We start from the raw sequence: 72,089 nt of genomic DNA on the forward strand, positions 1-72,089 counted from the left end.
CTCATATACCACACTGAAGAAAGTTAACTGTTAATAAGACAAAAGGTAGCCCAAAGCTGACCAGACAAGATTGGAGTAGAGATTGAATCAGGAGGGAACGTAAAACTTTAGCAAATAGTTGTGAGATGATTGGAAGTAAGGAATTTGGAAAGGGATCTGGTCACTGTAAACTATGTTCTTGGGCCAACAGGAGCATGTCTGAGCAAAGGTTTCCTCTGCCACGCCTGGCTCCTCCCTCCCCCACACCTGACAGCACCTCACTAGTCAGCACCACTTTGCCTTCTGTAATGTCCCTCAAGGGTGCCTGTTTCTTGGGAGTGAGGTAGCTCATCCATTACTCCTCAGTAGTGAGGAGCAGAGCAGCAGTTGAGCCCCTTGCATCGAGCTGTGGCCATGTTCTGAATAGAAGAGCCGGCAGGGTGAACCTTATAGGCTCAGATCTTTCTTCACTGTCACCTAGCTCTATACAGAACTGCCATGGGCAAGAAGCTCTTGTCTCTGTGGTCAGGAAGCCCCACGAAGACCCATCTGCGAACTTGAAAGGAACAACTTTATTGGGTGGTTAAAACAGTGAGGCTTACTTGTTACAGGAGCCAGCACTACCCCATGCATAGATCACTGTCATTGTCACTATTCATGGGAGCCATGCAGCCTCTGTCTGCTAATCTCTTTCTGATTAGCTACAGTTTCCTATCTGTGTCCTCCCTCCAACTCATTCTCTTATAATACATGCGACATGCACCAGGGTAAATTTTTTCCCAAATATACATATATGTGTATTTTTTTTTTCTGTGTGATATGCGCTCCTTAAGTAGGCGAGGCTGGGCTCAAACTCACAGTGTGCTCGCCTCAAATCTCCTAAATGCTAAGACTGCAGGTGGGTAATATCACACATGGCACCAAATGCAAAATTCTTTTCCATCATTACCTCATTATCATTTTTAACTTAGCATATAAAAATAACAAGTTCCACAGTGACATTTTCACGCATTCATATCTTTGTGTTTTGTTCACACGGATCCTCTTTCTGTGTCAAATCCTTCCATGGCTCCACGTCTTGTCTTGCTGTGAGCTCTCCACTTGGCTTTTGAGTTCACATCTGCCATCAACTTCCTGGCATCAAGCCAGGCTCCATCCCCACCGTTGTGATTTGAATAGGAATGGTCCCCATAGACCATTTGAATGCTTTTCACTAGGGAGGGTGCTACTTGAGAGGGATTAGGAGGTATGGCCTTGCTGGAGTGGGTGTGGCCTTGCTGGAGTGGGTGTGGCCTTGCTGGAGTGGGTGTGGCCTTGCTGGAGTGGGTGTGGCCTTGCTGGAGTGGGTGTGGCCTTGTTGGAGTGGGTGTGGTCTTGCTGGAGTGGGTGTGGCCTTGTTGGAGTGGGTGTGGTCTTGCTGGAGTGGGTGTGGCCTTGTTGGAGTGGGTGTGGTCTTGCTGTAGTGGGTGTGGCCTTGTTGGAGGAAGTATGTCACTGGGGGTGGGCTTTAGGCTTCAACTGCTCAAACCAGGCCCAGTATCTTCTTCCTGCTGCCTGCTGATCCAGATGTAGAACTCTCCACTACTTCCTTAACACCACATCTAGCTGCATTCTACCATTTTCCTGCCATGGCAATAATGAATTAAACCTCTGAATTCATAAGCAAGCCCCAGCCACACAGTTTCCCTTATGAGAGTTGCCATGGTCACGGTGTCTCTCCACAGCAATAGAACACCAACTAAGATGCCCACCAAACTTCTTTTGGATCCTCATTCGGTGTTCAGGAATCCTTTCTCCATTCTGTGCCTGCCCTTGCTCAGGCTACTCTGTCTGCCAGCAACATCGCTTCTCCCCACCTGTCCCCCTCCTTTTTTTCTGTTGTACTTTCTCCAAGTCCCTGTGTTCTCACTTTTAATTAACCCCTTCTATTCCATGGGAAAGTGGGAAGCTTTGGTGCTAAATAGACCTGGATTATTCAAAACCCAACACTACCAGCCTTATCACGTGACTTCCTGTCTCGGCTCTGAAGTTATATATCATAAGGGTCCATGATTCGTCAAAGAATGATACCCCAACTCAAATAGCAAGTAAAAGCAAAGAGTGTTTTATTCTGCAGAAGTTCAGCATGCTGGGGTCTCCCATTCCAAGAGACACCAAGTAAGCTCGCAGGCCCGATTTAAAGCACATTAGGGGAATTTAGGGGTAGGAGACCTTTATCTTTCTTCATCTCTAGAGACATTCCAGAACCATTAATGGGGCATGGAGGCTGGAATCTGTTGCTGGGGAGGTCTGGAAACTGTTGCTGACCCATTGCCCTTGCTTCAGGTCAGGTAGTGGGGCAGCTTCTGATGGCAAGGCAGTTTCTGAAGAGCTGCCTGAAGCCTGGAGTGTTTTCTAGTAACTGACTTGCCTGGGCTTGCCCAGTTCTTAGGCCTGGTCTCTTGAACTGCTAATTTGATCCTGTCTTGGAGTCAGCCTAGCTTTCTCAGTTGGAGAATAGCAATTACCCATCAGGTACCCCAGGATTAAATAAGAAAAGAAAGGGCACCATAAGAATATATTCAGATAGCATTGCCAGTGCCCTGTGGTCCTCACTGTGGTCTGTGGTCCCCTCCCCCACAAGAGTTGAAATCTAATTTCCAAGGTGATAGCACTGGGAGGTGGGGAGTTAGGACATTGATCAATATATGGAGATGGTTCTTTCCAGAAGAAGATTAATTAGCTCAAATAGAGACTCCAGAAAATCCCCTCTCTCTTTGCCATGGGAGATTACAGGAACCCAGGCAGCTGCCACCTGAAAGAGGCCTCTCACTTCAACCTGCCAAGCAGTTCGCTACCCCTGTCTACCAATCTTCTACTCAGGAGAAGTGGCTTATGGTTGCTTGAAAGTCACTCAGTTTGACACTTTCCTATTGTGACTAAATGGTCCACGGCATTAAATAGTCAAGAAAACACAGGCATCATGTTATCTTTGACCCAGGAAAACCCATGCTATGACCATGACACAAAGGTTCCCAAATCCTCAGGAATTTATTCTAGCTTGAACATGGGAAGCCAGAGATAGATTCATCCAGGCGAGACTCTGAACAAAGAAAAGCAGCAGCTGAGAACCCGAGTGCAGTGTCTTACCTGTGTATTATTATGGTTATTAGAGATCCTCTTCTGCCTCGGGCTGATTTCTATGTACACATCCCTACTCAGAGTTTGGCTCAGAATCCAAATAACAACTCCAAGCCTGTCCTTCTGGAAAGACTCCACTGGGCCTCCTGCACAGGGAAGAGAGGAGAAAGAGCCCCATTGAATGTACCTGCAGGAGAGAGTGAGGCAGCTTTCTGGGACTGAACTCAAGAGACCAGACTAAGGACTGGCACCACCGACAAAGTCAGAGTAATGCTTTTGGGTCCAGCCCAACAAAAGGATGAAGGGGAGAGGGGGGTCAGTCCCTGAGAAAGTGTGTGGGGACTGGAGGGGGGTTGGAGAGTGAGAGCAAGAAAGAGGTGGGGGGCTGGAGGTGGGGTGGGATGAGTGTAGCCCTCAGGGCCACACAAGGTGCTAGAGACTGAGGTGTGCCTGCTCACTCTGGAGGAGTGATGAGATGCTGGCCAAGAAATGATACTCATGTGGGAAAAGCATGGAACAGCTTGCCAAGCCTTTCCTCACAGTCTGTACAAGGAAATACTCTTTCAGTCTTTCACTCGACAAATGGCCACTGAGAACTTTCTAAATGTTGCTCAAGGCACTGGGTAGGAAGGACACATATGAACAGAGCAAGGCAGAGTAGGCCCATGAGAATTGCAGAGCTGAGGCATCTACAGATGTCTGAATATCAAATGCCCAAGCCCCAACCCATCCATACCTTAGAGCCTTTGTCCCCATCGTGGTACTATTAAGAAAGGGCAGAACCTTTAAGAGGAAGAACCTAGTGGAACAGAGTTAAGACATTGAGGTCATGTCTTCGAGGGAAATATTGAAACCTCAGCCTCTTTCTCTTCCCCTCTTTGCTTTTCAGGCACCAAGATGTGAACATCTTTTCTCCACCACACACTCCTGCCATAATGTACTACTTCCCTACAAGCTCAAAAGCAGCAAGGCCAAGCAGCCATGGGACTGAGATGCTCAAAGGTGTGAGTGGAAAGAAACCTTTTCTCTTTGCTCAGTAAGGGTGTCTTAGTTAGGGTTTTACTGCTATGAACAGACACCATGACCAGGCAACTCTTATAAGGACAACATTTAACTGGGACTGGCTTTCAGATTCAGAGGTTCATTCCATCATCATCAAGGCAGGAGGATGGCAGCTTTTAGGCAAACATGGCACTGGAGGAGCTGAGAGTTTTACATCTTCATCCAAAGGAAGCCAGAAGACCGTCTTCCACGTGGCTAGGAGGAGGGTCTCAAAGCCTACCCCACAGTGACACACATCCTCCAACAAGGCCACACCTCCTAATAGTGCCACTCTCTGTGCCAAGCATATTCAAACTAACACAAAGGGAAAGCTGGCTAGTACAACAACTCTCTTCCTTCCTTTAGACCAGACTTCTACTCTCTCTGTACATATGTGGGCCTTGAGGGGAGGGGTGCCTGCCATTTGGGCTGTTCCTGTCACTTTCTTTGCTACCTGTGATAGGATTCTTAGGTGTCTGTTTTATGATGGAGCTAGAGAGATGGCTCAGTGGTTAACAGCATCTCATATTGCTCTTCCAGAGGACCTGAATGCTGTCCCCATGTCCAGAGAGTCATAACCTACCGTGACTGCCCCTCTAGGAGATCCAAAAATCCTCTTCTAGTTTGTGAACACACCTGCATCCACAGGGCATAAACTCATACAGACACACACATACACAGAAATAAAAAATATAATTAAAATCTCTCTTGACTTTTCTTATGACATACAATAACTTTTAAATAATTTTTATAAGTTAAAATATCATAAAATTCCAGTTATATAAAATGAATGCATTTGTTAATACAAAAAAAAACCCAAAACAAACAACAACAACAAAAAAAAAAGCCCACAGCTTTTACCTTAAAGGGGAAATAAAAGAGTTTATTCCAGAGTCATTTTGAATGACCATGGCCTGGAAACAGAGACTTAGATTACCCAAAATTCCATGTTCCAACACGGAAGCAGTTTACAAAGTTTTGTACTTTTTACAGAACAAAATAAAAAGACATAAATCAGGGCAAGTTTAAAATATTTGGTGGGTACCTCAAAGAGGTGGTTACAGACTGGGGGAGCTTTGCTATATATAGTCCCTCAGATGCTATCTGATAACATTCTTAACTTTGGGTTGGTGGAAGCTGGTTGTCTGCTACGGTAATAGATTCTAAAAGGTTTTTACCTATTACTAACACGATGTTAATTCCAACAGAGAGGTGGGCAAGGAATGGCTGTTCAGGGGCTAACGCCAGCCTAAGACAAGGTGGGTAGCCTCTGGACCAGCCATACTCCTCCTCTCTTCATCACTGAAGCTCTCATTCGTCCAGCAGTCTCTGTTGACACAGCTTCTTCCCAAGAATTCTCATCCTCACATTCAAGAGATCTGCTGTCCAACACTGTGCCAGAAATTAACACCTAGAAATTTTGTTAAGATCTTCTGATGAATGGCTCAGGAAAGTAGAAAGTTGTATGAATGCCACAATAGTCTGCTAATGTCACCCCAATATGGCCTTCTGGCCTGACTTACTATAACATGCCCCCTGCCTACCATGCTCTTGTTCTGTGCATGTGTGTGTGTGCATGTATGTGTATGTGTGTATGCATGTTTATGCACACATGTGTGGGTGCTATTGCCTATGTGCAGAGGCCAGAGGAGGACTCTGGTGTCCTGCTCTATCACTTTCTACCTCATTTCCTCGAAACGGGGACTGTCACTACCTCTGGAACTGGGCTGGCAGCTAGCAAGTTCCATTGTTCCTCCTGTCTCTGCCTTCATGCCTCCAAGGGTTAAGGTTCCAGGGGTGTACTGTGCTGGGCTTTGTAAATCAGATTCTTATTCTTTCTCAGCAAGCATGCTTACCCACTCTGAGGTATCTCTCCAGTCCCTACACTCCTGCTCTTGAGTCCTTCCAATCTGTTCAGACACAGCCAGGGTCCTCCTTCAAAGCATGGATCCCAGCCCCTTCAGACAAACACTCTCCAGCAGCTGCCAGCTCCAGAAGAAAGGCGTTCATGCAGCTGCTGCCCCATTATCCTCCCTAACCCAGCCACCCAGCAGAGCCACATGCCATCACATAGTTTTGCCTCAGCATGGGATGCCTTCCCCTTTCCACCCATCCACCCTGTGCATCTCAACACAAGCACAAGAGCCTTTTAAAACTATTTTTGTTTATATCATTTCCCTATTTCCTTCTCCCCACTCTGAACTCCGCCCCCCATGTAATCTCTTCCGCTCTCTTTTAAATTCATGACCTCTTATTCTTTAATTGGGGTGTGTGTGTGTGTGTGTGTGTGTGTGTGTGTGTGTGTGTGTGTGTATTCCTGAGTGTCTCAGTAACTCCAGGGATGTTTACTTCACAGCAGCGACAGCTATCCTACGTAAACAGTAATTTACTGTTGCCTAATGTGGTCTGCCCTCTCCTTCCCCTCACCCTCTCTCGCCCACTTTAAGTGTCCAAGTGTTTTACCCTTCCTCACTTACAGAGACAGTCCACGACCTAAAACAAAGGTGAGAAAACAGCATGATATAGATGGAAACTGATAAAAACAGGACTTGGAATTCTGAGTCCCCGTCTTCCCCTGCCTGGTGAGTGTAGCTGAGTCCTCTCTGCATAGCTGCTGTTCTGAGTCCCCAACGATGAGGAGAAACTGGCGGCTGATGCACTGTGCGGCCAGCGCTTCTGTATCCAAGCATTCGATCACCTACAGAATGCATGCAATGCTGTGAGGCTAAAGGTGAAGCTGAGCTGCGATGCTCGGCTTGACAAGGATGTTCAACCTGCAATGGGTTCTTTTGGGGGGAGGAGGGTGTGACCCCACTATAAATAGAGAAGAATACATACCTGATGTGATACCTAAAGATGTCTGAGGAAACAAGGGCAGAAAGGCCTGAAGTTTGGGCCCTGGAAGCTATGGGGCAGGTCCCAAGCAGAGTTCCTGGTACTTGGTCCTGGGCCTGGCTTAGAGAAGGCGGAGGTCACATACAGCCAAACCCTAAGCTGGCTCAACCCTTGAACTCTGCTCACAGGCTCTACACTCCACTAACTCTATAGCAGCCCAGGGAGAGTTATAGAAATGTTGACAGAAGAGTGGGTTCTAGTCTAGGTCTCTGCAGATATCCTGGTGGGAGGCTTAGGATTTGTGTGTCTGGTAGCCCTTGCTGTGTACCCAGCAATCAATTCAGAGAAGGTGTCATTAAAGGGTCCACAGAAGCAAACACACAGACATGAGGACACCCAGAATCTATGAGAGAAGTTGCTTTGTGGAACTAGTCTGCTTTGCGGGGATAATGGGATAGGGGAGTATCAAGAGAGAGAAGACTTGAAGTGGAACTGATTAGAGCTACAGGGTTGGTAAGGGAGGTCAAGCTTAGGCTCTCTGATAAGCTGGGAAAATCCCGAGTTAGGAGATACATCTCCCAAAAGTCAAGTTCTACATTGCTAGGGAGAAGGCAGGGCTATCTGTCCCCTGACTGACAAGCAGCCCATCCAATGAAGGCAGCAGAAAACCAAATAAATTGCCTCCCTGAGTGCGGGCAGGTGCTGCTGGTAAAAACAGCAGCGGCATTACACAGCAATCTACCTTTCACAGCAGAGCAACTACAATGAAAGCTAAAAAGGAAGGAAGCAAGACTTGGTGAGGATTTGAAAGAGACCCTAACCCTCCTCCGCTGCTATAGGAATGTGAAAGTTGCAGCCACTGTGGGAAATACTATGGAAGTCCTCAAAAACTCAAGAAGAAAACATCACATGATCCTGCAATTCCTTGTCAGGATGTATACGCAAAAGGATCTGGGAGAGGCACAAAAAGCATACTCACGCATGGACTTTTACAGTGTCATTATTCCCAATAGTCAAAAGTGTGTGAAACCCAAGGTCTATCGACAGACCAGTGGATAGGCAAGGACAACATACAAAAAAAAAAAAAAAGGAAGCCGGGTAGAAGGGTCAATATTGTATGATTTCATTTCTGTCTAGGATAGTTAAATTCGTCGTGATAGGAAGTAAAGTGGCTTCCAGGGAATGAGGAAAGGAAGGAGGAGACATGAGTGTGAAATGGACGGAGTTTCAGCTGGGGAAGGCAGGGGCGTTCTGGAGATAGACAGTGGAAATGTGTACCTATACCCACGTCCTTGGTACCACTGACCTACACACCTGAAAATGGCTCCAATGGTGAGTGTGGGTGTGTGTGCATCTTACCACAATTAAAACTTCATAAGACAATTTTAATCAAAACGAGAAATAAGGAAGAAAGCAACCTGGTTCTCTGAGTTTGCCTGAGCAGAAGACACACAGGGGGAAGGGTAGTGTTTGAATTTAGGGCACTACAGCCACCTGGAGCAGGTTCTCACCGCAGTTGTTGCTGCTGAGTGAACCTGGGCAGGCCTCTTCACTGACCCCAGCTGGTGACAGGAGCAGGGATAATGGGAGGAAGGACAGTGAACTGCTGAACCTGAACAGAGATGGGTGTCCACTGCACCCTAGTTCCTGCAAACAAGATCTGCTACATGGGGCAGGTAATGATGGGAAAGGAGTGCTTTTAAAGCTTTACTCTAGCCCAGTGGGGAGTGAGAGGAGGCCAGGGAGGGCTGGAGAGGTTGTTGGGGAGCTGGAGGCCCTGAGCATGGACTCTAAAGGCCTGGGTGTCCTCTAGAATCTTTGTAACTCCTCAGTAACCTAACAGAGGAAAACGGATGGGCTTTGAAAATTGTCAGGCACTGAAAATACTGATGATCCTCAGTTTCAACCTGGGGAAAAAAAGAGAGGTGAATGAAGATTGATCTCAGGTCATTGATCTGGGCTGTCCCCTGGGCCATGTGCTAATACACAGACTCATGCTGAAAGACATTGGCACTTTGGTTTTCATTCATTTTTTTCATATGACTTTCATGATTGTATTTGAATGGTACTAGCGTGTTTATACTCCCTTTAAAAATCTGTGTATCTTGAGCCTTTCTTTAAGAGAACAGGACTCAGGTTCATCAGATTTAGTTACCAGCAATGTCTAACTCAAGAGTCAACACAACCCACTTGCTATGTAAGTAAAATCTTATTGGAACATAGGCACACCCATTTACTTTTATATCACCTATAGCCATGATGTCATACTTGAATGGTTGCAGTAGTGACTACCCTGTGTAGCATGGCTGACCCACAGATTACTGTCTGTTCTAGTACCAAAAAAAAGTGTAAAGACCCCAGACTAACTTAATTAATACCCTCTCATATGTGTATGTATTTAAATGTTATCTATTAGAGATGAGATGCATTTCTGGTATTAATTAAAATATTTAAAAGTACTTCAATGAAAATATAAACCGTAAACAAATAGATACTCTAGTGTTGTTTGATAAACAGAAGTACATCTATGGCACATGTATAGCTGGGGCTTGGTGATCCGACAGAGCCATTTGGCAAGGGAAGGGAAATGGAGGGACTGTTACGAGCCTAGGACTTATGTTTATCCCAGAGATAGGTTGGTGCATCCTGATGGACTTAGGTGGGATGGGACAGGGGAGCTGGTACAAAGTGTTACAGATGAAGGTAGTATACACCTGTGATCCAGCACTCAGAGGGAGGGAGAGGAAGGGTTAAAGACAGCTCCTTTCTCCTGGAAACTCCAATGCGGAAAACCTGTGAAAATATAAGAGACAAGGTTTACAGTGTGGACTCTTTTGACTTTATGACTGTGAACGTTATTTAATCTTGTTAATAACCCTGCAAAGCAGACATTAAAGGGAGGAAGGTAAGAGAAAGAGAGTTGCTAAGGTTCACATAGCCAGTACATGGCACCACTGGGCATTCTACAAGGTCCTGCTCTGTGACATGGCGTGGAGGTCAGCCCCACCCAGGAGGTGACTGGAACTCGGTCATTCAGAGTCAGGTCTGGGAAGTGTGATGCAGGATCACCTGAGCACAGGGCTGGCCCATCCCTGCCTCAGCCTCAAATGCATACTAGGATCTAATGTCACAGAGAGACTGCCATCCTGTGGTGTCACAGGGTGATGTCAGATAATGGTGGCTTTGTCAAGGGACAAAAGTCTCCATTGCTGAGGAGAGGCAGGGCTGTGAGGCAGGAACAAAAAAATAAACCCATCTGACACCCAAGGGGTGACTGAAACTTCAAAGACCCAAGAAACTGAAGACAGAGAGACTTCAGATGAAGAAGCCTGGAGGTTGGATACTGGTGGTGCCTGCCCTACATGCTAAGTTCATGGTGTGGAAAACAAACCTACCATAGTGTGTACAGGTACCTAGACTATTCTTTACCTGGTTCTGGGTTTATCCCATTGTGTTAATGAAGCATTTGAGGTTATCAATTCATGGACTTCTTAAATATTAGCTAACTTGTATTACCTGTGCCATAAGATCTATATGTGATCCTGCACAATTAGTAGTTATCAATATTACTTTTAATAATAATATGCTTCAAATTTGTTTGTTTAGTTGACTTTAATTTCCGAGATAGGATATTATGTAGCCCAGACTGAACTTGAACATATGGTCTTCCTGCCTAAGCCTCCTGAGAGCCGAGATGGCAGGTATAACCCACAACACCTGGAAAAATGTGCTTCTTCTCTAGGTTGTACATATATAGGGGTCATTTGGAGCCCTGAGTTCATTGGTTTGGTGACAGAGTAGCTAGTCTGAACAGAGGCAAGGAAAAGCCTGCCTTCTTAGCCTTTCTTTCATCGAAGTCAGGACAACTAATCACATCTCAGCATTTGCCCTGATGCCTAGAGATACGTGGTGGACCACCTTTGGTGAGTGCTGACGTTTTATAATTGCCCATGTCTCTGAGGAATGGGTTTGGAAGTTTGTGTGCTCTACCTATACCACAGTTGGAAAGTCTGAGGCTAGCCAAACACACAGACCTTCTGATTGGGTTTCTAGGCTATGAATTGAATTATGTCCTCCAGCTTCATACACTGCAGTGCTAATCCCAGACCCTCAGAACATAACCACATTTGGAAATGCAGCCCTCGGAGATACAATTAAAGATCAGATTAAACTCAAGTAGAGTGGCCCCTATTCCACAGAGACACATGCACAGGGACAACCCCAAGTTGAAAGCAGAAAGTCAGCACACAACGCCTCCTCCCAGGGACAGCAGAGAGGTTAGCCACCCCCAGCGCCATGAGAGAAGGGAACAGCTTCTGCTTGGAGCCTCCAGAGGGGCCAGCTCTGCTGACACTTGTTCTCAGACTTTCAGTCTCCTACCTGGAAAACAAGGCATGTCTGCCATTTAAGTCACTGAGTCGGGCTTATTTACCAAAGCAGCAGGAGAGGGTGAGGCACTGGTGGATGAGTGAATCACCTGGGTCTCAGGGGGCAGAGAGTTAGTGTCTTTGCTAACACAAGGTGCCACCGGCTGCTCTTGGTTGAGTCTGGTGAGTGTTTTTTACTAATGAGTTGTCCCAGTTGCAGGGCGGGGACCCCTAGCTTTTTCCATTACTCCACTCTAGCCGCCCTCTCTCTTGCTCTCGCTCGATCGCCCAGCTTTTCACCAGGCATCCTGTTGGTCTCTCCCAGCTGTGCAAATAGCTACACTGACTTAACAGCCAGGAGAGGCCACTTCAGGGAATAGGAACAGAGAAGAGACCCAAGCAGTGTGGAGAGGTTCCTTGTGACCTGGCCAGTCTCCTGGAGTCTACAGTTAGCCATAAGTAATGTGACCATGTTCACAAGGAGAGAATGACAAGTTGCAGAACCAGGAAGACAGTACAACCCACTCCTGGGGCAGGGGTTGCGGGGGGCGGGGGGGGGGAGGAAAGAGATAGTCCTGAATCTGCATGGTGATTACCAACGAATTGATACTAATGATATCTGGATTCCCAAACTTCCCATATTTGTTTGTAAATATGTCAGAGTTTTGAACTAGAAATGAGGGGTGTGTGTGTGTGTGTGTGTGTGTGTGTGTGTGTGTGTGTGTGTGAGAGAGAGAGAGAGAGAGAGAGAGAGAGAGACACACACACACACACACACACACACACACACACACACACACACAGACAAATAGCACAGTCCAGCTCCCTGTAACTAAGGATTCTATGTCTGAAGATTCAATTAACCTCAGAATGAAAAATTTTCAAATGAATGTAGATACAGATTTTTATTCTTGTCATCATTCCCCAAGTAATACAATAGAATGACCACTTCACAGCAGGGACACTGTATTGGTGATTAGGAGTAAATTAGAGATGGTTTAAAGCAGTACCTCTCCACCTATGGGTTGCAACCCTCTTGGGGGTTGAACAGCCCTTTCACAGAGGTCGCCTAAGACCACTGGAAAGCACAGATATTTACATTATGATTCATAACAGTAGCAAAATTATAGTCATGAAGTAGCAACAAAATAATCTTATGGTTGGGGGTCACCACAGCATGAGAACTGCATTAAAGGATTGTAGCACTCGGAAGGTTGGCAACCACTGGAGTAGAGGAAGAGTATCTATAGATTCCATAAAAACACTGAGCCTGTTTGTACAAAGGACTTGCTATCTTCCAGGAATCTAATACTCATCACCATGGATACTGAGGGTCAACTGTAGTGATACAGCTGTTGAGGAGATGCAGAATCTACAGAGTCAGGGTGCAAATTTGGCAAAGCAGGCCAGAAATAGGGCAGCACAGAGCTTTCCTGTTACCAACTTCCTTTGATATTGCATGTAAGATAACAGTTCACCAACCAACCGTCCTGGTTGACCAAGACCAAGGGATTTTCCAGCACATAGAAATTTTATCACTAAAGTTATTCACCCTATCTAGATTACACACACATAAGAGAGAGAGAGAGAGAGAGAGAGAGAGAGAGAGAGAGAAACACAGAGACAGAGAGAGACTCTGAAAGATAGATACACGGGACCAGAAGGAGTCAGTCTTGCCATGCATAACCACAACCATGGCCACAGCCACAGCCAAAGCCATAGCCACAGCCACAGCCATGGCCACAGCCACAGAGGTGGTTCCATTTGCCCTTACTAACAATCTTCTCAAGACTCTAATAGGCAAAGCTGGCTAACAAATCAGAAGAGCCATGGCTTCCCTAGAAAGAAGGCATTCCACATGGGTGAACACCCTCTGAGGATACACCAGGAGGGATGCCATGCTGGATCAGAGGCATACCTCAAACACTTCTCTCTTTGACATGCTCCAACATGGCTACCTGGCTTGGGGTCTAATCTTAAGGTGCTTTGAATCCTGAAACCTCTGGCTGTGTGCTACCTCATTTTCCTTCCTCAACATGTTTCCTGCAAGTTTCTCTCCCTTCAAAGTGTATTCTACACACAGGAAAGTAGGTGAACTAATGTGAGCCTCCTGTTAATTTCATTCTTTGGGGGAAATGGGAAACAGAGATTATTTGCTTATCTATCTGGGGAAACTGAGGCTCAGGAAGGGTTGGTACCTCATCTGAGGCTTCCCCCTGAATGGGAACAGATGCCTACCTGTGTATCTCTGCTAAGGGAATGATGCCATAGATTTTTTTTTCATGTGATTTTCACCCTACTCATCTTGCAAGTAACCATTGTGATAAAACTTACCTGTCGCATCCATACCTCCTCAGGAATGGTCACAGTATCTGTACAGGCAAATTGGCATCATGGGAGATGAAACAAGCAAAAACCTGGTTGATGTGGAAGACACTGTATAGCATGGGAGCGCTGGAGTAGGTGAAGAGAGCTGGGCTCATGCCTGGGAAGTGCCTTTGACCCACTCTGAATGCAATGCAGGCAGAAGCAAGAGAGCCTTCTCACCCTATCCTCTCCCTGTCTCTACAACTCTCCATCATCTCTAGTCTTTCCTGTCCATCACCTTAGGGAACTCACATCCTTCAGAACTCCAGTAGAGGCAAACACACCACTAGCTGGTATTAACAAGCAACTCTCACAGGATCATTTCAAAATGAACAAGTATCAACAGACACTTGCCCATATGGGGAGGGGTGATGAGGGGGTTAGAGAGAACACAGGGTAGGGGATGATAGACTTTCGAACGTGTTCTAAACAAAAATGGACAAAGAACAAATGTAATTAGTTTTTAAAGCCATCCATGTCCCACTGGGAAGAGTGGGACAGGAGGAGGAGGAAAGCCTCGCTCTACCACAGTAGGTGTGGACACCGTTCTCAGGTATTTGGGGCCTCCAGGCTGTCTGGCTCTCACATCACAAAATAAGGAAGGCATCCTCTTCCAGGATCACAGGACCTCTGACCGCAAATCCACCCAGGGCACACGTCTCGGCCACATAGCCTTGCTGATCCCAGCAATGCCCAGTCCAACGAACAGTGATGTCATACTGTTTGGGTTGGGATCATTCCTGAACCGTGAAGCAGTTAAGAAATATCCTGCCCCACTGGCTGCTATGCTCATAAAGGAGGACCCACGTGTACTTCCTTCTTGTTCCAAGACGCACCAGCTCATGCATTCGCTCACACCCAGAGGGAGAGACAGCACAGGACTGCCACCTCCCATGCAAATCACCTCCAGGAGTGCAGCTGGGCTCCTCCCGCTGCTCCTGGGCAATGCTCCTGGGTAGACCTTGTACAAGATGCCATCTCGGGCGCTGTGTATTTTTCCTCATTGTGGCTCTTTTGGTCGACGCTGTGGGCCTGGTCCTTTTGCTGCTGGGAATCTTTGCTCCACTAAACTACTGGGACTTCTTTGTCTACACGGGAGCTCTGATCCTAGCCCTGAGCCTACTGTTCTGGCTTGCCTGGTATTCCTTCAATATCGAGGTCCCTCTTGAAAAGCTGGACTTTTAGGGGAGCCATGGACAAGAGAGAAACAGGTGGCATATGCAGCTGTGAACCTGAGACCCTGGACATGAAGCCCCCACACAGAACGCCCCACTAAGACCAGGTGAGTGCCCTTAAGACCTGCCTAACAAGGTAGTGAAGAATGCTCAGACTGGCAGGGACAGGCCAGGACCGCATGGGCAGGTGGGTGGATAACTGCTCTTCAGCCAAAGACTCTGGAGGTGTAAGGCTCAGGTTAATGTAGTGTGGGAGACGAACCAGAACAATGTGGAATGGATGCTTTCTTTTTAGGGACCACTTCCTCTACTAGTCTTTCTTCCTCTAGTAGGCCACAACAATTCCACTTGCCATCACACACACACACACACACACACACACACACACACACACACACACACACACACGAGAATTATCCCTTCAATATAGAACATAGGACAAAAGAGCCCATCTTGAGTGTTGTACAGAAGTGTGAGGGGAGCGGCTCCAGCATGGGGAAAGCATGGAAAGTTCCCCAGTAGCTGCTAATGGCCTTGCATGCCTGGAGGTGTGTGAACTGGGCCCGTTCGGGAGCAAGCAGAGCAGAACCATCCAGAATGGCCTTTTTTTCTCTTGCTTCCTCCCTAAACCTGGCAGGTGGGACAGCAGAGCCTCAGCACTCCCTCAGCAGTGCCCTTGCCCTGCTCCTCACAGACTGAAGCATCCAGGACACAAACCCAGACCAGCCTCAGTGGTCCTGAAGTCTAGAGACGGGCTTGGGTTTTCATTGGCCAAGTCCTATGTTACAGCCAGGCTAGTGGCTCAGTTGACTGTGTGGAACAACCTAAGAGCCACCTGTAAGACTTTGACACAGAGGTGAGGCGGAAAGGACAGCAATGGCCTGGCCCTTACAACCCAAAGTTAGATGGCAGCTCTTCCCCAGGTACTAAAAGGGGAGTACTATTCACTCTGATCTTCATACCCTCCTCCCAAGGTGGGTTGGGACCTGCAGGTGGATACAACTTGGCACTCCCCTTTGATCAGGAAGCGAGGGAGCAAAGGTTCTTGCTGAGATGTAGGAAGGAAATAATACTCTTTTATTGGAGATTATATCTGGCCCTCAGACTTGTGGGAATAGAGAAGTACAAGATAGATGATGAAGGGAAGGAGACATCAGAATCCCCACAGGGTTCACACCAGGCCTCCATGTCCCTTAGTTGGGTGACCATGGGTAGAGTGCAAGACATGTTAGGCCAAGTTTTTAAACATAGAAACTAGGAGACTATTCTCTGCTCTCACTAAATAGCCCAGAGAGTGGGAAGATAGGAAAGACTCATTATAACCAACTGGGTTCTCGTGAAGGTTTAAGTGTTATGGTTAGACATGTAGCCTTGCTAAGTAAACCTACCTGGAATCCAAAGTTGGAATTCACAGAACTCATGGTTGTCCCTCAAACTTGGTCATGCTAAGAATCCGTTCATTGTTTATCTCATGTAGCTTTGAAACAAGGAAGGGCCCAATTTGCCTGTTGCACCATGGGAATGAGTCAGGCACTGGGTTGAGGTACCAGAGATGTTATTAAGATCAGAGAATTCACTGACAGGTGAGGGACACAGACATTAGCCACAGAGTCAGAGTAACAGCAGTATTATAAGGAAGTGAACAGAGGACTAGGAAGGAAGGGACCTTCCAACAAGGAAACCAACCTGGAAGGTGGAGTCACGGGCTTCCCAGGGTGATAGCAGGCTGAGCACCTAGGGGGAAAGGGTTCGATTAGAAAGTCTTTCAGGAGAGGGACTGGGTAAGGCACAAGTCTCAAAGGAGGCAAAGAAGGACCAGAATGAGGGATGAAAGGGTAGAGGCCTTCAGCAGGCAGAGGCCCAGTCTGGCACAGACGCCAAAGGCCTTCTTAAACACGTTGGTCATTCCTTTAATGAAAATGAGTTATCGTAGGATGGATTGTTGGATTGTTTTTTCTAGACAGGGTTTCTCTTTGTAGCCCTGGTTGTCCTGAAACTTGTTCCATAGACCAGGCTGGCCTCAAACTCACAGAGGTTTGCTTGTCTCTGCCTCCAGAGTGCTGCGATTAAAGACATGCACCACCACCTGGCTCTGTTGGGTTTTTTATAAGCAAGGATTTGTAAGGATTTAACTGAGTCTGTCTCCAAAAGATCGCCCGGGTCGCAGCACAGAGAGTGATAAGAATTGATATCAGAGCTTTGATATACCCAGCGCTAAGCTCCTTATCCTGCACATCCTCCCTGCATCCAACTGAAACTCAATAGTCCCAGGCTAGCGAGGTAGCTCAGTAGGAAAAGGCACCCACTGCTAAGTCTGAGGTCCTGAGTTCAACCCCAGAGACCCACATGGTGGGAAGGGTAATTGACCTTTGGAAGTTATCCTCTGACTTCTACTTCTGCACTGAGGCATCCTCTCACACACACTAATACATGCATGCACACACACATGTGTAAGCATGTACATGTGCACACATGCATGTAATTAGTAAATAATGTAGTTTACATTTTATTAAAAAAAATAGTTCAGTAAAGCCAGGCAGTAGTAGTACACTCAGGAAGCAGAGGCAGATGGATCTCCTGAGTTTGAGGCCAGTCTGGTCTATAGAGTGAGTTTTAGGACAGCCAGCAATACGCAGAGAAACCCTGTCTTAGATTTAAAACAACCACAAGACCCATACCTAGTTCCCTACTAGGACAGGGATGAAGTTCTAGGCCATCTTGATTTAATCCTGATTGTGCCCTCCTATCTGTGTAACCTAGGGAAGGTTACTCCCTTTCTCCATAACTCTCCCCAAGTCTGTAAAGTGGAGCTAGTATAAGCAATCGGTCACGACCTCCACCTTGACGGACGTTACTGATAGTGGTCAAGCAAGGCAAAGGACACTCAGTCAAACCTCTGTCATCAAGCTGCTAGCTGACCCAGGACAGTGGGAGACCCTTCCTTTCAGATAGACACTCTTGAAAGATTATGATCTATTCTGCCTATGTGGTGCTGGGGCAGGAACCAGGACCTCGTGCCTGCAGACAAGTGCTTTACTGTTAAGCAATATCCCCAGCATGGCTAACCCTTAAGGCAATACACAGTATTAAAAGGGTGTTTTGCTCTGTTTTCAAAGGAAATGGGAATGGATGCTGCTCCCAAATGCCAGGCTTTCACTCAGGCTCATCAGGCTCAGCTGGACTTTCAGATTTAGGGGCTACCCAGTGTGCTCTCTGTGGGACATGGTCATTCCAACAGCACTTCAAACTTTGTGTGTGGGAGGCCCTCAAAGCCGCCAGGTCACCATCAACTTCTCCCTCCATTATTCCCTGTAGTGGATTAGTCTAGAATAGCAGCTTAGCATGACTGCCCCAGAGGCTGCTCATTCACTGTGGGGCTACATGCTCTCCTGTGAGCTCGGACAAGTCCCTTTCTTTCCCTTTCAGACAGAAGCTGAGATCAGGGAGTGCACTTGAAAGATCCCTACAGGGGTCAGCACAAGGCAGAGTGAGAGGACTAGAACCCAAATCCCCCTTCCCCACACATTCCACTCATGCAGGACACTGAGTTTTTAGCACGTTCACTACTAAATCGCACACTAGTACTTTCTGTGGACATTTCCTTTGGTGCCCAACACTGAATCTCCAAGATGATTGGTGCCAATTCCCTTGCATTCTGCAACCTTTGGCCTCAGTATAATCGCCAACTTTATTTATGATTTATGGCAGATTATAACTGGTTTTGCCAGTTCTTAGCAATCAGAATGGGGTCAAGGAAAAAGAGGTAGACTCCTGAGTTCAGAGCCTGATGCCACATTCCCTCCCACATCCTTCAGAGAATGTGCAAGATGAGGCAGATAGGACCTGCTCCACCTGGCCCCAGAGTTAAGGAGGTCACGTTCCTGGTCTGCTGTAGGACAGAGTGTGGCCTGGAGGCTCTGCCAGCCCTTGCTCTGCAGTCTGCCAGTTCTCCAGAGGCAAGAGGGCAACTGGTGCTAAACCTCAAAGGCTGCCCAGAAAGTTTCAGGATGACTGGCTCCTTTTTATAGCCCAACAGTGTACAGAGACCTCCTTGTTTTGATTTTTATCTCTTGGCCACTGTGTTTCCAGGACTGTTTGCTTTGTTTTATTTTTATTTATTTTTACTTCTCGGACATGTCCCATCGGATAAGTTCCCAGGCAAAGTCAAGTAAAGACTCTTGTCCATTTGCAAATTTAAGACCATCACTACCCTTAAACTCTCTCTCTCTCTCTCTCTCTCTCTCTCTCTCTCTCTCTCTCTCTGTTTCTCTCTCTCTCTTATACACTCCCTGGCCTCTACAACACACATCCTACAGCTCAGCAAACACACACGCACACAGATTATCTCCTTTGTCATATTGACACATGAATATACTACATATACATAGATACATTGCTTCTCCGTTGTACATAGATATTATTCTTTTTTTTAATTTTAAAGAATCTTAATACAAACTTAATATAAACTATTTCAGTCTCTCTTAACATATAAGACACTGACTCAAAATACTTTATATCATTTTTTAAGTATTGCCCAATAAAGGTACAAAATTAATATTTACGATTCCATTTTCTTCCATAAGATATAGCAAAAATCTTTAAGCCTTTAACAAAAAATACATTTATTTGAAAAAGCAAATATTTGGACATTTTAATTCCACCACTGAAGGAATATCTTGTACACAATTTTCAGAATGGTTGATGTCTTTAAGATGAATATCTTATAATTTCAGTTTAAAAATTACATCATGAAGCCACTGTCACAGATCATAAATAGAAATGCAATACTGTGTCAGAGAATATATATATATATATATATATATATATATATATATATATATATATATATATCCCTCTCTTCTCTTTTGTGTTTTGGTTAGCCATAACAGGCTGGCATCCCAGCTGCCTCCACCACCATTTCCACAACAGCAGCAGCAGCAGCAAACCTTCGCTCTTTCTACCAATGCCAAGCAATGTGTTTTTCCTAACATGCAGGGTCAAGGTAGTAGTCCCAATGGAAAGTTCCCAGGTGACAACCCTTTAACCTCAGTCCCCTACAGTACAATAATGCTTTTTGATGTGTTTGTAGCCTGTGGAGGCCTCAACCAGAAGTCTTTCATAGACAGCTTGAATTTTAGCTTAAATAACATGCAGTATTCTAACCAGTACATAGACATTCAATGTATACACTAGTGTGACTCCCTCATAAACGCCTTAATCTAATCACATACCACCCTATGGCTCTCCTCACACTTATACACACCCATCATGAAACTATCGCCCACAAAAACAAGCACGCCCACAATGCTGCTATCAAGACCAAAAGATATACAAGGCTTATGACCCCGAGCCCAGGAAAGTGAAACTTGTTTCTCTGCATTTGCTTTTTCAGATAGGTAACCTCTCTTCTCTGCCCACGCTGCTGCTATGTCTGCTCAAAGGTTAGCCGGGTAAAAGGCCACCCACGGTTGTTCAGCAAGCCTATTCTCGGAACAGACACAGTGCTGGGGCCGTGTGAACAGCAAGCATCTCTCAAGTCTCTCCAGGGATTTCTAATCTAAGGAGAGAGATATTGCAAGTGCACACTGCTTCCCAAAAGTACACAGGAAAAGGCATTCCAGGAGATAAGCCCAGTCTTGCATAGGCTCTGAAAGCTGGAGTAAGCACAGAGCCCCTGGCTGGAAGCAAGGTCTATGTCTCTGGCCAAGGATGTGTGTGTGTGTGTGTGTGTGTGTGTGTGTGTGTGTGTGTGTGTGTGTGTGTTGGGGGGTGTGATTCAGATGTCTGGCCCTGAGAAACAGATAAGAACTTGACAGCTAGAGATGGCACAGACCAGGGTAGCCTGGAAAGAGAAAGGCTGCAGAGACTAAATCATTAGAGAGCTTGGGGAGGCTAACCAGATATATTGTGTCTTCAGTGCGGCCCATTAGGAACTCTTACCACTTAGCGTGGCTCCTGGTCCTTGGTGTGATGGGGATGGCAACATTACAGACTGGAGAATGGCCAACCATACTCCAGGACGGGTTACTTGGCAGTTTGGATGAGTTGGAAGGTAAAGGCTCAGAGATGGAGAAAACACCCAGAAAGTGCAAGTTCTGGGTAACAAAGGTTCGGAGAGAAAGGATAGTTATAAGACGGGGGATAGCCGGAGCACGGAGACTTCCTAACAAAATGGGCCTGTCCCGCTTTCTTTCAGGAACAGGCTGTGGCAAAGGCTCAGAAAGTGTCACCATTCCCAGAAACAAGAGAAGTCAGGAGAAGCCATGTTTAATTCAAGTGATTGGTTTTTCTCTCAGTAATGGAGAGATGTAAGCCAAAAGGAGCACGTGAGCAAGACTACATTACTGGGGTGGGGTGCATGCATTGCTTAGCTCAGAAGAGAGATCAGACACGGAGCTGGAGTCAGGTCTTCAACTCTGCCTATGGATGAGATTTTAGAGAGAGAGAAGAAGCTGAGGGAAAGGGGGAGGCTGCAGATATTTGGGGAGAAAGGAGACATGGGGAGGAACATTAAGACTCTCTGAGCCACCCTTCAGAGATTGCCACTATTCCATTTTACCGTACTATCAATGCTTTGAGAAAAGAATCATGGGACAACTCCCCCTTTCCTCCTTTTCATCTTCCTCCTCACCTTCCTCCTCCTCCTCATCATCATCATCACAAATATTGATGTTAGGATGACAAGGAGCATTGTGATTAAGCCTCTTGAACGATGTGATAGAGCCAGTAAATGTTGGAGCTAAACTTTCTACAAGACCATGCACTGGCAGATATGGCTTCTGACCAAATCTGGCCTGCCTCTGATTTTTCTAAGTAAGGCCTCATTGGCTCTCAGTTCATTCCTTGGCTTCTGTTATTAGCCCCAGCTGCTCTATGCAGTAGTAGAGGCGTTGGATAGTTCAACCAGAGACCAGATAGCCTAACAAGTCTGAACTGTTGACTATCTGGCTCTTTATAAAAGAAATGTATGCCAAACGTCTGACCAAGCCACTGATGCTTCCTGTGGGAGACAAGGTCAGAGCTGTGGGCCATGCCTGTGCTTAGAGGAAGAGACAAGGAACACCGATTGGGTAACCCGAGTAAAAGTTCCCAGTAATAATAAGGGGGCGCCACGATGAAGGTGGCAAAAAAGACAAAGAAAGACATGATTGACAGCATGGGGACTAGCCATGGTATGTTTCAGAGGCACTGAAGCCTCAGGAAAGGTCACGAGTCTTAGCAATGAGGCTTTAGCAGTGACCAGGTGGAAAGGATCAGATGAATGCTACGAGTGGAGTGGCTGATGAGATGTACGAGGCCTGGGTGCAGAGTGGTCTCCAAAGTGTTTGGTGATGAATTAAGGAGGTAGGACAGTGGCCTGATAGCATAGAATTCCTTTCTAGGGGTTAGGGTAGGTACAGGGAATTGATTGAGGGTGAGCTGAGGAGGGAAAGGGGGTTTGAGAGTATGAGGAAAGATGGATTTCTAGGAGTAGGGCATAGATTAGAATCAAAAGCCCAGGACAAAGCATTAGTTTTTAAAGGAGCTAATACTTGGTAAGCACCTTGTTTGAAAGCAGACAAACCAATGGCTTATTTTCAGGCCCCACTCATTGCTTCCAAGTCAGAGAAAAAAAGAACTCAAAGCTCCATTTTATAGAAGGAAGGAATCGGAGTCTCAGATCTGTTTAAAGTCCTCCACAGGAAATTGGTGGGTGTGGAGGGACAGCGCTGGGATTCAGACCCGGGCCTGGCCATTGAGTCTTGTCTGAACCATATCTGTCTACTTTTGTCCAGCATGGGTCTGTCTGGCACAGAAGAATCAAATCAAGGCATGCGGTCTTTGCAGCTCACCCTCTGATAGTATCCAAGAGGGACCCAGATGCTGCGATGATGAAGCTTTCACATCACCCACCAGGATAGCCACAAATGACTGTGAATACCAAGGCTCTCTCTGAAGCCCAAGTTCCCAGTGCCAAACCGCTGCTACTGCTGCCTCTACTCCAGAAGGTTGTGGAGGACCAAGAAGCCATGATGCTCCACCAGTGGGGCTTTTATAAGGACCACTCCACTCCAGGCTTAGATACCAAAGAAACCTCTGGCCAAAGTCTTTTCAAAGAACTGCCGACTGAAATTAAGCACAGACAACCCAATTGGGGTCTCCCATGAGCATGCACCACACAGTAATGTTGGCATGTCCCTTTGACGTTCACTAGACTCCAAGTGCCTGGTTCCTCTTCACCCCACCACCCAGGGGATATACAGAGGCTGATTCCAACATGGAGACCACAACATGAATGCACAGGCAGCAGTGAGCACACAGAGACTCTCTTTACTGGGGAACATGCTGGCACTGTTCACACAGGCCTATCTAGGTGTAGAGCCGGCACATGGGGGCTGCTCACATCGCACTCCAGGTCACCTGAAACCTCCAGGTACTTTCTCTGATAAGCACAGTAAGACTCGCTGTGCTGTCTGGATGTTGTCCATGACTTAAAGGATAAAACTACATTTCTAGTCCAAATTACATGTAGTCTACTGCAGCCTGGCCCCGGAATCTACTGAAGACCATCATTCCAGGGGCAATCACAAAGATGTCATCCAAGCTAACCTGTGCTACTAATTTATATTCCCCATGGTCTGATTTTGTACTCGATATTTATATTATGCACTGAATGTACATGTTTCCTTTAAGGTGTCTCGCATTATGTATGGTATGGGGTATTTACCTACAGAAAGAAGTGGACACATTGTTATGTGTGTGGCATGATGTGATTCTGAGTCTGCACAGTGACATAATCTCCTCACACCCTCAGCTTTAGGGCGCTGTCTTCCCATTTATTTATCCCAGGAGTCTACTTTGAGGATGCTGCCACCATCCTCCAAGGGAACACACAGAGCACAGGGGTTAGCCCCACCAGGTAGACGATTCTGGCATCTCTGGGATCATCCAGCAGCTTGGCTCCTCAGTATTAGGATGGACTCAGAAACCTGAAAAGACGTCATGAAAAATATCCCATTTAAAAGAAAGGTTGAGCTCCTATCCAGAACCTACCTTGGCCTCCTTCATTCCTAACCCTATTGGTAGTGCTTGTTGGAAATGTGTGGAGAGGAGCTGACCCCATACCAGGGAGAGACCAGCTCTTATTACTTGAGGTACTGCTATTCATACAGTAATATATGAGGCTAGTAACCAAAGTCCCTAGGAAGACCCTATGCTGGAGTCCCCTAAGTTCTCTTCATGAGACCTACACAACTGGGTATTTCGTTGTGGCGGCGGCTGCTGCTGTGGTTGTTTAATTCTAGAAATGGAACCAGTCTCTACTTCTTTGGGCTGGGTACCAAATGCAGTCTCTGCCTCTCACTCAGCCACAGCCTCATCCACACTCACAGGGGAAAACTAGGCTCACACTCAGCCCAGAGCATATGTGCACACCAAAGACAGACTGAAAGAGCTAAGAGCATCTGCCCTGGCTGATTCCCACCTCACACGAAGTCCTCACGGCAGGGAATCCCAGATGCCATTTGCACCTGTTTTTCTCCCAGCTCTCTGTCTAGTAACTCGCAAGATAAAGACAGTTCGGTGTGTGTATGCTGGTCTGCAAAGAGGGCATGAGCTTGACTCCTGAATCATCTCCCTAATTAGTGAACACGCTATTACAGGTCAGAGCATCTGATCATGGCCTTGGAGAGCAAGTGTCCAACAATCCGAGATAGCACATTCCAGCTGGCTATCCCTGATTAACACCATAGAAGAAACTGTTGATTCACAGAGAAGAGCTCCTGAAATTCATCAAATATCTTGCTCCGGGGAGTGGGGGGGATGGGGGGGAGGGTGATTCTGCTAGAACAAAGCTCAGTCCACAGCTGCACATTTACAGAGACAAAGCTCTGTAACTCCTTAGGATGGACACTTCCCCAACTGCCTAGATTCTCTTGAATGCAGTTTCAGGTTCAGTGAACCTGGAGAGGGTCTAAGATTCTTCCTAATAAAATTTCAGGTCTTCCCTTTGCCACTAATGCTTGTGACAGGCCAAAGAGCAGAGATCTCCAAAGACTTAGCCATCTTAGAGAGAGGAAAACACACATGTGAGGTAGTTCTCCCAAGTGCGCAAGGGGCTGAAAGTGGCAGGTCCAGGTTTGGAGCCCAGGTCTCTCTGCTGTCAATCAAATCCTCTTTTCCCTCTGGGAATGGCTGACTGGCTTCTCCCCAGCCATACAGAGCCTCAGGCAGAAACAAGCAAACAAAACAGCACAAGCCAGGGGAAATGAGGCAGATGAGTCATGCAACTTCATACCTCCGGCTTCAACCTGGCTGTGCTCTGTAAGGGAATGAGCAGGACTCCAGGCTGCTCTGTGTCACCCCAGATGCCAGGGTGTTGAATGCACAGGTGCTCATTATGCTGGCAGGGCTTGAAGAGAGAGAGGGCAGGGGAGGGTTGGGACGGGCAGGGGGATTAAGCCAATTTACATTTTATCTGCCACCCTTCAGACTCATCTTATCAGCCCTCACAAGACAGGTTCCCTAGAGAGGCAACTGGCCTTTTCCATGCAACTGAATTCACTACCCTCCTCCTGCCTCTTAGAGACTTTTGTAGGTGTTCTCCATCAACAAGGAGATGATGACAGTGACATCATAATCCCAACAATCAACTGGGATTCAGCATTGGCTGTTTGAGACTTCTATAACCCCCTAAGCGAGCAGATACCTGAGACAGTAACCCTTCCCTTTTGTAGAAATCAAAGTACAGAGCTGTTATAATCTTGAGTCATCTCATCGGGCTCATGGTGACTCTAGGACTGCAAGGCATAGTGTTTAAAAGCCATTTAAAGAAGTCTATTGCTAGTCATCAAGTCTTCACGTAAACACATGCACGTGGCTTATCAGAGATAGGTCCCATAAAGTCTGGGGGACAAGGACATACTAGTGGGAAAGATGGTTCACTCCCAAACATTTGTCTCAAAGCTCCCTACATTCGACTCGTTTCTTAGTGCAATTAAGTAGGTGGGAAGGAGGGGAGCTTATCATGGCTGGAGTGGGAGCTGACTCTATTACAGTTGATGGGGGTTCAGAAATGTTATTTATACGAAGGGCCAAAGAGCCTGGACAAAGACCAACCCTGAGGATAATGAAGTTAGAAAGACAAGCCTGACCCTTTAGGGAAAGGGATGTTTTATGGGTTTCTTCTGCTTCTGCCCTCATCAAGGATCCATGTTTATTCTCTGAGGACACCACTGGGTCTACATCCAGCATCCACTTGGGTTATATTAGTTCAGGAGACATGGTGATCATCTGGCAGAAAAATGAAACAGTAGGTGCCAACTAACAGATAACTGAATCTGTTTATGAGACAAATCATCTATTCCAAGACTCCCAGAAGTTTCCTGGCAAGGTAGACACACAAGGATGGAGGCCAGCCAAGACAACAAGGGGGTTGACCAAACACCCATTGTCAGAGACACTGGGATGAGAAGCTTAGACTGTCAGAACCTGACTGTGGGTCTAGGATGGCCAATTCTGCTCTGTGAGAAAGCTCTCTGTGTCTATCCAAGCACCAAATAAATGGATGCCAGTAGTGGCTGACTTTACAGCCTTAAAAACTCTTGTGTTTTTATTTACTTTATCCAACCAATAGTAGCATCAGACCACATCCCACCCAGGTTCCAGACCCTGTGAGGTTTTTAGCATTTGAAGTTGGTAGCATTCAAGGGTATGGAGGATCTACTGTGGTCCTACCCAAGCTGTTCATTGTGACCCACACCAAGCTGTTCCCAAACTCAGAGAAATAAATAGATGTAACCAATGCACCATTTCACATGTTAACAGCTTAAGCACTGCATTTGATCTGACCCTAATTATTACTGTTTTCCTTCCTAGTTCATTTCCAGAACCATTTGCTCCAGTACTACCCAGTCCTATGGAACACTTCTCTTCTTAGTTTCACTTGTTCCCAAGACACTAGCCTATTCCACAGTGAGGAGCCCCACACTATAGCCTCTGGGGCATGCCCCTACATACAGCATTGGATCTGATGTCTTCTCACTCCTGACCCCCCCCCCTGTTTCCCACAAATCCTCCTCTTCTAACCTCCAACACTGTGGCTGTCTTTCTCTGAGGACATGCCTACATTCTTGATTGCTAATTCCAGTCAGGAGGCTTGACTTTGTCCCTGCCCAGGGCCTGTCATCTGAACAAGACTCCAGGGCCACAATCCTCAGTTCTTGAGAACACTTAAAGGAGTGGCTCTCAAAGTCCAGTCTCGGGACCAGCAGCAGCTTCCTCACCTGGGATCTTGGTATAAATGCAAAGTTTCTAGTCCCCCAGTGTGCCCAATTCCCTATCCCCCTAAGGACTTTCCTGGCTCCAGCATTGAAGGTTGTGTGTCCTGGGAACCCTTAGTTATAGATGAACTAATAAGGTTAGTCACCTCCCCCTATCCCACACCTGCTCAGTAACCAGCTATAGACATAGGGTACAATGATAGGTGGTTAAAACATTGTCCAGTGGACTCAGGTCACGCTTGGTCAAGTTGGAGAATGTGATGTTACAGGAGGGAGTGAAGATACTCTACAGAGACACTCGAGTTCCTCTCTTTGGCTTCAGACTATTGAGACAATTGGACCCCAAGGTAGTGGAATTTCCCAGGAACCTCAAGCTGGGAAAAGGAAAGGGCTCAAGTCTGGTTCAGCCATAAGGGAAAGAGCTCCTAGAAAGAGATTAACAGAAGTGATTGGAGCTGAGACAAAGATGAGGGGCAGCACAGTGACTTAATGGAGATTGGCTAGTTCTACACACCTCTGTTCCTCTGTTCAAACCTAAAACTCAGGTTAGGCCCTGAGACACTAACTTGACGGGCAGTAGGGGAGGTACTAAACCTCTTTGATCATCTTCCTTATGAAGCCCCATGGAATATCTCTCCCTTTTCTGATTTCTCTATTAACTGTCTTTATTTGGACCATTCGAAGCAGGTAGTGAGCCTGGGTTGCTAGGGTCACCAGAACCCAGGCTTTGACCCTAGCTCCAAAAAACGAGAATGTCTGTCCTGATTGGTTTGGGGTGTGGAACTTAACCATTTGCCCAAGGGCTAACCTGTGTATGGCTGCGTGTCCTCTGCACTCCCCCTGAGTACAGCAGCATAAAATTTGACCGTCTGTCTGTCACATGGAGTCCAGGTCCGGCCGAACAAGCCCCCGGCAGTTCTCTCAGCTATGGGAACCTCATGTCCTAGCTAGTCCGTACTGTCCTACACTTCTCAAAACTGACCTGTCAGCCAGAAAGCAGGAGGGATGGACAAGTGCTTACTACTGTGTCCTTGGGATCTCAATTTTTAAGAAAAGCAACACTTCCCCTCTACTAGAAAAGAAAGCTACATGGGGTGGAAGAGACACTTGGGCCTTCAGAAGGGAAGAGGAAGGCAGACAAAGAAGAGAGTTATTAAGAGGTGAGATGCTTCAGGGAAAGATTTCAAGAAGGATGGATGGGGAATGTGAAAAGGAGAATCGTGGAAGAGAGAAACAGATAGGAGTGAATTGGGCTGAACAAAGAGAGGGGCTGTTAGGGTGTGGTCCCCCTTCGTGCAACCGCAGGGAGCTGGGACCTCCTTAGACAAGCAAATTCTTGGTCTCATCTCAAACTTCCTGAAATAGGAGTTCTGGAAAGGGCATTCAGAAGCCCCTTGTCAACTCTGATGCTTTGTCACTTTCTGTTTCTTCAGGGGGCACAGTGTCCCAGGGTTAGGAATTTGAGGTGATTTTCAGTGTCAGAGTCTGCCTTGGGCCACATGACTCTAGTGAAAGTCAAGAGCCATCCCTTACTCTACCTAATGACTTCCTGAGTCTATAGAGAAGAAGACTAAAGGAGGAAGTCCCTCCTCTGCCCCGCTTCCATGCCTACCCCACTACATCTCTAGTGCCAGGCAGCTCAATACTCTGTGGACCTCATCTGGAAGATGTTCTTGGATGGAAAACATCCTTCAGAAACTGTGTCAGTTTCCAACCTGGTCGTCATCGCATCAAAATCCTCCTCTACCCACCACTTCCACCCCATCCTTCTTGTCTTGAAGTATGTTGTCTGCCAAAGATATTGTAATCACCATGGAATAATTAATTCATTTTCTCCATGATTTATTAATCAAACCCATCCGTAACTGGGTATGCAAAAAGCAAAAAACAGATGTATTACATTTCCATTAGCTTTTTTGAAGCATTTAAAGTAATGCATTATAACCCCATAAATCCTTTGGGAATCCGTGAAGAACAAATGAAACCAGAGATTTTAGCTTTTAGCTGCCTGTGTGGAGGAGGGTAGTGTGAGAAGAGCTGGAGAGAAAAATGCTTCTCTCTGCTCTCCCCACTACTACTAGCTACCTTAGGACTTTAACCCCTTCCACAAACCCTACCTTCCTCTACATTTCTGGAAACTACCCCAAGGGGCAACTCACAAGCAAGACCAGCGTTAGCTTAGCATCAGAGAAGTTTGTACTAGATGCCCTGCTTCCCTGTTCCCAAAGAGACCACCCTTCAGGCCTTACCTCAGCTCCTACAAACTCAGTCCCTTGTCTGCTTCATTAAAATCATCTGAGGATGAAGTCTGTGTGTGGTTGTCTGCTCAGAACTTGTTCCCAGCACCCTTCTCTGTCACAGCAATCTCAAGGCCACGTGAGCAACATGAGATGCTCAGCTACAGTGCCATGCAAGTTGCTAGAGGTAGACATTTTCCACTTCCTCCTGCAAAGCCTTGCCAGGGAAAGTGCGCCTGGAGGACAGACCCAGTGATAGACAGGACCAGGCTTCGCTCCTACTTTTTCCTCTCTCATTTGGTGCATTTGTTAGCCAACACATCTTTTGAGTCTTGTTATGTAGCACAGGATGACTTGAAATCCACAACCCCCCTGCCTCAGCCTCTTGATAGCTGACTTGACAGGAGTGCACCACAGGAGAGTCCTTCCAGACCCTTCCCTATGACAGGAGAGAAGCAGCCTTCAGTCATGGAGCTGGGAGAGGTTGGCCTCCAATAAGACAAGTTCAGAATCTCTCAGGATTGTAAACTTGTGTGAATGCTGACTTCCCTTTATTATTTTTCAATGTTTTATTTAATATTCATGCTTGTATATAATGTGTTTGGATCAAATCCCACCCCGCCCCTGCCCACACTTCCTTTCCTCCATGTTCCTCCCAAATGTTAATTTTTCACTCCATAGTATATCTGTGTGTATTCAGCACTTCTAAAATGTGCCCAAATTTTTAAGTCAAATTTCTATCATTTTGCCTGTGGGTTTATTTTCCTGAACTCAGTGACATGGGCCAGTTGCACAGCCGAGAAGGAATTTCACCATAGGCCACGATTCTCTGCCAGTCACACGTGGGTGCTTGTAAGGTTTCCAGGCAAGCCCAGCCATGTCTAATGCCCCCTGGGAAAGAAAGAAGCACCCATCTTGTCCCAGCGCCATGTTTGCCATGGGAGAATGAGTCACAGGTGGCCTGAAACTCATTCGACCTGGCCTCTGTTTTGCTGTTCTTCCTGGCACGTTGTTCTTCCTCTCTGGGTGAGAGCAAAGGTCCAGAGATGGACAAGGGGTCCCCAGGGTGACCAATCGTGTGGGTAAAGGAGTGTGGTCAGGAACCTTGCTGTGCTGAGCACACAGAAGTACTGATGCCAACATCATATTCTTTAGAGGATGCGGGCATGGAAGCAGGTTAGGTGGCATAGTTCAAATTCCTGGCCCATGAACTACAGCCACTCAAAGCAACATTAGCCTCCAAAGCCACTGGGAGGTATCAGCCAAGTTCAAGAGATTATGCTGCTGAGTCCCAACATAGCCTCCCCATGGGGGCAACAAGGATTACCCCCAAGCCATTAAAGGTGATATCTAAAATGAAACCCTTTATCTCCACTATGATTTATTATTGATAAAAGCCAATGCCAGGAGTTGATTACGCAGGTGAACTTAGACCAGCTGCCGTGTGCTAAACACCTAGAAATCACAGTCTCCACATGCTAATTCACACAACAAAACTCCATCAGGAAGAATCCTGATTAATTCCAAACATATCCGCCATCGCAGCCACTCTTCATTAAATCGATAACATTTGCATTTTTACTGTCCTTCATCCCAAATTCCTCTTGAATCTATATGATATCATGAAAGTCTCCCTTGCCTCTTGTACATAACCATCAGAAGGTTGCTCAACCCTGTTCTACCCAGGAAGAAATGGTGCCATGCCTTTCCACAAGCACCGATGCTCACAAGAGAACGCCTGCTGGAAAGAAGATGAAAGGTGTGGACAGTTCAGGGCTTCCCGTGGTAAGCTGAGTAGCTTGAGGCTATGTTCCTGCAACTTACCTCATCTGGCAACAGAGTCTTCTCTGTATTATCAACAGCTTTGCACTTGAAGGGTTTCTGAATATGCTACAGTAGGACAGACAAGGGGGCTTGGGAACTAAAGGACAGAGCAAAGAAATGATACCATAAACTCAGGGTCCTACCCCACCCCTATACACATTCACACATAATGGTGATTTCCTGAATGTTGGAGGCAGAATAGGAGCCATCAGTTGAGCTTATTACAGAGGCTGTGATTTGGATTGAAGTCTAGGACTGGCAGGACATCAAACCCTGCAGTATGGAAATAACACCCGCAACGTTGAAAGTTAGTGGTAGACTTTAACCTCACACAAAGGGTAAGATTAAGTTTGCTCGGGGTTGGGGATTTAGCTCAGTGGTAGGGCGCTTTGCCTAGCAAGCGCAAGGCCCTGGGTTCGGTCCCCAGCTCGGAAAAAAAGAAAAGGAAAAAAAAAAGTTTGCTCTCCTTAACACACACACACACACACACACACACACACACACATACACACACAGCCCCTCTCCCCTTGCCCAGTAACCACCTACAAATCATATTCAACTGAAGTAGACAAAGTTTTGGAGTAAAGCTGAGACCTGGGTTCCCCCTTTAACCCTTCAACTTGCTGGCCAAATGGCTGTCCCTACAGCCCCCTTTGCACTCCCATCTGTAAAATGGGCTCTTGGAGCTACCAGGCAAGCCCACACGATGGTGTAATAACCAACTTCTATTGAGTTTGCACCACGTGTCAGCACTTTTCACGCTTTATCTCCCTTTCTGCTTATCGTAACCTTGTAAATTTATGACAGATGATCTGGAAAATTCGGGAACTTGTCCTGGGTTACAATCAGTGACAAGGAGAGATGGGACTAGAACCTGACAATCTGATGGCAAAGCACTTTGAGACCCATAAAGCACACTTAGATGTAGGTGAAAAGTGAAAGGTAGGGTAAAGTCAGCACTGGGGAGATAGTGGTCAGTGGACCTCACGACAAGGCAGATTTTTGTCATTTCCCAGGCCTCACATTGTCAGGCAGCACATCTGTATTTTAATAAACTCCATCAAGTAATTCCAACTGCATCCGAATCAGAGAGTTAAAATTAGGTGACTACAGAGACCAGCTTCAGCTAGTGTGAGGTGACAAGGGCAGTGTTTACCCTCTCACACCACCATGAAATAACTATGTATAAAAGAACAGGTGAAATCAAGAAAACCAAATACTGAATCTTTGATAGATGGATAAAGGCAGACTCATGAGGAAAAATGGAGTAAAATGACTGATATATAGAATGAGAGAAGAGACGCTGAAGGTTTACAGATGCTAGAAAGCTACAGAATGGATGTGAAGAGTGAGTTCAGGATATCTCCGCTACTTGCCTTGTCCCTGCAGCAAAGTGTCCAACAAAAGCAATTACTAAATATTTATTTGTTTTATTTTACGAGCTTCTCTGCCTGTGAGAGCGGATGTAGATGTGCACCCCGTGTGCAGTGTTCATGGAGGCCAGAAGAGGGCATCACAGATCACTCTGCAACTGGAGGTACGGATGGTTGCGAGCTGCCATATGGGAGGCAAGAATCAAACGTGGGTCTCCCAGAAAGGCAGTCAGTGTCCTTAAGCACTGAGCCGTCTCTCCAGCCCCAACAAAAACAACTCAAAGAAGAGGACATTTGGAGCAGGAGAGACAGATTAACAGTTAGGAACACTTCTTGCACTTTCACATGGTGCGTGTGTGCGTGCGTGTGTGTGTGTGTGTGTGTGTGTGTGTGTGTGTGTGTGTGTGTGTGTGTGCTATAATCTGGCTGCCCTCGTGGAGATCTGAGAGTAGAAAAGATTCATTTATCTACATCTGGAATAGTCAGGGGGAAACATCAATAGTGGATCTACAGTCTGCCCATCACTCGGTCGTCAGCTGAGTTGGGATCTCTGCAGGCAGACAGCAAGTCTATGCCACAGTAATCCGGTAGCTGGCATGCATCAGGACTGACAGCCACAAGGAAGGGGAAGTCCCTGAGCCTTGTCCTACCTTTTTGAGAGAAAGATGAGCTGTTTTGATATGTCGTGTAAGGGTAGGGGGCGCACAAAATCTATGCAGGGAGATTTTCATGCAAGAACAATCACCATTTCATAGAAAGTGTGTGTGTGCCTTCATGTACCCTGTCTTCTGGAGAACTGAAGGCCAAGGTGCTGAAGTGACTCTTCAGGGTGCATGGCTCCTAGGTAAGAATCAAACTCAGTCACCCAAACATCTTTCTACTCCAGGTTCTTTGGGTATCAAAAGAAGGCAATCAAGAAGACTCCACCTGTCAAAACCTCGCTTCCCTCATGAGGCCCATCTCCCTTGCAATCACCTCCCCAGTCGCCTACAGACACCCTAGCCCCCACATTTCTCCTGCATTGCACATGATGTCTCTGCTTCTCTGAGTTCTGCCATCTTTGCTAACAAGGGTTCAACAGACAGTAGCTTATTGTTAACACCTACTCCAAGAATGTCATTAAATTCTGCCCTAGAGGAGCTGGAGAGATAGCCCAGTGGTTAAGAAAACTAGCTGTTCTTGAGGAGGACCTGGGTTTGGTTCTCAGCACCCAAATAGCAGCTCACAGCCATTTGTAACTCTGATTCCAGGAGATCCGACACCCTCTTCTAGCCTCCAAAGACACCAGCTACACATGGTACACGTACATCTCTACAGGCAAAACACATGTGAAGTCAAATAAATGTTTTTAAAATGCTTGCACATTCATGTGTCTTATTTATAGCCACATAGTTGGCCAGGGCTCAGTGTGATGTAGCAAAACCTAACAGAGCTGAGCAGACAAAATTCATTCCAAATAACTCACGCCCTTGGTGGTGTCTGCGGGTGTGAGATCCAAGTCCACTCCAGCATAGAGGGGGAGAGCAAAGGAGCCTGCATAAAGTGATAATGTCCTCCATCTTAAATTAATGAAGAACAAGGGAATACTGTATTTACATCGTGGCCTGTAAGGCAACCAAGAGGAAACACACACACACACACACACACACACACACACACACACACACACAGAGAGAGAGAGAGAGAGAGAGAGGGAGAGAGAGAGAGAGAGAATGGGAGCGCAAAGGGCAAAGAGAAAACAAGCAGTATAATGTTGGGCCTGAATCCAACACACAAATTACAAGACAGAGATTATCCAGGTGTAATATTTTCAGTTACCCAGTTATACGCTATCTACCAGAAACCCACTTCAAATATAACAATACCGGTAGGTTAAAAGCAAATGAATGAGAAAGCAAAGGCTATGTAAACATAACCAAAGAAAAGCAGGATTACAAAAATGGATAGAGGGAGGCCAGCTCCCCACCCCACTTTCTGTTTTCTGACTAAAAATCACAGGGTGGCTTAATGGCTCTACTCTTTGAATTGGCCGGTTGTGGACTTTTCCCAACGGGCCTAAGCCCATGCCAGGGCTTTCAACTCCCCCAAGTACTGATAAAGGTGGCAAAGCCGTTGCACAAAAACGTGGGGTGGGGTGGGGGGAACACAGCTTCACCCTTGAACCAATATTTCTTAACTCCTTATAAAAACTCCACACTGAGGCTACCAAGATGGCTTTGCAGGTAAAGCCGCTTGCTACATAAGCCTGAGGACGCATGTTCGATCCAAGGATCCAAAAGAGAGAAGCAACTCCACAGAGATGCCCTCTAACCTCCATAAACACTTTGTGACACAGCCTACTTTACACACACAGCACCCACACTCATTGGTGATGACAACAATTAAACTAATAATACTTTTTAACTCTACATATTGATTCCCTCACTGAATATCTATCTAGTAGCACATCCCTTTCTCTAACTGTCAATCATGGGGAGAAGGCCCAGCAGCCTGCAAATTGGTCCTCTTACCAGTGTTTTGCACAGATCACCTGGCATCAGAGCTTCTAACACCCTCCCCCATACAAGAGGTAGATGAATTCATGGCCTCACTCATGCTAGGCAAAGACTCTACCCCTGAGTGACATTCCGAACACCCCTACAACCACACTGTATTCTGAGACAAGGTCTCACAAAGGTACCCAAGCCGGTCTCAAACTTGTGATCCTCCTGCATGTACACAGGGTATCTGGGATTACAGTCACATGGCGCTGTCGATTCAGTGCCTCATTCTTTGGACTCTCGCCATCCCCTTGTCAGGATGCATTGGGACACATCTTTTCGGCCACTTCCCTGCTACAGCTTTTGGGGGTAACTCCAGCTGAGCTTTGGGAAGATGTAAAACTAACATTAAAAACAAAGAGAATATGACATATATATATGAATATGATATATGAGATATTTATCATAACACACACACACACACACACACACACACACACACACACACACACACACACACAGAATCTCTGAACTCTAAGAACCTAAGAGAAAATTCAGGCTAGCCTGACTCACAAAGTGGGATCCCCACACACACCAAAAAGAAGCAAAGAAAACTTCCAGGGATGTAAAGGGACATTATATAATGACAAAGAGCCAAGTAATCAAGACAACAGGAAATTCAACGAACCAATGCACCAGTGGCTACAGAGATGGCTCAGTGGTTAAGATCACACACTGCTCCTGCAGAGGACATGGGTTTAGTTCCCAGCACCTGCATAGGGCTCACAACCACCTGTAATTCTAGCTCCCAGCAATCCAGTGCCGCAGGCTTCCATGGGCACCTGTGCTTATGTGCACACACACTTACTCAGATAAACATGCATACACATAATTTTTAAAAAATAATACTAAATCTTGTTTAAAAGAAACATATGCACTAAATAACAATGTTTTGAAATGAGTAAAATAGTTGAATATACACATCTCCAAAGTTTACTACATGGGAGATAGATGTGTTCATTATCATTAACCATTAGAGGCCTAGTACTGAATCACCCTGAAATACGCTAAGTACTTAGGGGAATGCCTGAAAGAAAATACTGTCAGCAAATATTTAGTAATAGGAACTCTCAGCTACTGCTGGCGGAAACGGAGGATTGAGCGGCCATGACATGAGTTAACCGTTTTACACAACTAAGCAAGTTCTTACCATATGCCCTGGGAGTCCGGTGACTGCATATTTATCCCCTGGGAAGGGGTGTCATAGTCACATAAATTCACGAGTGTTTATAACAGCTGTACTTAGAACTGCAAAAAGGAAAAAGAAGCAAACTAAACAGCCTTCCACAGAAGACTAGTAAGACCTGTGGTACATCCGTACAAATGAAATGCTCTTCAGAAAGAAACAGTGAAGAAATAGACAGAAATAATAATAATTTGGATTGGCCTCGTAGACTTTAAGATGAGTGGGAAAAGCCAGTCCTAAAGCTTGTGTTTGAGGTACAGAGCAAGCTTGGAAAGATGCTCCCGTGATAGAGCAGCCTAGGTTTGGGGTGAGGGCAGAGTAAGGATGAGGTTACAAAGGAATGGCAGGAGGAAGTTCTTTGGGTGGTGGGAGGGCTCTCACTCCACTCTGATGCTCACAAATCTGTACTTGGATTAGAAGTCCAAGAACCATGGTCCACTCCCCACCTCTGCCCCCACCATTAATGCCAGCTGTATATTGACTTTTAAAGTTAAATTAAAATTAAAAACTGTGCTCTTCACCATTTGAACCTCTCAAGCTTTACCTCCCATCAAGTTCCCCACTTTCATTCAACTCAGCAGCCCTGCCCTTCCCAGGGCACCCTGGAGCAGGCTAGACCCCACCACCTTCCTCCCATCTCCTCTTTTGCTCCCAAACCTGCTTTACAAGATTAAGTAGGAGCTGCCCTCAGTATGGGAAGTTAGACCTGGCACAGCCTGTACATGCTCCAGGTGGCATGGGGAAGCCAGGGTTTAGAATCCACCTTAACACAACACGTTTAACTAAAGGGAGGCTCAAAACAGCCAAGCAAGGAAGCGCCAAACTGATTATAACCATGTTACTGCCTCAGCCAAAATCACTCTGGAATTCCTTTTCTTGAGAAAGGGTCTTACTATGTCATCTTCCTGTCTTGACCTCTGAAGTGCTGGGATTACAGGAGTAAGCCAACATGGCTGGTTTAGAGTTCTTCAAGAGTCTCCAGACCAGACTGTATTATACAAGAACCCCAGTAACAATAATGAATTTAGTGGTGTGTGTGTGTGTGTGTGTGTGTGTGTGTGTGTGTGTTGAATGTGTGTTTAACTAATCCCCACAACAACCTAATATAGTAAGGTAACTACTTGAATGACCCATTCAATATATGCAAAAAATAAGAAACAGGTCTCCCAGGTGACAGACCTGGCTTTGAACCTAAACCACAACCCACAACCCATAATTTCAATAACTACTAAGCTACGGTGCCTCTGGGTGCCCAATTTCCTTCTCTTAAAACGAGTCCTCATCTTTTCACCCCACCACTAAGCGAATGGGTTTCATCCCATCTGAATTTTGGTTATTTATTCAAGTAACCTATCTTCGACGGAAAATTACCAATATAAGATAAATCCAAAAGAATTTGCCTCAGGCCTTAGAAGTGGCTCCCAGGAAGAGAGACACATTCTTGAATAATGACAATCTCCCAAGATTGTGTACTCTACCTAAAAGCCCAGAGCTATAATTGACTCTGGTATGTTGGTTAAAAACAATCCACCACATTCTTTTATAATCATTCCTCAAAATAAGCAGGTGAAGTGAGCATCTTCCAGAGTCCTCCACCCCTTCCTTCCCTGCAGCACTCAGAGAGACGTACTTAACCCAAGGTGTACTCAAACCAGATGCAAAAACACTCCTCCTTGCCCAGCCCCTGAGCGATTAACAAATTCTCTCTATCTGCTTTAACCCAAAGTAGGAATATTTCTGCCCAATGTCTTCAGGAGGCTCCAAGCACTGGGATGGGAGTGAGAAGTGAGCAGAACATGGCTCAAATAGCAGCAGCCATCACCACCCAGATTCATGCCCACCTCCTGGTCCTCACCCTCTCTGCTCACTTATTTTTTGATGCAGAAATGACCTTCAGATTCATGACAGCTCTTAACATCTCTCACAGGAGACCCAATGGTGTCTGAGACCAGGCAGAACCTGGACAGAGACAAGTTTAGAGGACCGGTGAGAGAGGGTGGGAGCCAGCAGACCAGTCCATCAAACAGAAAAGAGTGAAAATCCACCTCAAACATTGTGAGGTAGAGACACCAGGGTGAATGAATATCTCTCCACAGTGATACCTAAGTCAGAGGTCAGCAAAAAGGCTTGATATTAAGCAATCACAGTCTGCAGTGTTAGCTCTCTTTCCCTGCCTTGCCTCGTCGTCTTTTTCTTCCTCCTCTTTTTCTTTCTTTTTCTTCTCTTTCTTACAAAACTTTGAAAACTTTACACAGCGAGAGGGGGAAAGGGAAAAGAAGAGGGAGAGGGAGGAGGAGGGGGAGAAGGAGGAGAGAGAGAGAGAGAGAGAGACATCATAAGGAACACAGAGGCAAGCAACAGAGTATATTTGATCCTCAAGCCACAGTTGGCTGCCCCCAAGTCAGGAATTCTCAAACACTACTCTTGAGACCAGAAACATAGTAAAATTCCATGATGTACTGATAATAACCTAATAGTCTATGGGTATATGCCTATACCCATAGTGTAATATTCCCACCACGCTTTTTGTGTTGCTCCTGTGCACAGAGCTGAGGACTGAGGCTGCATGGTAACTGCCCAAAGTCACTTTACTGCAATCACGGACAGACAACATACTGCAGAAATGTTGTCACTACCTAATATGGGCAACTCTGGTATTGGTTTTATGCATAAATAGCATGCTGTTAACATTCATTCAATAAATGTTGGTACTGTGGTAAAGTGTAGGACCCAATGATGAGTGACAAACATCCCTGACTCAGGTCGGCCACAGTGTGGCAGAGAGTCCACAACCTATGAACAAGCTGAGAGAAGAGTCCAGAGAAGACTGTGTAGCCTGGTGGAGCTGTTCCTCCCAGGGCTGTGGATCAGAAGGTCTGTTTGGGAACATCATCCCAAACTTAGCTCTAAGACAGGAGGCTGTGAGGCCCAATAGACCTTACCAGATCATTTCAGAAAGTCCCAACTCAGGTCTTCACACTCTTGGAGTATGTACCTGGGTTTAGAAAAATCTTGCTTGGGGAAAAGTCATAAAATTGGAAGATAACATGTATAAGATTAACAGATTTTAGTTTCTGACCATGGAAAAAATTTTTTCTTAATGGTCACTTTATCCTCGATTTTTTTTTTCTGTGCTACTAGTCTGTCATGAAAAGGATACAGGGTTGTGGTTATGTGATAAAAACAATGTTTTCTGTTAGTAAATGAACTTGATGAGTTTGCATGCACATGTGAAGGTTTTTTCCTTTCTTTTTGAACGTACATTGTTCACAAATAAATAAGACAAAATAAGACTTCTGAGTTCCCTGGCCCTCTAACTCTAACTTGTTCTTGCAATTTCTGTGTCTGAGACCAGGCAGAACCTGGACCAGAGGCAAGTTTAGAGGATCGGTGAGAGAGGGTGGGAGTGGGGAGTAAAGGGGTGAGGGAAGAGTTTATTTCAGCTTCCGGGTCATAGTCCACCACGGAGGGAAGCCACAGAGGGAACTCAAGCGGGAACCGGAAGTGGAAACCATGGAGGAGTGCTGCTTGAGCAAAGGCTTGAAGACTTGTGCTTAGCTATATTATACAGCCAAGACTCAAATGCCTGAAGAACAACCCCACTCGAAGAGGGCTGGACCCCACTATACCAATTAACAGTCAAGACATTCCCACAGACATACCCACGGGCCAAACAGATCTGGGAACTATGGCACTTGATACTGTCTGGTCAGGTGACTCTAGGCTGGTGGTTCTCAACCCTCCCAAAGCTTTGACCCTTTAACACTGCTCCTCAGGTTGTGGTGACTGCCAACCATAAAATTATTGTTACTACTTCACAACTGTAATTTTGCTACCGTTGTGAATCGTAATGCAAATGTCTGTGTTTTTCGATGGTCTTAGATGACCCCTGTGCAAGGGTCATTCAACGCCCCCAAAGGGGTCACCACCCCACAGGTTGAGAACTGATGTTGTAGGTCGTGTCAAGTTGACAGTCAAAGCTAACTAAGGAAATCCAATTTTCCATAGTTTCAATGCACTCGTGGTTTCAATACTTTTCTAATGATTCAGTCCTCTGTCAGCTTCTGTTGTCTGACAAACCACCCCAGAACAAAGCAACTTAAAACAAGAATTGTGGGGTTGGGGATTTAGCTCAGTGATAGAGGGCTTGCCTAGCAAGCGCAAGGCCCTGGGTTCGGTCCTCAGCTCAAAAAAAAAAAAAATCAAAAACAAGAATCATTTCTTGAGTTCATGATTCTGTGTGTTGGCAGTCTCTGGTGTGCGATAGCCTGAGCCCTGTCAGCTGGGCTCTGTGCATCTACAGTAAGTAGCAGGATACCTGACCGCCCAGTGCTCTTGTGCTGTGCCTGATGACTGGCCAGATGCAGACCAGGGCAAAAGGAAGAATCAGATCCTGTGTTTCTAGTCATCCAGCAGACTGACCCAGGCTTTTGACATGGTAATTGCTGGTTTCCAAGATCAGCAAATGAAGATAAGAGCATATAACATACGTCTTTTTTCTACACCCTGCTTGTATCTTGTTCTGATGATCAAAGCATGTCAGCTGGCCAGGCGGAAGGCCCAGGCACGGAGAATTGCTGGGTACGAGGAAGTGCAGACAAACTGGGGAACCACTACTGTACCAATTTGCCAGATGTCATTCCTGACTTGAATGATGTTTGCCAATCACTAACAAATAACTTTGAAGGTTATGCTCTTCCAGGATGAAGACATAAACCAGTTGCCCTGTAAAAGGGAATATTTGGAGAAGAATTAAAGATGTGGAAGTGGGACAGCCAAGGAAGGCTCTTCCTAGCTGCTCACCGACACACAACAAGAAATCAGTCCTTCCTTGACTGTAAATATTTGTTCCACTCAGGTGGCTTTCACTCAAGCACCTTATGCTGTGAACTGTGATCTGAGTTCACTTTCAGTAGCTGTCATTTTTGCTCTGCTAAAAAGATTGGTGATGGACCCAGAACTATGTTTGATTTAGGACTGAGTCTAACAGACCATCACAGTCTACAAGAACAAGAGGACTCAGAGGTCTCTGGAAAACAGATACCTTACAAGTAAAAAAGGAGGTTCTCGAAGAAAGGAAAGAGGTTGGAGGACGTTGTGTCAAAGAAGAGGGGTGAGGAGTAAGTAATTACCCAGGGATAGGGAGGGCACACAGTTGGGGAAAACCAAACAAACCTGGGGACCTTGGCAAAGGGTCACAGTTGGAACCTTGTTCTGGAAACCAACACTATACAGCCCACCTTCACTCAGACCACGTGCTTGTCCCTGCTTCGCCGGATCACGTGATCACTCAAGTGCTTCCACGCAACGTGGCCACGCTGACTTCAGTCACTCCACTAGCCAGCAGTTTGTCCAGTGGCCTTTTTCCTGCGTTTCAGCCTCGGTACCTTATCAACAAAACCCGTTCGTTCTTCACTTTTGATCAGCTTAAACATTGAGCAACTGGGGATCCAGGGTGCCAGTGAGTGAGAAAACGCATGGAGTCCAAGTCACCTTATTCCTGTTCTCTTAGACTGAGAGTAGCACTAACAAGACCGGAGTCACTGAAAAGCCCCGGCTTTCTCTGCTGCAGAGGACTGCCTGTGAGAATGAGGGCTAGCTCAACACCGAGTTGCCCCACGAGAGAGCCATTGCGAGTTGGTGTCCTGTGTACTGCTCTGAGATGTTTGCAAGTACTGATAGCAGTTGAGTCATACCGTATAGATGTCCGCATTTCAGATGCGTTTTCTTAAACCACATAGAAAGAGCGAAGAAGACTGGTCTTATAAGAAACAGTCTTATAAGAAAGTCTAAGCTGCAATGTCATTCGTGGTTTGGGTTCCTTACCTTCAAAGTCTCTGCTTCCTTAATTGTCAGCCCGTTTTTACAGTTACCCTCCCTGAAATCTACATCTCCCTGAAGTGACTTGCAAAGAGTGGGCCCACCCGAGGGATGGAAAAGGCAGGAAATGTGACACCACCTCCTGACCCCTACCTCAGAAAGAAAGTCAGCGGAGCCTGGACTGACAGAAGGAAGAGCTCCGGAGCTAATTAAGTCTGCCCTGCCGAGGAGCCAAAGAGGCCTCCTTTCCGGTTCACTGCCAGCTTTTTGATGCTGTTTTTAAGTCTGAGCGCGCCAGGCCGAAGAGGATTTTGATTACAATAACGAAAAATATTGAGAGGAAGACTGAAAGAAGGGGGTTAGAAAAGATGGAATCCACCAACCGACTGTGCACGGGTAGTGCAAACGGGGTGCGTGACCTCTAATCTTGATATTTAGATGATTCTTTACACAAATAATTCCATTTTAACCAAAGGCCGACCGAAAATTCTCTCTTCCTCCCTCCCCCCCCCCCCCCCTCTCTCTCTCTCTCTCTCTCTCTCTCTCTCTCTCTCTCTCTCTCTCTCTCTCTCTCTCTCTCGACCTAGTGGCTGTATTGTGAAGCTTGCGCCATCTAGTGTCCAATCCTGGAACGACGAGCATTGTTTTCTACCTTTTACAAATTTTGAAAAGCTGAGTGGAGCCTGCCCTTGGCTTTGTTTTCAATACAACCTTACTATGAGAATATGCCCATTTGTGGTCTCCACAAGAGACTAGCACGTATAATTCTAACAATTTCTCTCTGGCATGTGTATAGCCTTTGGAGATTTACAAAGCACACAGAACTTTACAACCATGGCTGGCAGCAGGTGGGAAGGCATAATTATTTTCACCTTACCAAAGAATAGAATCAGGATTAAAAAGACACAGAACCTGCTCAAGGTCAAAGGACGATAGAACTAAGTACTAAAACCCCTCGAGTCCAAGGTTAGGGCAATTTCTGTTAATTTTCAGTAAAATGTCTCGATCCTCACAAATACTGTGAAGGACAGCCCTGGCCACAGTTCATCACCCACAGGACCCCTGAAGCATACTGATGCTGATTCCATGTCCAGACTCACACTTACACACTGTGGGGAAATGCTTGCACACCAGCATTTCATGAGGGTCTCCTTTGAGGCTAATGTGCAGGTGGGGTTGAAAACTGGTGTTATCAGTGAAATAAAATAGATGAGCATAAAAAGAAGTTATCCTTCCATTTCAGAGAACTTTATGGCCATTAAAACCTGGGGGCATACCAGGGACCATTTGTAATGTCACTGGGGAAGAACTCGAAAGTTTCCTCGTGATTTCCTTTTCCTCAACACACACACACACACACACACACACACACACACACACACACACAGAGAGAGAGAGACAGAGAGACAGAGAGACACAGAGAGAGAGACACACAGAGAGAGACACAGCGAGACACACAGAGAGAGAGAGAGAGAGCACCTCAATACACAATGGATGCACACTGCTTTTCTAAGCTGGACTTCCCCCCTCTTTTCTAACTAATCCGTACCCATACCTAAGCAGAACAACACCAGGTCCCAGGATTACTGGATTTCCTGGACTTTGTTCATAGCCTTTCCAGCTGTCAGGACTCAAGAGAACATTGAGGACTATGAAGCTCAGAAAGTCCTAAGTCAGTCAGCCAGAAAACGGGAGCAACTGCATTTCAAGTTCCTTTTGTACAAATTGTGGCACTTTTTTTTTTTTTAGCAATGCATTTTATCAATTGTGTTAAAGTCAAGGCTACACACCTGATGCTCTCCTCAGACCCTGGTGGTAGAGCCCTGGTCCACTAGAGTGGAAGATGGCCACACTTAGACTGACGGCAATCATGCTGAAGTTAACAAAGGCAGCTGTGTGTTCACACTCAGCCTAGCAGGGTTTTCGAGCAGTCATTCATTCCACCAATACTCGTCAAATACTCTGTCCCAGGTACTGGGTACACAGCAGTGGACCACACAGGCAAAGTCATGGAGATGTCATTCCAGATAGTGAAGAGACAGAGAGCAAGATGGCTGGTCATTTGCACACGAACACACACACACACACACAGACACACACACAGACACACACACTAGTGATTGATACTCAAAAAAATTGTAGTTAATAAAAGAATGGCAGGAAGTGTTAGAATCTGAGAGTGGCAGAGCCAGTCAAGGCGGAGACAACATGGACATAGCTGGATGCAGGAGAGAAAAAGCAGGTGCAAAGACCCTGTGGTAACCATCGGCCCAAGGCATTCGAGAAACAGCCACAAGATGAGATCAGAGGAGGAAGAGACACAGGAGAACCTTTTGGGGCCTTGACCTTTACTCTGAGCAAGATGAACCACTTGGTGGAGGCATGTGGAGACAGTGGGGGGAGGAAAAGGAAGGGTGGACATGGTGCAAGGTTTCCCACTTACAGCCATTGTGTAACAAAACGATCATAGGTAATAATAATAACAGAAATCATTTGACACGCAGGTTTGCCATTTGGGTAGGGTTCGGCTGGGGTTCCTTGTCTCTGTTGCACACAGCCTGGAGAGGGTGTGCTGGAATCGTCTGGACTCTCACTCTCTCACACTGCTGGGACGTGATGCTGGCTGTTGGCTCAGGCCCTCATCAGTGCATCTGCAGGTCACTAGTGTGCAACTCGGGCTTCCTTACAACATGGTAGCCGTGCTCAAACATCACCTGGCATCTCTCCTGACAAGTCACTCATTTAGGCGGTCTCAGGGAGCAAGCACGTAAACCCCACCTCGAAACCAAGGAAGTGGTAAGGTTCCAGGCCTTAGGAACATTTGGAAAGCCTGGGTACATATAGGTGGAGAAAATCTGTCAGGAGTCAAAGTGCACACACACTGCACAAAGGTACATCTTTGAGAGGTCAATAACCTGAGGTGTCACTTTTCCAACAGGTCAGATTGTAGAAGGGCAGAATCCCACTCAGCCTTCTTCTGTGCTGAGGAGGGTGGATGTTGATTCTCCAGCAACCCCTGAGGACACACGATCTGGTTCTATCTCAGAAGAATGGACACTTTCCTTAAACACATTGAAGACACATCTTGATAATTCCAAACTTTTCCAAAATAATGGTCTCACAAGTCAGTCCAGGCAGGCTTAGAATCCAGTCAGGTCTGTGTTTGGAAAAGCTGCCCAATGACTCTGTGCCTCCATTTTCTTAGTCTGTGCGTGTGGGCCATATAGAACTGTTCACATGTACAGTGCCTTGCATAAAGTCTTTAAGGCAGTCAAATGTGGCCCTGAGACGGGCAGTCAGGTAGGACTTGGGCTAACAGCAAGCCTTGTATCACCAAAGCTTTAGTTCCGAAACCTTTCTACCCAGAAAGACTGCAGAGACTAACGGGACTCTATTAGTAAGGTCAAAGTCAGGCTGTCTGCCTGGTCCTGAGACGGTGCTTTCTCTGGCTGGTGAGTAAGAGGCAGGACTATGGGGCTCAGCTCTTCCTGTATAATTGAATTTCCTCCCAGAGCCAGTGAAGATGTGGGGAGGTTAACCACCGATCTCCAGATCACAGAGCCACCGGCTGCCCTCTGGGCCCTTTGGAGACAGTAACACTTTCCCAGAAGCTGCTTCTGCCAATTGCTAGTGACCCCAGTGGCCTGATCAATGATGACAGCTAAGACCCCACTCTCTTCTTCCCCATATCCATGATGGGCCACCCACAGGAGAGGGTGGGTTACAGAAGGAATCCTGGAAGTTGTGGAGAGGGTCTCAGTCTGATATTTTTAACCAGATGTTGTTGTTCTGAGGAACTATGTCACACATCATGGAATATTTAGCAACATCCTGGTCTCTGATCACTAGACACCAGTTAAAAACATACCTTTCTCCCCACTACCCAATGTTTCTTGGAGAGCAAAATCATCAGTAGCTAAAACCACCATACTAAGCCCTCACGGGCATGTGCGTGTGTGTGTGCGTGTGTGTGTGTGTGTGTGTGTGTGTGTGTGTGGTTAGAGGTACATGTATGCACCTGTGCATGGAAGTGAAGAAAGAAATATGCCCCTGTGAGAATTGACTCCACCCATTCAGAAAAAAATGTTCTTAATAATAGTGATATTATTATTGTTATTATTATTATTATTATTATTGTTATTTTCATTACCCAAACAGAAATTTTTACTGACTTTTGTAAACCTTGGACTTATGCATTCTACCTACACTGTCATCCTTAAAACTCTTTCACTTTTCACTTAGAAGATTTAAACAGAGATAGGCGACCTCAAGTCTGGCCACTTTGGCAGATGGGAGAGTTACACAGCAAAGATAATACCAAAGCTGTCCATAAGTACACCAGGGTTGCTCTTTCCAAACAGTTGCTACCCAGAGTCATCCTGTCCACTTGGTAGAGATATGTTTTACTTAAGAAGAGAACCAGGAACTCCATGGCAGTTCAGGAGTTAACAATGGTCATCCCTCTGGACTGTCCCTGGAGTTGCCCGTTATAGACATTTACAGAAGCATCCTTGGTAGCATCCTGAACTTCATTTACATGCTTGGTTAGAGGAGAATGCAAGTTAACGATTACAATGTACCTTTGCGTCTGCAGCTGTCAAAAATTGGCTTTAAATAGTAATGTCTAACTGCGGGAAGATCTTCATCAACTGAGTCATCCTCCCAATACTGCACTGTGCAAGATTTTAATACCGTTCTAAGTTTTAGCCATCTTGATCAGATAAGAAAATGAATGGAGTTCACTGACATCACATTGACTTTCAGATGGCATAAGGAATTAAAAGTTTAAAAGACACAAATCAAAAACTTCCATAAGTAAAAGATAAAATCCACATGAGTGTGTGTGACATATGACCTAGAGTAGATTCTAAACAGCATATACAGGATCCATAACCAAATATTATTATTAACTTCCGTATATACTAATAAAAGACTACTATCCCGATTGAAGACAAGAATAGAGATGACACGGTATGTACAAAATAAGAAAAGTAAGAAGTCGATAAACTTTAAAGTGTCTGATATTTCTGGTTATCAGGAAAATGCAAATTAAAATGATTACAATGTTCCTTTGCATACACGACTGTCAAAGATTGGCTTTAAATGGTAATGTCTAATTGTGGGAAGAATATGAAAAACCCAGGACCAAGAATGAGAACCGATGTGGCTTTAGCTTTCCAAAGGATAGTCGGATGTTGAAAATCACAAAGATACCAGAAATGTATCGTGGAGACATAGGACATGAGGGAGGGCATAGCAGCATGCACCTGTAATCCCAGCTCTGGAGCGAGAGAAGCAGGAAGAACAGGAGTTCAAGGCCAGCCTTGACAATGTAGAAAGTTCAGATCCAGCCTGGATCTGTCTCAGATCCATAGCCATGAGACTATCTCAAAAAGCAAAACAAACGAACAGCAATGTAGCATGCCTCTCACAACAGGAGATGTCCACACAGGTGAGGTGTCTGCTGAAATATAGGACCTGTTTGTCACTCTAAGCCCACTGTTTTTGTGGTTCCAATGGTTACATTGATAGGAAAATCCAAAGGGCAAGAAGGAATGAGACAGAGAGCTTCCCATCCACCACTACAACTTATCCAGTGCTACCCTCTTTCTCTCTTAGGCCTCTGGAAAATCTCCCAACTTCATATATCCCAGGACTAAAAGCGGTTTATAAGACCTTGTGAGACAGAGTCACGGCAGGACAAGTGTGTGTCTAGTGCTTCTAAGTCCACTAAACTAGCTGTATGACTTTAGGTGAGACACTTCCGCTTTAGAAAGCATGGATGCTTACCTACCCGTGGGTTAGGCGGAACAGCGGTTCTTGCCTTACAGTTACTGTATAAGAGTTGAGATAATTTATGTGAGGCAATGATGAAAGTTATTTATCCTTATGGTTTGCAACAAGATGGGAAACACTCACAGATACACCAGACAAGAGCCAAGTACCCCATAATCATGCATATGGCGATTCATACACATGGACCATGTGCAAACCAGTGCATATTTGTGGGGTATGGGGGGGAGATCACAGATAGTTCAGAGATACTTATTAGTCTCTCCCAGGAACCATTTTTCTAGATAGGTTCTACTGTATCTCTTCACCTGCAGAGACTATCTGATACCAACCGCATTCCCTTCTGCGTGGTTCCTCCTGCAGGCTACACAGGGCTGACCTTTACTCTAGCCGATCTGCTGGATAGAAGTGACGTCATTTTCAGCACTAGAAATGGACATTTACAAGATGGCAGATTGGTGTCAATGTGAAGTATTTGGGGATCACTTAAGTGCAGCTGGAGATGTTCTCTTTGAGGTTAATGTAGCACAGCGTGCCAAAATCTCATAAACTTTGAGGACACACAGCTCTGAAGTAGAGCAGAGATGAGACTGCCAACTGTCAGCCACCTCTTCTGACTCCTGGTATAAATGTATCTGTTCGTTATAGGATGCCCATGCTATTATAATTTAAAAGGGTACAATAATAAGGGGTTTTTATTTATTGGTTAGTTAGTTTGTTTGTTTTTAAGATAGTCTTGCTATACAGTTCAGGCCATCTGTGAACTCAAAGTCCTCCTCCTGCCTCAGACACAAATGCTAGGATAATGGGAGAGAGCCAGCACATCTGTCTGTTGCTCCTGTTCTGAGACAAGGGACTCCCTATGCCTCTGGGTAGCCTGGAATTCACGACCCTCCTACTTCAGCTTCCCGAGTTTTAGAATTGTAGATGCATGCCACCAGGCCCAGCGGGAAAGGGTGTGGACCATATGAATATCTCAGGTCTCTCTCTTGAGCTATATGCAAGGCCACCTTCTCTGGCAAATGAAAAGGACTTCTAAATCCATCTGACCTCTGACCTCTGACCTCTGACCTCTGACCTCCCCACTCCAGCAACACCATAACTACTGGCAGATGTGTTCTGCAGGGAGTTAGAGGATTGCAGGACTGGGGTCCAGCATCCAGGACAGAGCTGTCCTATGGCAGCCCCTGGGAACATTAGTGTGCTATGTCCCTATGCAACATGGTAGCCAGCAACCATGGCTAGGGAGTATTGAAATGGGGCTCATGGGACCAACGGATTTCATCTTCTTTAATTTTAACTAGTTTGTACTTAAATGGCCACATGTAGCTTGTGATGACCTGGTTGGGCCACTCATCATTGTAGGTAAGGATACAGGCTCTGGACCTAGGTTGCCTAGATCTGAATCACAACTGTTCTCCCAGTTACTCTGAATATTTGACAACCTCATGCCTCAGTTTTCAAAACCTATGGAATGGGTATAATCTTAAAACAGAGCTTCTTGGGAGGATTACATGACTTTCTGTGAACACTGTGCTCACCAAAGTCAGTGGGAGGTCTCTACTGATCTGCAGGATTCCCCTCCTCCACTCCTCAACCCCCCACCCCACCCCCCACTTTCACTCATCGTTCATTCTGCTCTCTTTTCTGCCCAGCTGTGCTCTAGGAGATTTGCCTGGACAAGTCAGGTCAGTGTATCTGTCTCCAAGGTTTCTGGTTGGGTGTAGACCATGAGAGGCAGTGACAGAACATGGACGGTTGCAGGAAAAAGAAGTCTGACTCCTTCTCTGCTCTCCTCCTTGCCTGGCAGTCTTGCTGTCTCTCCCGTTGCCTCCAAGTTTAGGCTCCATCTTCCTGCTGCTCAGCCTAGAGTTGGCAGGGATCAGTTCCTGGCATGTTAGCTGTGGTTTCTTGTCATTCTGTCCCACTGTGTTGGACAGTTCCTTTCCTGGCCCTCCAGATCTCAGCTTTAGGAAGCTTTCTGACCAGTCCCTCTCAGCGAGTTATTGATACACTGTTGGCATCAACTCGTCTGCATCTGTGGCAAACAAGAATGCTGGCTGCACTGACTGTCTCTTCTTGATGTCTTAAGTCTTATTCACTCACTGGCCCTAGCTGGTTGGCTCAGGGCTTGTAGAAGTGGGAAGATGATTGGCAGAGAGGACAAATGTGTCTTCTCCACAAGAATGCTTGCCCTCTGGAAAAAAGCTCGCTCACTTCTGTAGCAAGCTTATGCCAGAGAACTCTTCCGCTATGCCTTGTACCATGACAATAAAACCCTGAATCTAGCTTCACTGCTCCAGTAGGAGCGTCACTCTCTGCCCCCACCCATCCAACCCTCCTGCCCCGAGAGTCAGCCAGGGATTGACTTTATCTCCCTAGTGAACAAACCAGCTGTGTCTCTGCCAATATTAGGACTCCCTAGTGGGAAAGATGACCAAGATCAAGGGCTTGTTGCTAGGTGCTTGGGGTGGAGGCAAGGGTGGAATTAAAGATAATTAAGGGAAAGCCAGAAGAAGAGAAGTGTTGGGGCACAGAGTGACAGTGTCAGCAAATATTTACTCTGCAAAGTGCTTTTGTGAGGGTTTGTACTTGTAAGTGGCAAAGGAGTCGACTTTAGTAGGTTTAAGGAGAAAGTAATTAATTCAAAGTATATTTAGCTCCCTAATGGCCATAAACACTGGGGAGTCAGTTTCTGAACACAGAGAGCAAACAGGGATGCTAAGTCAAGTTACATCAATGATCTTGCCAGCAAACCCTTGGGTCCCCTACCACTCCACTCACTGGTCTGCAGATGTCACTATGAATGAGTGCTCAATTCTTCTGCTTCTATTAGCTAGCTCCTGATTCACAATGCCAGACATGCATGTCCATCAGTTTGGCTGACACTGCACCACATGCCTGAGTTCTCTGTACCAGGAAATGGAAAAGCAAGATCTAGACCTCTGAACCTTTGGGCATCTATGGATAATGGACAATGTTTGCCCTTAAGATGCTTGGCAGCGGCCAGTAAGGTGGTGCAGCAGGTAAGGGCATTGGTTACCAAGGCTGACAACCTGAAGTTAAGCCCTAGGATCCACATACTGGAAGGAGATAACACACACACACACACACACACACGCAGAGAGAGAGAGAGAGACAGAGACAGAGAGAGACAGAGAGACAGAGAGAGACAGAGAGAGAGAGAGACAGAGAGACAGAGAGACAGAGAGAGACAGAGAGAGAGAGAGGGAGAGAGAGAATGAGAATTATCTTTAAAATGGTTTTAAGTTACATGACAAGACTCCCAAACACACCAATAGGAAACAAAAACAGTCACTGTACATCCATGTTTATTGGGGGTAGTCTTATTTACAGTAATTAAGTGATGGAATCAGGCTTTATGTTCATCAACAGATGAAGGAATAAGAAAAATGTAATATGTATGCATAAACACATGCACATGGGCATATGCACGCGCGCGCGCACACACACACACACACACACACACACACATGCACACACAGAGAGAAGCCTTGTTTAGCTCTGAAGAACAAAATCATGTAATTCGCAACAAAGTGGATGTAACTGGAGATCATCACATTGAGCAAAATATTCCTAAAAGACATATTTTCTCTCATATATGGAATCTAGATTACTCGTGTGTGTGTGTGTGTGTGTGTGTGTGTGTGTGTGTTTGGAGTATATTGTGAACATGTGGGAAATATAATGAATTCTGTCCATCATGGTCACTTCAAGTAACACTAGAGAGGTAGACATCAGCTTTGCTACTCATTAGGATTGAAATGAAAAGATGGATATGTCTGTGCTTTGTTGAAGCTCATCAAGAAGAAGCTACCTCTCCCAGGTAGTAGTGGTACATACCTTTAATCCCGGCACCTGAGAAGCAGAAACAGGCAGATCTCTGAGTTTGAGGCCAGCCTTGTCTACAGATTGAATTTCTGGACAGCCAGAGCTACAGACAGAAATCCTGTCTCAAAAAAAAAAACCAAGAGAGAGAGAAAGAAAGAGAAATGGGGGAGAGAGGGGGAAGAGGAAGAGGAGAAGGACAAGGAAGGAGGAGAAGAGGAAGAGGAGAGGGGGGAGAGGAGGAAGAGGAGGAGGAGCAGCTTCTGCTTCTGCTTCTGCTTCTGCTACTTGGTCAAAAACTAGAATCTAAGTTCTACCTTTGGTCCTGGATGGACATTATCTCCTCCTTTATATTAACTCTTTGTTTAAGAATTAATCCAACTTGTCCTGTCAATCACTTAAGTCCATGCCCCCCAAGGAAAGCTGATTCACCAGCAGATGTGCTAAGAAGAAAGGACTAATTATCCCCTGGCTGAGTATTGGGAGCCAGTCAAGCAACCAAGGCAGGTGGTGAAGAGGTATGGAGTCATTCAAGGCCAAAAGCTGCTAGCTTTTGGCAATTTACCCGTGCTTTAACTCTTTGCTATTCTGGGGCCAAAAGCTGCCGACTTCTGGTAGTTCCTGCTGATAGCAGCAGGGGATTAAGAAAAAGAGGGTTAATTACCAGGGTTCCTTTCTCTCTGACCCAAGGGCCATCACTGGTTAGGCAAGAGGCTTGGAGTTCATTAACTCCTTGTGAGTCAGTAAGAAAGGAAAGGAAAGGAAATCATTTACACAGACAACATGAACCCAGATAAAGGATAAATGGCTACATCAAAACTTTATTATTGCATTCAGTTTTTTTTATAACTTTTTAGACAAAAAGTTCTCTGTGTAAAAAAGAAATCCCTCACAGATAAAAATATTACGGAAAAGGGGAGTTACAAGGAGGACGTCAATAGTAAGTTCAAAGCAGTGCTTCATTCGATAAGCTCATTATAAGTTTAAAGCAACAGTTTTACAAGGGCTCGCTTTGTCACAGTGCTCACCTATGAGCCATCCTTGGACTTGACCTAGAATGAATGGTTCTCCTTGACCACAAACTTGTCCCAAGCCTACCTCTCCTAGTGTAATTTATGGAAGCTCATTTTATTCCTTATTATGCCGCCTTTACTTACTATTCTATGAGAAGGGAGAACATTCTATTTTTGATTCTTTATTACATCTTTCTGGCAAAACAACTAACAAACCACCTCCTTAAACTTTCTTCCTAAAATTATTTGAATCAAATCAGAAATTCTATAAAGTCATTAATTCATCTAAACAGCATTAGTTTATGAAAGCTCATTTTCACATTGATCTGCAGGAAATTTGCCCATTAGGGTCAACTGATGCCCAAGAATCATTAGGCTATGTAATAGTGGACTGACAGGCATAAGCAGTGAGAAGCAATCCTGGGACAAAGCCTTTCCATGGTGCACCTGTCACAACCATGCAAAATGGTGGGCCATTTCCAGGAAACTCATTTGCTTGCCATAGCCTTTTCTAGATGGCTTCTGTCAACTGAGATAAGTTCATATCCTCACTGAAGCCCCTTCATTGAGGCAGACACTTGCAGTGTTTCCATGAGGTAGCATTGTGGGGCCTGTCCACCTTTATGACCAGTAAGTCTTCAGTGCTAATGTTTGTGTGCATGAGAGTCGATTGGTGTCATAAAGTAAAACAACACCACTTCAAAAGACTGGTTTCAGAGGCTCTGATAGGCCTAGGGATACTCATGAATCTAATTCCCTGGTCTGTAGACACCTAAGCAGACTCTAGCACTGTACAGAGGTAGCCTGGGAACATCGAGATGCTGTAATTTATGTCAAGGAGGTGAGCTAAGACTTGAGGGAAGGTAAAGCAGAGGGAAAGGGGACGAGTTAGCCACCTCCCACTATGAGATCTAGAGTGGGCAGTATACAGAGGATCCAAAGGAACAGATGACAGGCGCTCACAACACTGGAAACAGGTGAGCATAGGAGGTAGAAGGATTGTCTCCATCATTTCAAGGAAACTCATCTTGAGTCCTTGAGTCAATATTTTTCAAACAGATGGCTCACTAGCAGATTGTGAAATCAATTTAGTGGATTCTGACAGGCAGTTCTCAAAAGTGATATAGACCAGAACGCAGGTGTAGTATTGATTCATGTAGATGTTTGCTTCCTTTACAGAAATAAAAGCATTAGAAAACTCAACTTTGGTCTTTGAAAGGAGTTTTACAGTGGGTTAAGGCCGCTGGATGTTGAGAGCACAGAGCTGCTTAAAGCTTTTCAAGGCATGTTTGGACAAGGATATGATGGGATTTGCAGCATGTAGCCCTCATACCACTGCTGACTATGTGGACAGAGCCGGAGGATAAACCCAAGGGACACAAATCGGCAGAAGACTGGGAATTAACAGAGATGCTGAACTCCACTGATGCTCATATTGAGAGGAGTGGGGAGCTAGAAGCCAAGTGTAAAAGGTGGCACAACTGCACTGAAGAGGAAGAGGACAAAGAGGAAAAGACTCTTTACACATACACACGCACGCGCGCAGGAGCAGATATGGTACCCATATCTCCAGGGCTCTGTCCATTGGATACAGTGCACCTACCCTAAACCAAGTTCATATTGTACTGACCCCCAACATGGAGCCTTGAGTAGAGAGACCCAGGACCAATCTACCCTGTGAAGTGACCCTGACAAGTTGCTTCCCTTGTCTGGGACCCAAGAATGGGCTCTTAGGTTCCCACTGAATCTGTGAGCCTACATCTGCCTTTCCTCACAAGTCCTTATGCTGAATTTCCATATCCTCACTCCCACAAAGCCAAAGGCCTTTTCTCGGCAACCAAGAACACCTGAGAGATAAGCAGCACTCACCCCATTGGCCTCAAACTTCGAGTGGCAAGTTTCATGAGGCAATTTCAAACTGCTCTGGAAACCACTAAGCACTGGCCAGGTGGGAATAACAGGAGCTTGGCACCACCACCATCCTCACCCCTAGGCCCTTCACATACCATGAATCCATCTTCTCCTTATGAAATACATGATCTGGTGCTGAAGGCAGCTGCCTGCAGAACAACCATGCATTATGCCCTACCATCACCCCAGCACAGCGAGAGGACACACACAGAGGCTGAGGCAAACAGTAGTGGGGCTTATTAAGTTTCCCCAGTAGACAGAAGGGTGCTGACAGAGCTGAGGGCCTGACAAGAGGCATGTCCACAAGCAGCTGCTCTGCTGGGCTACATGGTCACTGCAAACAGCCTGTCATGTCTCGTGGTTTGTAGAAAAGAGATGGGGATGGCTGACATGAGGACTTGGGTTTTAACCTCAAGGGGATATGAAGATCAAAGGACAGACTTGAATGATAAAGAGCTGACAAGTATGGATCTGTGGGGCTTCTAGGCTGCAGTCAGAGCAAGGAGAAGATCATAGATTTGGTGCTCACACATGGGCACAAAGCATCCTATCTTAAAGCCCCTCCGACCTCTAATAAGAATGATAGGTAGGTCAGCCTGCATGTTCCCATCCTCTTGTACTTCCCCCAGGCTACTCATTTCTTTCCAGCTTGTCTCCCTAAACCCTGTTAAGCCTGAAAGGACAAAGACAGCATCTTGTTTCCTTTGGTCTTCATATAGAACCCAGTGGCTGCTCTGTAACTGTGGGATGAATGAATGATTCGTCTTCCTTCTGGTCCACCATCCCTTCCTTTTTCCCCACTGACTGGTCAGACTCAGATGTTCTGTGCTCTCTGCCACATTACTGAGCCTGGTTCCTCCCGGGACTCTGTGTAGGGCACTTGTTTACCCTGGAGATAAGTAGAGCCTAGGACTGGTCAGGGGAGTTGGGCACAACTTGGCTAGGCGCCAGGCAGCAGTGGAAAATTCCACTGGCACCAAGCCTGCTGGGCCACAGCACATGCAAGAAGCTACTAAGAATGGAAGTGGAGGAAAAAACCTACATTTTTCTTTCCCATGGGTCTGTATCTTCCCACTCCAGCCCATCCTTCCTGACCCCTTTAAAAACTAAAGAGAGGACCCTGAAAATATCCCCTTCAGACCTCATAAAGCAGATGGTCTCTGTCACAGTCACTCGGCTCAGTCCCTTGTAGCAGAAACGCAATGGGTGAAACACGTCAGGGCATGGACTGTGGGTTCCAACTAACTCGATTAGGCTCCAGGGTGTGCACTGCAGAGCATGTTAGAAGACTGCCAAGCCTTTGGGCACTGTCCACCCTAACCCCTCCCCCCACCTAAGATCCCTAGCAATGGAGCACTGTCACCCTCCAGCACCTCAACCAGGGTGATTTTGCCACCACCCCCCTCCTACCCCTGTAGGAGACATTTGGCAGTGTCTGGAGATTTTTCCAGCCCTCACCACGGAAGGCTGTTGCTGGCATCTAGTGGGTAGAGTCTGTTACTGAAGGCTTTAGGGTACAAGTCTGGTCTATGGCAGTCTTAAGAAGACAGCTTCATCCACTCCTCCTCAGTATGCCAGCTAACAAACCAAGTACCAATAAACCAGGGGAAATGATTGATTTGATGTGGTTACCACATCCAGTGCTGACACTTAAATGGAGACGTGCATAACTAAGCAGTTCTAATCAAGGAAGTGTCCCTTTCCATCACTGACCCACTGTCTGAATTCCTGTCAGTCATACAAGGTGGAGCAATGGTGGAGGGGAAAGTTTACTGTAGATAAAACAGAGCATAGACAGAGGAAAGAACTTCTGGGAGAGTCCAGAGTGGACATAACCAGACTGAGTTAGACCATGTGACCACAATGGGGAGGGAAAAGGAGAGGGGAGAGAGGGAGCCAGGTGCAGCATCCAGGAGGCCCAAAGAGAGGACAGGAAACCAAAATGGCTGGATTATATAGGGAAGAGCAACCGAGAAAAGGGCAGCCTAGCCCTGGGCTGGAGAGTTTAAGGTAGGAAACAAAGTGTACCAGCCAGAAGGGCCCTGTAACAGTTTGGGACTGGGAGCCAGCATTTGCTTTGATATATCAAATAGGCAGCTCAGCCATTTGTCCAGGGTTTGAGACCTAAGAGGTTGGACTGACTGTCACCTCCACATAATGGGGAAAACTGAAACTCAGAAAGATTAAGTAACTTCAGCAAAGGTGTGCAAGCAAGGTTTCGATTCAGACTCCCCAGAAACAGGACCCCATGCCTTTTATTGAAATATGGAAGCATTTGAAGTCAGGAGAGACCTCAGGGACGACGTCTTTCATCTTCAGGGCAGAAGTCAACAGGGAGCCATTTGTAAGCAGTGACCATGTTGTCTCCAGCACCCCTACATTTGGTGGCCTCCCTGCCCATCGCCTCTCTCCATTCTTATTATTTCTCTTTGAGACCATCCCACCGGGACAAAACACCATTGGTCCAGGTTGCAGAGACCCCATCCTAGATGTTGGAGTTCCCTTACAAGTCTTTGCTTTTGTAAGGCTATAGCAGGAGATTCAAGATAACCCCTCCCCTCCCAGCCCATCCCTGCTCACCCACGTTCACTCTCCAGACTAGAAAATACTCCCATTTAAGTATCCTTCCTCTGCAAATATACCTCTCCGTCATGCTTTCTGCTAGATTGCAAGATTGTTACCTTTGTGACTCCATCAAAATGTGTTTGTTGGCTGATTAAAAAGGAGGGCTTCACCACCAGTCACAGCCTTACCAAGGATCCCCTTTATGCCTCACTGTTCTGCCCTACCAGGAGGCAAGTATCCACTTCCAGAACGTGCTCCTGTCCCCACGGCCTGAATGATGACAGCATCCTTCCAGGTTTGGGACTCATTTAACGACAAATAAGGCTGTATTGGATTAACAACAAATAAGGCTGCGTTGGGTTTTCAAGAAACAAGATTGTATTGGATGCAAGTTGCCCTAATATCGTTTGCTTCTGGGCGGAAGGAAATTGTCTCAGCAGGGGCTGGCTTCCTTAATGGGTAGCTTTTTGCTCATGGGAGAATTAAATGTCAAGTGTGTCCCGCCAGTTGCTCAGGCAGCCCAACCTGGCCAGCCACACAGGGAAAAGTCACACATTCTCAGACAGAAGAGTTGGCATTATGTGCTGGGGACAAAGAAGGCCTGAAAATAGAGTGCTGGTCTATGTCCTGAAGCAGACCCTCTCTAACTTTTGTTTTCCAAGAAAACTTACACATCTTCAGCCAGCACCACCCACCCCAAGAGGTCAACCTGCATGTGTGAGGGAGATACAGCACATCCAGACTGGCCTAAGTGTGCCCATCAGCCCCAAGTTTAAGTGCAGAACTGACTTCAAACCCTGATACTGGGACCTACAGCTGTGAGGTCTGGGCCAGAGGACATTTGTAGCCAGCCAATGAGGAAAGGAGACAGAGGTGACCGAATCCTGAATTCATCAATGTTCTCTTTGCCTTTAGCAGTAGAAATGTACACTTCTGGTATATAAATGGGACAATTATGGATGCTAAATGGATCCCACACGTGGACACATGATAGAGGCATCTGTGTTCCAGTCCTTGTAGGGGGCCTTGAAGGAGGGCCTTGAAGGGGGGCTTGAAGGGGGGCTTGAAGGGGGGCTTGTAATTTCCTATGCACTTTCTGAAAGAATCACCAGCTTTCCTGTGTGTGGTTTCACAGCCAGGCTAAAAGACTCTTGGAATCAAGATCTATGTCTTCAAATCCTCATAGGAGGTGGCAGCAATGGAAGAGCTAGAGAGATTGGTCAAGAATGCATGCTTCCTGAGGACCCGAGTTCCCATATCAGGTGGCTTACAAGTACCTGTAACTCTAGCATCAGAGTGATCAAAGTTTCTGGCCTTCATGGGCACCTGCACTCACATTCGCACAACCACACACAATTCGCATATGTACACATAATTAAAAACAAAGTAAATCTCTTTAAAAATATAAATAAGATGAAATCCTCACTCAGCCATCCCTGTATTCTTAGAAACACACACACACACACACACACACACACACACATACACTCACTACACACAAAGTCCTAAAAACACAGAGCAAGGCACCACAAGATTTATCTGCTAAATGAGTAAGGGGATAAGTGGATAAATAAATTAATTACATCTGCACAGAACACATGCTGGAGAGGAGACCCCCCCTCCCCCCCTCCCCCGTCCTTACTCTGGTTTGCAGTCCAGAGGTCCTGCTTACTTCTGTGAGAGGCACAAAGGCCAGGTTGACCAGGGGCAAGGATGGGGCCGGGAGATCATGAGTGCAAAGACTTCATACAAAGCCCACAAAGAGCAGGGCACAACTCTTTGTTTCCTCTGCTCTCTGTCCACAGTTTATACACCCTGGGGCTGCTGTGGGCCTATGCTGTTACTAGGCAACAGCCTCCCTGAGCATTACCAGAAAGAAGAGTTTTTCCTCCGTCTGAGCATACTTCTGCTCACTGCAGCTGAGAGCACCTGATAGGGTTGTGAGGGGACCAGACACACCTCACCTTGGTGGTCTCTTAAACTAATGATTCCTTCTGTTCCCTGTCAAGCAGATGAACTCAGATGCCCAGCTTCTCCAGGAAAGAAGCAATTGCTCTCAGTCCTGCCAAAATCAGGATGGAGGACAGTGGATATGTAACAGGAGGATGGGGAGATAGTGATGTGTTGAGGTTTTTTTTTGGGGGGGGGGATGGAGGATATTTTTGTGTTGTGTCCTCCCAAGGGAGAAGGAGGAATACTTTCTGTCCTTTTCTGAACCACTGACACCAGAGCTTCTAAACTGTAGCTGACATTGATTCTTTTGCTCCTTGGGGACCTTTGGCCACATCTGAAGGCAAGTTTTAGTTATCATGAGTTGGAGGTCCTTACTGGCATTGGATGACTAGAGATGCTGTTTAACCAACCTATGACACATAGAAGAACAAAACAAAACAAATTACTTAACCCCCAATGTCATCAGTGCTGAGAAACCTGGTCTGAGAGTGACTGAGGCTTATGCCTATCACCAGCATCATGGAGTTACATCATATTGGAGAGCTCACTAACATCTATCACTTTGTATCTCTGAAGACATAACACGCACATAATACCGCAGTGAGTCAGAGGAACAAATGAGAGAGAACAATTATTGAATACCTACTATGTACTAGGAATCCCACTAGAGTAGATACACTACAGTCCTTCACTACCAAAGGACAAAATAAAACTGTCCTGAGTCTCCCCTGTGCTCCCCCTTTTCCTTTGCCATCAAAGGAAGGTGTGAACTGGTTGGATATTCAAGTACAGAAATTCAAGAATCTGGAAAGACACTCCTATTAGTGAAGATAAGAAAAATTCAACCTCAGCCATTCATGAAGGCTTCTGTTGTGTTCACACAAGAATCCATGGAGGAAGATGCTAGGCCTGGGGGAAATGGGAGTGGCCTCAGGCCCTGATGTTCATCTGCCATGCCATCTGTCAACAAGTCTAACTCCCTCCACCCCACCACCCCACCCCTGCCAGTCTGGTTGCCAATCAAGACCCTCCAATCAGGCTCAGAGGTGAACCTTCAGGGAATGAAGTCTTAACTAAGAAGGGTTTCCTGTTGCTCTTGATCTCCACAGGCTCTAATGGCCACCTCTTCCCCCTAGGCTGAGTAAAGAGAAACCATCAAGAGCAAGTACTCACCCAAAAATAAGACTCCCAAGTCCCCATCAGACTCAAGAAAGCCAGCCTCACTCTCTCCCTCATTATGGGGTTCTATGTACCATACAGAACCTGGGTGTGGTCTCCAGGGTGTTTGGAAAAGTCTATTTTCATTCCCATTACTCTGAGAGGTGATGCTGCTCAATGCAGTGACCTCATCATCCTTCCTTATGATGTCAGTAGCACTGGAGATGGTATACAGCACATACAGATGTCTTTTTTATCCAGTGTGTGTGTGTGTGTGTGTGTGTGTGTGTGTGTATGTGTGGTGTGCTTACGCATATATGAATTTTTGTCCATGTGTAGGCACATATGTGTATTGGGTGTGCATGGATGTAGATGCCAGAGGTTGATGAAATGCATCGTCTTTAAGTCACTCTTCTACCCTATTCAGTGAGGCAGAATGCTCAATCCAAACCAAAGCCACCAACGTAGGCGTCTCCCTAACCAGTTTGCTCTGGGGAATCCCCTGTCTCTACCTTGTGAATTTGGATTAACAGACAAGTCACTCAGCATTTACATGGTACACTGGCTGGTTTTATCTCAAGTGTATACAAGTTAGAGTCATCATAGAGGCAAGTCAATAAGGAATTTTCTTAATTAGTGATTGATGGGGGAGGGAGAGCTCAGCCATTGCATATGCAGCTGAGCCTAGTTCTGGGTGTTATAAGAAAGCAGACTGAGCAAGCCATGAGGAGCAAGCCTGTAAGAAACACACACACACACACACACACACACACACACACACACACACACACACACACTCCATGGCCTCTGCATCAGCTCCTGCCTTCAGGTTCCTGCCCTGTGAGAGTTCCTGTCCTTACCTCCTTCAATGATGAACAGTGATGTGAAAGCATAAGCTAAATAAATCCTTTCCTCCCAAAGTTGCTTTGGTCATGGTGCTTCATCACAACAACCTTAACTAAGACACTTGGGTTCTGGAGATCTAAGCTCTTATCTTCATAGGCGTCTCCCTAACCAGTTTGCTCTGGGGAATCCCCTGTCTCTACCTTGTGAATTTGGATTAACAGACAAGCCACTTGGCATTTATGCTTGTGCAGTAAATACTTAACCACTGAAGTTAACTAATATTACCATGCCACATGCTTTCAATTCTCACAACCTAAGGCGTGGGGCTTCAATATTCTTTTTTTTTGCAAATCTGGGAGTCCAGATTAAATGTTTGGAGGAGTTGCTAAGACCACTTCAGCAGGTTAGCATCCCAGGGAGGTGTGGGACTGTTAGGTGAAGAGAAGGGGAGCCATGGTATAGTTGAAATGAAGTGTTCTGGGGCTGGAGGGATGGCTCAGTGGTTAAGAGAATTGACTGCTCTTCCAGAGGTCCTGAGTTCAATTCCCAGCAACCACATGGTGGCTCACAACCATCTGTAATGTGATCTGATGCCCTCTTCTGGTGTGTCTGAAGACAGCTACAGTATCCTCACATACAATATATTAAAAGAAGAAGAAGAAGAAGAAGAAGAAGAAGAAGAAGAAGAAGAAGAAGAAGAAGAAGAAGAAGAAGAAGAAGAAGAAGAAGAAGAAGAAGAAGAAGAAGAAGAAATGAAGTGTCCCATCAGTATAACGAGAGCTGTCCCAAGATTGCAAGAAAGAATTGTGCTTTATGCCATATATGTATACATCCCTTATGGAAAGCATGACCTTAGACTAGGTACTTGAGACTGCTGAGAGCCAACTGTGATACAGTACAGGAGAGCAAACAGTTTCTATGTCCCTGAAGATTCCTTGATATGGCCTGTAGCATTTGGGAACCACTTGCTAATGAAGAATAGAACTGGAAATGCCCAATTCTGACCCTGATACTTCAACATAACCCCTTTCCTCTGTCACCAAGTCTTAGTCTTCATGCAGATTGGAAGAATTTGATTGGTCTCAATATTGGAGTTCCAAGACACCTAGGGTAACCTAGCAAACTGCAGGAGCAAGGAATGGATAAGAAAGAAAGAAAGAAAGAAAGAAAGAAAGAAAGAAAGAAAGAAAGAAAGAAAGAAAGAGAGAGAGAGAAAGGGAGGGAGGGAGGGAGAGAGAGAGAGAGAGAGAGAGAAAGGAAGGAAGAAAGGAAGAAAGGAAGGAAGGAAGGAAGGAAGAAAGGAAGAAAGGAAGAAAGGAAGGAAGGAAGAGGGGGAAAAGCCCTCACCTTAGTATACAGATCTGCCCTCATAGCAGAACTCACTACTCCTGTCATGGGTTTGGTGGCCCTGAACTTTACACCTGAACATCTAACTTGTCTTCACTTCACCCTCTGCCTAACTAGTCCTAATCCAGAGCCTAGAAGTCACATCACAACTACATTTTTCCTTTAAAACCAGCTGTTGAAATCCTTGAGATGAACTGAATGCTTCAGCTGCTACCAGTCTTGGGCTTAGTAGTTGTTCCTGCACAGAAGCCTTAGCTAAACAAGAGGTGGATAATTTACAGGTGTCTCATTCACACACTCACTCCCGGTAGTATTTTGTTTCTGAGCACTGGCGCTCAGTTATACTTTATCTTGCACTTACTGGGGCAGCCACATTTGCCATGGATCAGCTTCTGAAGGTGATAGGCCTTACATCCAGTGTAGCACAGTGTGGGTGTCTTATGATGATGCCTTCAAATGGTGACACCCTCTCCGTTGTCTTGCTTCTTCCACCAAGTTAAAAGAGGCTGGAAGAGAAGGCATATCTGAAATTTATTTTACATCGTAGAATGTTAAAGAGCTGAGACAGAGGTGTTGAGAGTCAAGCAGGCAAAAATGTGGGTTTTCAGTGTCACATAGTATCCTGTCCAGCGAGGCAAAGCTAAGGACAGAAAGATGGACCTGAACCCCAATCTCCCCTCAAGTCTCCTGACTCAGGCCTTGGGCACTTCTGGCAGTGAGGCAGGAAAATGGCCCTGCCCACCCTTGTCTTTTGCAAGGCCATGTCTCCCAGCAGTTCCAATCTTTCCTTCAGCCGTCCAGGTCCCTTTTCCCCTGGATGCTCACCCCTGCTCAGTGTTTGCTTATCTCCCTTAGAAAGCTTTTCTAGACCCCCAAACTAGAAAAATTATACCCCGTATCCCCTTTATCCTCTCGGCCCTGAGAAGAGAAAAGACACCCTGAAGAGAGACAGACACTCGTGCCCTCCCTGTAGATATCAGACTATTGAAGCAACAAGCTTCCAAATGGTGCCATTTCCCCAGGAGTTTTATGCTGGAGGGGGGAAAAAACCTCAAGACCTGATGCCGACCAGAAGAGGGACATGTCTTCTGAGAAAAGGTGCCACACAGTCCTGGCAGCTTATCAGACCACCCGCAGGAGAGACTAGAGCCAGAAAAGGCTGAGCCAGTAATGGGTGGGACCACACCTTAACCAGATTGTTAGTGATGTCTTCCTGCTCCAATAAGAAAACCTAGACCTCAGGTCAGAACTCCCAAGACTTTGGGGTGAGGGTCACTGCATGTCTTTATTGGTTTCTCTTCCCAGTGTGGCCACGCCCACTAAATCTCCTTTTTCTGCCTTTTACTATTTCCTCTTTAGTTGTTCTGTTGAGAATGGGTGGCCAAACCTTGCTTATTAGAATTACCAGGGCCCAGCTCTCAAGCTAAAAACTGCAGTAACATGGGGAACCCTACATTATTTGTTGCACACGTGACTATCGTGGTTAAATCTGCACTGAGTAACTGTTTGTTCAGTGTCTGTCTCATTAAAATACGAGCTCCATGGTAGGGATCTGGAGCTGTCTCAGTCACCAGTGCCTGAACAGCTAACCAAGAATACATTCTCTGTGGCCGTCCTGGTTAGCTTTTTGTCAACTTGACACAAGCTAGAGTTAGCCGGGAAAAGGAATCTCCATGGAGAGAGTGCCTCCATCAGATCACCTGTAGGCAAGTCTGTGGGGGGAAAATCTCGATTAATGATTGATGGGAGAGGGTCCAGCCCACTGTGGGTGATGTCATCTCTGGGCAGATGGTCTTGGGTTGTATAAAAAAGCAGGCTGGTAAAGTCACGGAAAGCAAGCCAGTAAGCAGCACTCCTTCATGGCCCCTGCTTCAGTTCCAGCCTCTGGTTTCCTTCCAGGTTGAGATCCTGCCTTGGCTTTCCTCACCGATGGTCTGTGACCCTTTCCTCCCCAGTTGGCTTTAGCCAGTGCTTCATCACAGCAACAGGAAGCAGATAAGGCCGTGAGCTAATCCTCCAACTCTCTTAGCCCTTGTTCACAGTGAATCTCGACTTCTTAGACAAATACCAACAGTCCCAAGGACACTCCAGATGCCATTAACCTCTCAGAGCCACCACCACACTCCTCAAACCTAAGTCCAAAGCAATGGCCGCAGGATGGCTGTCCTTCCTAACCTGCCGGTGCTCAAAGAGGGAACTTGGGATTTTTGAGCTTCTGCCAAGATGAAGGGAGGGGCAGGGACCTAAGACGGTTCTGGCCTGGGCCCCAGGCAGTGGGAGAGAAGAAGCACAAATTGCATTAGCATGGTGCTCAGCTGCTGAATTAGAGGTTGCAGTCTGCTCATCGGCTCTCCCTAATAGGACATTAATGTTCATTCTGAGCAATTACTGTATTTGCAACGGTTTCTTAATGTTCAGCTTCGGGAGCCTCAGAGCAAAAGGCCTCGCGTTTCCGGTAACCAGCTCTCCACTAAGGTGGAGGAAGGGGCTTCAGAAATGTTCTTCCCAGCTGGATCTGGGGAAAGTTAAGCAACTGTCAGGCTCTGCAGCTGGCTTCCCTGACCTGCTCACACCCTACAGCCTTTCAAGTGAGTGCAGACAGAGACAGGTAGGTCTCTAGACACACACACACACACACACACACACACACACACACACACACACACAAAACCATCAGGTGCCTTCTCTACAAGTGCTCCCTGCAGTCACACAGGACCCTGGAGCTAGCTAATGCCTACTAAGTGCTCCTAGCAGCATCCAACCCCAGCATCCAACGATGGTTCGTATCATTTTTATATTAATAGCATTTCCCCCTCTTGATCATTAGCATAATTAAGGTTCATTGCAAACATAGAGCACAGCGTAGAACTGAGCAGATCACATTACCTCTGTACCCACAGGTCACAGCCCGCAGACGCTATCCTATATATAGGCATTCATAATGATAAGTAAATACCAGTTTTTAAAACACAGAGCAGAGCGCAGTGTTCCAAAGGCTGGGTGCTGGTGGGATGGCTGTGGGATGCACCCATTGCATCTATAGCTCCTTTCCCAGTGAGATGTAGCCTCAAGGTGGGGGCATTCAACCAAGCGCACTGTTGGTCTGGGGCAGGGCACCTGGCACAGAGCACTCACTCACCCTTTAGATGTTAGCTGGCTGGCTGCTGCCTCCAAATTCCTTGGGTTGTGAGTGACCTGATTGAGGTACCCAATTAATACCGGCTAACGAAAAGTAACCACTGAAAATCTTAGGGGATCGAATTGTTCCGTCTGTAAGTGAAAATTGATTCTTTCTCCCGCTCCCTCTCCCTCCCTCCATGTCTCCCTCTCCCTCCCCCTTTCCCTCCTTCCATGTCTCTCTCTCCCTCTCCCCTTCTCTCTCTCTCTCTCTCTCTCTCTCTCTCTCTCTCTCTCTCTCTCTCTCTCTCTCTCTCTCTCTCTCTCTCCTGTCTCATTTAGGGTTAGACTCATTCCTAGGCTCCTCTGGGTAAACAAGACCTGGGTCTGGTGTTCTAAGACTTGTGTCCGTCTCTTTGTCTGTGGTGTTCCTACTTAACCACCCCACCATTGGATTTGGTAATTTGGGCAGAGGGAGGAAAGGAGGTGGGGCTTCTGAACTGTCCACTGTGGGGAGGGGCGGGGGGGGGGACCGACTCTGCTATCCAGTGTCCCCTCAGCTGTCAGAGTTCAGCCATAACTCTCAGAGGGCCAGAGTCTCTCTACACACCCCGGCCTGCTCCCTGTGGGTTGGATCAGGCCTGGGATAAAATGATCTCTGGCGGGAAAGGCTGACAGTTACAGAAAAAAGAAAAAGGAGGAAGGAAAGGGCAAGCCTTAATCAGCCCCAGGATGCAGACTGGATGCAGAAGCAACCTTCAGAGGCTACATATGTTATGAGCTTAAATCTCGCTTTATGGGTCACTCTCGCTCAGCTGTGGGGTGTCGGTTGAGCTCTCCTTCAATTCTCTGTCTGTCTCTGCTGTCTGTCTCTCTCTCATCCTCTCCACCTCCCTGCTCCCCTCTTCTTTTTTCCCTTTTTCTCTCTCCCTTTCTTTCTCCTTCTCTCCCCCACATTCCCCTCTCTGTCCCTCTCCTTTTATCATGCTCTGCTTTCTCTCTGTCACTTTCTTCCCTTCCTCCTTTCCTCCCTCCTTTTCACCCTCTTCTCCTCTCCCCTCTTCTTTTCTCTTTCTCTGCTCCCTCTTCCTGTGTCTTTCCTGTTTTCTGCCCCTTCTTACCCTCTCCTTTCCCTTTTCCCTCTCCCTGTGTAGATCTTTTTGCTCCCCCACACACACACCTCTCCTTTCCTCCCCCTCCCGCAACCCTCACCCCATACACTTCCACATTTGCATTTCTCCAGGATTCCTTAGTCTCTTCTCTGTCTGCCTTCTTCCCATCAGATATTTAAATTGTACCAAATGCAGCCATTCTATTATCAGCCGAGTACACACTAGATGCCGTATTCCTGTGAGAAGTGCAATCTCTCTCTGATAAGGGAATCCTGTTTCCTTCTATTGACCACAGTGTCTTGGAGAAATGCACTTACACTGAATTTAATTCGATTTTTTTAAAGGAGCATAAAGCAAGTGTTCACCAGAGATGAAAGGCCTCACTTCCTGCCAGGGGTGGACAGGGCTACATCTGTTTGTAGCAACAAGAGGAGCGGCATCTCAGCAGAACTGGCTTCAGAGCATGCCCAGTGGACAGATCTGAGACAAATGTCTTTCAACAGCCTTTGCAGAGCTTTGCACAGTGCTTTCTAGAAATGAGCAAAGGCTGTGGCAGCCATGTAATTACCAACTAGCGGTGCCTTCGGGGTCCTTAAGAAGAAACACATCCCAGGCAGCAACAGGGGACCAGGCACAAATGAAAATTTTGTTAGGAGAACAGAACTATTTGTCAGAAATCGGGGCAGTAATTCCTAGACCCTGGGACACTGCAGCTTCCAAAGCCAAAAGCAGCCTGTGAGTAAACTGCCCAAGGATCGTTCTTCCATTCAGGATCCAGCCTCGAGTCAAGACTCTAGTGGACCCCCAGCACTGTCCATGTCCTTCACAAAGGACTGTGAGCATGGCCCCTGTCAGCAGTTTGCTGGGGGCGTTTGCCAGGCTCTACATCGAGCTGGGCAGAGCCAAGTGTCTTCTCCCTCATGCATTCACCCTCCAACCTTCACACAACTGAATACACGACAAGCAGTGGGGGCTCTGGAAAGAAAAATGTGACAAAGTCAGGAGACACAGAGTATGGCTGCAGGTAGCCAGGGAAGGTCCTTCCTTTGAGGCATGATTTCCTCAGAAACCCAGTGAACAGAGACTCTGCCAGACCCATATCTAAAGAAAGTCGGGGCCAGGGAAACATATGCTTAGCATGTTACAAGCCCTGGACTTGATCCTCAGCCCCATCCAAAGAAAATAATAAACGAAGCAAACAAATCTGTGGTAATTTCGGGGTCGGAGAAGGCCTGGCTGGGTCCGAAGGCAAACACCTGTAAGCGTTAATCCCAGAAGTCGGGGAGCAGAGGCAGGTGGCTCTCTGTGAGTTTCAAGCCAGCCACAGTTACAGGATTAGATCACATCAAAAGCAACAAAATAAAACAAATACCCCAAAACATTAAGAAGTCTTGGGCCCTACAGGAATCCTCAGAATATGGGGTTAGGGTTTTTTTGTTTGTTTGTTTTTTCTCTCACAAGCACTGAGGAATGGACCTAGGCACCCTGTGTAGCCACTCCTTAGTAAGCCAGTTTAAAAAGCCAAATTAAAAGTGGAAAGCAAAAGGGAAGATTTATTCATCGTGGCCACATTGGGGAGAGGAACAAAGGAAGTCAGCAAAGACCCTCCAGTCAGTCCTAAAAGTTCATAAATGAAAGCAAGTTCTGAACAGGAACTATGGATATGACTATCTAAGCAGTCCCAGTCAAGATGTGGCCCTGCCAAACATTATTATCTGGGTTTTATAGTCTCACCCTGTAAGGTATCCTGCCAAGTTCTTAGAAACAAGTGACGAGTGTGTGTGTGTGTGTGTGTGTGTGTGTGTGTGTGTGTGTGTGTGTGTGTGTGTGAAGTCTGTTTCAGGGAAACACACTCACCCTCTGGCTGGCCTGGTACTCTATCCCCCTCAGAACATGAGACTCCTGGAGAAATTCCCATTGCTCTGTGGATCCGTTGTTTCAACAATCTACTAGTCAATCGAGACGAGAGTTTCTCTTTAGAGTATCTTTGTTCCTGGCAGGCTGTGTTACACTAATACTTGGTAGATTTTGATGTCTATGTAGAAAAACAGATTTGGAGACTCAATTCCACTAGCCAGGACCAGGGAGGAAGAGGAGGATGCTTCCCACTGCACAGAACCCCACTCTGCTGAAGAGGATCTCCTGTCTGCCTCCTCCCGGGATCCAACCTCTAGTCCCTGCTCAGCGTCTTCTCTGTCTATTACCCCCCTCCTTCCACCCTCAGCAGCCATCTTAACTGCTTTCACTTCCCAGAGTTTCAGCTACCCATGATGAATGGCAGTTCATGGAAAAGATCAATATGGGTTCTGACCAAATTCGTGTAAATTTCAGTATAGTGTTGTTGGCATTTAGTCTAGGCTCCTCCCCCACAGTTACCTGGCAACAACCAGGTGTGCCTGACTCATGATAAAAGGAGCTGCTTGCCCCCTCCTTCCTCTCTTGCTCTCTTTTCTTGCTCTTGCCCCTTACCCTCTTCCCTCCTCTCTCCCCACTCCCCTCTCCCCTCTCTCTCCACATGCTCACAGCCAGCCTCTACTCCTCTCCTCTCCTCTCCTCTCCTCTCCTCTCCCTCTCCCTCTCCCTCTCCCTCTCCCTCTCCCTCTCCCTCTCCCTCTCCTTACTCATCTCCCCGCCCCGGCCTAAATAAACTCTATTCTATACTATCCATGTGTGTCTGGTACCTCAGGGGAAAGGGATGCCTCAGCATGGGCCCACAGAGACACTCCCATTCCCCATACCATACCGTGCCTCTCTCAAATATATTCCTTCCTCTACTTTTTCTTTTCTTTTTTTATAAAACACAACAAGTATAGTATTGCTGTGCAGACTGTATTTTTTTTATTAGTTGTTATTCTCTGTACCTAATTTACATTCTGAAGTCAATTGTAGGTGTACACGCAGAGGGAAGTCTGGTGTACATAGATAGTGTTTGGTAGATAGGCATATTCATGGCTTCAGGTATCTGCTGAAGGACTCTGCTATGGATAAGGGGAGCCACAGTAATGTAAAGAATGACTGGACAGATGCAGTGACCCAAGTCTGAATCCCCAATACTTGAAAAATGAAGCAGAATCCTCAAGATACACGGCAAGCTCTAGGCTAGCCATGGCTACACAGGAAAACCTGAACCACAATTAACTAAAACCAAACTACTAAAAGAAATTAGTGGTCTTCTACCCATACACATCTGTGTTGTCTTTCTGGTTACAGTGAATTTAAGCTACTTTAAAACATTTCGTTTTTTAAGCTTGCCGTGTTTCTATTTGTTTTTGGTTTTTTTTCCGACATTTTATTATGAAACTGGACAAACACAAACGCTGTGCAGGGGAACCACTATTGGTTCCACCACCTCTGGTTTATAGGGACAACTTACTCTGCCTCGTTTGTCACTAGCTGTCCGTCTACCAGCATCAACCCATCATACGTTTAAGCCACTGTACAGTTCACCCATAAACACTTCCGCATGGGTCTCAGAAGCCCCAATCCAGTATTTGCTCACGGCTTTATTTTTGGTGACACAGTTTGCAAACAGAGATGTCAGCAACTCTGATGCATACAAACGCCACAAACCTGTTGACAGGTACGCTACCGTGTTGACTGGAACAGGCACACGCAGATAATGACCCCTCCCTCAAGATACAGAGCACTGTGGTCACCGGCCACAAGCTCTCTCATGACCTCTCCCAATCTGTCCCCACCCATCCCAGGAGAACAACGGACAGGATGTGCTTCACCAGAAAAGGCTTGACCTGGTGAAGACTTTCTCATACATAGCCTCCCTCCTCTCAGCATGGCTGCCTGTCAAGGAAGCTAGGGGCTCCTTCCCTTAAGTTTTTATCAGTAATCCATTATGTGACTGCATCGCAGTTTGACTGTTCTGACTGCAACAATTATTTAATAAAGAAAATTATTATTAATTACCAAATTTCCTCTTAAAGGGTGTCATCGAGGGTCTAAGAGATGGCTGGGGTGAGAAAAGCACTTGCTGCACAAGCTCGACACCTGAGTGTGAGCCCCAGAACTCACTGTGGAAGGAGAGAAGCAACCCCTGAACATTGCCCTCTGACCTCTGACATGCGTGCTGTGGCCTTCCCAAACACACACGTAATAAGGACTGATATCTGGATTGAAAAAATAGTCCTGTTAAGAATTCTCTCATTATCCAAAACTAGCAGGAGGCCAGACAGACAGCTCAGCAGATAAAAAACAATTGTCTCCAAGTCTGAGAACAGGAATTCAATCCCAGGACCAGGATGGTGGAAGCGAAGAACTGACACTCCCAAGTCTATCCTCTGAACTTCATGTATGCATACATGCATGCACACCCCTCCCCCCGGCCCCCCACATACATGCACATACAAATGCAAATAAAAAATAATAAAAACTAAGCTAGCACATCCCCCAACTAGGACTGAAACATCTAAAGTCTGCTGTGCGGTAACTGCAGTAGGGCATGAGGCAAGCCTGGGCCATTGTTGTCTCTTAATAGGCTGTCTATTGGTTTGCTCCAGGATTTTGCTCTGGTCTTGGTGACTCATGTGTAACTAACCAAGCTTTCTGTTCTTTGTCATAAAAAAAAAAAACAAAAAACCCAAAGTATTCTTCTCTAGGTAACCGTTTTGGTGAGTATCAAGAATCACTTTGAATCCATATACACTGTGAAAAGGTCTAAAGGATGGTAGGTGTCCATTAGGATGACTGTTCCTTAATTCTGCAGCTCTTTCCTGACACAATGGCTTAGCACCAGCACAACAGGAAGAAAAAAGCAAAACGGATGCAGATGCGGCCCTCCTGGGGATTGCAGTCTGGTGAGGCACACAGACACCATGCAGCTCATTGTTCAATTGCCTGTGTGATCACAGCACCAAAGCCGAAGGCAGCTGCGGTGGGCGGGGCAGGGTTGCTCAGGAGACAGAGTGCAAACCAGGCTGAGAGTTAAATTGTCAAAGGAGAAGGAGTTTCCTATTCGATTAGGTGAGGTTGTCTGTTCTGTTCACTCAAAGTTCTGGTGCTCAGGAAAGCAGCGCCCTGCATCAATCTGGAGAAGCGGGGAGGAGTGGGTAAGGGTGGAGGAGAGGCACAGCACAGGAGGGAAGCAGGGAAGGATGGAGGGGTGGTTTCTAGGTAGAAGTTTGAGATTTGTGTTTTGCAGAGGTCACCAGTTGCAAAGTGGGTGGGAGCAAGCTCAGAACACGGATTCTGTCTCAGCCACCTACACAGGTTCTATACACTACAGGGGCGGGCAGTTTAAACAACAGGTTTTGGCAGTACTGGAAGTTATACGTTCACAATGCCGTCGGG

The 72,089-nt window shown here is 46.3% G+C and overlaps 1 protein-coding gene and 2 long non-coding RNA genes across 5 annotated transcripts; 1 reads left to right on the plus strand and 2 right to left on the minus strand.

Annotated features, from left to right (window-relative positions):
- Positions 1 to 8,669: 8,669 nt before the first annotated feature.
- Positions 8,670 to 19,445, minus strand: LOC120095123 (uncharacterized). 2 transcript variants are annotated; one of them, XR_005490301.2, is made up of 3 exons: positions 16,571 to 19,445; positions 9,690 to 9,768; positions 8,670 to 8,882 (listed from the first exon to the last, which is right to left on the minus strand). It is a non-coding gene; the product is annotated as an uncharacterized LOC120095123 (long non-coding RNA). The 2 variants fall into 2 exon arrangements; XR_010055384.1 differs by having other exon boundaries at positions 8,670 to 9,768.
- Tmem238l (transmembrane protein 238 like) lies at positions 13,417 to 26,463 on the plus strand. Of its 2 annotated transcripts, XM_039087304.2 has the most exons (2): positions 13,417 to 14,991; positions 22,660 to 26,463. In XM_039087304.2, the coding sequence occupies exon 1, from the start codon at positions 14,655 to 14,657 to the stop codon at positions 14,892 to 14,894; it is 240 nt and encodes a 79-aa protein (XP_038943232.1). In that variant the 5' UTR covers positions 13,417 to 14,654; the 3' UTR covers positions 14,895 to 14,991; positions 22,660 to 26,463. The 2 variants fall into 2 exon arrangements, with proteins under 2 accessions (XP_038943232.1, NP_001386384.1); NM_001399455.1 differs by lacking the exon at positions 22,660 to 26,463 and having other exon boundaries at positions 14,625 to 14,991.
- LOC134480699 (uncharacterized) lies at positions 23,659 to 60,519 on the minus strand. The gene is made up of 2 exons (XR_010055386.1): positions 60,382 to 60,519; positions 23,659 to 23,853 (listed from the first exon to the last, which is right to left on the minus strand). It is a non-coding gene; the product is annotated as an uncharacterized LOC134480699 (long non-coding RNA).
- Positions 60,520 to 72,089: the final 11,570 nt, after the last annotated feature.

The sequence above is a fragment of the Rattus norvegicus genome, chromosome 10 (assembly GCF_036323735.1).
Source record: "Rattus norvegicus strain BN/NHsdMcwi chromosome 10, GRCr8, whole genome shotgun sequence".
Classification (NCBI taxonomy): Eukaryota; Metazoa; Chordata; class Mammalia; order Rodentia; family Muridae; genus Rattus; species Rattus norvegicus.

Excerpts from the sequence above, each read along its gene's own strand:
- Tmem238l (XM_039087304.2), top strand. The coding sequence starts at position 14,655 with ATGCTCCTGGGTAGACCTTGTACAAGATGCCATCTCGGGCGCTGTGTA.